General features: G+C 34.5%; 1 protein-coding gene across 1 annotated transcript; it reads right to left on the reverse strand.

Annotated features, from left to right (window-relative positions):
- Positions 1–11,757: 11,757 nt before the first annotated feature.
- On the reverse strand, positions 11,758–15,130 carry LOC139862323 (uncharacterized). Its single transcript, XM_071850916.1, has 8 exons — positions 14,713–15,130; positions 13,912–14,017; positions 13,629–13,721; positions 13,343–13,538; positions 13,075–13,253; positions 12,743–12,987; positions 12,127–12,284; positions 11,758–12,046 (listed from the first exon to the last, which is right to left on the reverse strand). The coding sequence occupies exons 1-8, from the start codon at positions 15,065–15,067 to the stop codon at positions 11,879–11,881; spliced, it is 1,500 nt and encodes a 499-aa protein (XP_071707017.1). The 5' UTR covers positions 15,068–15,130; the 3' UTR covers positions 11,758–11,878.
- Between the last annotated feature and the right edge of the window lie 56,959 nt (positions 15,131–72,089).

Raw genomic sequence — 72,089 nt, forward strand, 5'->3', positions numbered from 1 at the left:
TTCTTGAGGTTGGATGATCACCTTACAAGATTGGAAGTGAGCTTGCAAACTTGAAAGTATTCTTGATTTTATGTAACTAGAACTTGTAGAATATATGAAGAACACTTAGAACTTGAAGATAGAACTTGAGAGAGATCAATTAGATGAAGAAAATTAAAGAATGAAAGTTTTTGTAGGTGTTTTTGGTCGTTGGTGTATGGATTAGATATAAAGGATATGTAATTTTGTTTTCATGTAAATAAGTCATGAATGATTACTCATATTTTTGTAATTTTATGAGATATTTCATGCTAGTTGCCAAATGATGGTTCCCACATGTGTTAGGTGACTCACATGGGCTGCTAAGAGCTGATCATTGGAGTGTATATACCAATAGTACATACATCTAAAAGCTGTGTATTGTACGAGTACGAGTACGGGTGCATACGAGTAGAATTGTTGATGAAACTGAACGAGGATGTAATTGTAAGCATTTTTGTTAAGTAGAAGTATTTTGATAAGTGTATTGAAGTCTTTAAAAAGTGTATAAGTACATATTAAAACACTACATGTATAAACATTTTAACTGAGTCGTTAAGTCATCGTTAGTCGTTACATGTAAGTGTTGTTTTGAAACCTTTAGGTTAACGATCTTGTTAAATGTTGTTAACCCAATGTTTATAATATCAAATGAGATTTTAAATTATTATATTATCATGATATTATCATGTATGAATATCTCTTAATATGATATATATACATTAAATGTCTTTACAACGATAATCGTTACATATATGTCTCGTTTAAAAATCATTAAGTTAGTAGTCTTGTTTTTACATATGTAGTTCATTGTTAATATACTTTATGATATGTTTACTTATCATAGTATCTTGTTAACTATATATATATATATATATATATATATATATATATATATATATATATATATATAGTTTTTACAAGTTTTAACGTTCATGAATCACCGGTCAACTTGGGTGGTCAATTGTCTATATGAAACATATTTCAATTAATCAAGTCTTAACAAGTTTGATTGCTTAACATGTTGAAAACATTTAATCATGTAAATATCAATCTCAATTAATATATATAAACATGGAAAAGTTCGGGTCACTACACCATACATAGAGATAAAAATCATTCATATGGTGAACACCTGGTAACCGACATTAACAAGATGCATATATAAGAATATCCCCATCATTCGGGGACACCCTTCGGATATGATATAAATTTCGAAGAACTAAAGCATCCGGTACTTTGGATGGGGCTTGTTGGGCCCAATAGATCTATCTTTAGGATTCACGTCAATTAGGGTGTCTGTTCCCTAATTCTTAGATTACCAGACTTAATAAAAAGGGGCATATTCGATTTCGATAATTCAACCATAGAATGTAGTTTCACGTACTTGTGTCTATTTTGTAAATCATTTATAAAACCTGCATGTATTCTCATCCCAAAAATATTAGATTTTAAAAGTGGGACTATAACTCACTTTCACAGATTTTTACTTCGTCGGGAAGTAAGACTTGGCCACTGGTTGATTCACGAACCTATAACAATATATACATATATATTAAAGTATGTTCAAAATATATTTACAATACTTTTAATACATTTTGATGTTTTAAGTTTATTAAGTCAGCTGTCCTCGTTAGTAACCTACAACTAGTTGTCCACAGTTAGATGTACAGAAATAAATCGATAAATATTATCTTGAATCAATCCAAGACCCAGTGTATACGTATCTCAGTATTGATCACAACTCAAACTATATATATTTTGGAATCAACCTCAACCTGTATAGCTAACTCCAACATTCACATATAGAGTGTCTATGGTTGTTCCGAAATATATATAGATGTGTCGACATGATAGGTCAAAACATTGTATACGTATCTATGGTATCTCAAGATTACATAATATACAATACAAGTTGATTAAGTTATGGTTGGAATAGATTTGTTACCAATTTTCACGTAGCTAAAATGAGAAAAATTATTCAATCTTGTTTTACCCATAACTTCTTCATTTTAAATCCGTTTTGAGTGAATCAAATTGCTATGGTTTCATATTGAACTCTATTTTATGAATATAAACAGAAAAAGTATAGGTTTATAAAAATAAGTTACAAGTCGTTTTTGTAAAGGTAGTCATTTCAGTCGAAAGAACGACGTCTAGATGACCATTTTAGAAAACATACTTCCACTTTGAGTTTAACCATAATTTTTGGATATAGTTTCATGTTCATAATAAAAATTATTTTCCCAGAATAACAACTTTTAAATCAAAGTTTATCATAGTTTTTAATTAACTAACCCAAAACAGCCCGCGGTGTTACTACGACGGCGTAAATCCGGTTTTACGGTGTTTTTCGTGTTTTCAGGTTTTAAATCATTAAGTTAGCATATCATATAGATATAGAATATGTGTTTAGTTGATTTTAAAATTCAAGTTAGAAGGATTAACTTTTATTTGCGAACAAGTTTAGAATTAACTAAACTATGTTCTAGTGATTACAAGTTTAAACCTTCGAATAAGATAGCTTTATATGTATGAATCGAATGATGTTATGAACATAATTACTACCTAAAGTTCCTTGGATAAACCTACTGGAAATGAGAAAAATAGATCTAGCTTCAAAGGATCCTTGGATGGCTTGAAAGTTCTTGAAGCAGAATCATGACACGAAAACAATTTCAAGTAAGATTTCCACTCGAAATAAGATTGTTATAGTTATAGAAATTGAATTAAAGTTTGAATATGATTATTACCTTGTATTAGAAAGATAACCTACTGTAAGTAACAAAGGTTTCTTGATCTTGGATGATTACTTAGAATGGATTTAGAAAACTTGGAAGTAAACTTGCAATCTTGGAAGTATTCTTGATTTTATGAAACTAGAACTTTTGGAATTTATGAAGAACACTTAGAACTTGAAGATAGAACTTGAGAGAGATCAATTAGATGAAGAAAATTGAAGAATGAAAGTGTTTGTAGGTGTTTTTGGTCGTTGGTGTATGGATTAGATATAAAGGATATGTAATTTTGTTTTCATGTAAATAAGTCATGAATGATTACTCATATTTTTGTAATTTTATGAGATATTTCATGCTAGTTGCCAAATTATGGTTCCCATATGTGTTAGGTGACTCACATGGGCTGCTAAGAGCTGATCATTGGAGTGTATATACCAATAGTACATACATCTAAAAGCTGTGTATTGTACGAGTACGAATACGGGTGCATACGAGTAGAATTGTTGATGAAACTGAACGAGGATGTAATTGTAAGCATTTTTGTTAAGTAGAAGTATTTTGATAAGTGTCTTGAAGTCTTTCAAAAGTTTATGAATACATATTAAAACACTACATGTATATACATTTTAACTGAGTTGTTAAGTCATCGTTAGTCGTTACATATAAACGTTGTTTTGAAACCTTTAGGTTAACGATCTTGTTGAATGTTGTTAACCCATTGTTTATTATAACAAATGAGATGTTAAATTGTTATATTATCATGATATTATGATATATAATATATCTTAGTATGATATATATACAGTTAAATATCGTTACAACGATAATCGTTACATATATGTCTCGTTTCGAAATCATTAAGTTAGTAGTCTTATTTTTACATATGTATTTCATTGTTAATACACTTAATAATATATTTACTTATCATTTAACATAATTAACCAAGTGTATCAATATCTTAATATGATTCATATGTACCTAGTAAGACGTTGTTATAACGATAATCGTTATATATATCGTTTTCGAGTTTCTTAAATTAATAGTCTCATTTTTATGTATATAACTCATTGTTAAAATACCTAATGAGATACATACTTATAATAAAATCATGTTAACTATATATATAACCATATATATGTCATCGTATAGTTTTTACAAGTTTTAACGTTCGTGAATCACCGGTCAACTTGGGTGGTCAATTGTCTATATGAAACCTATTTCAATTAATCAAGTCTTAACAAGTTTGATTTCTTAACATGTTGGAAATACTTAATCATGTAAATAACAATTTTATTTAATATATATATATATATATATATATATATATATATATATATATATATATATATATATATATATATATATATATATATATATATATAAACATGGAAAAGTTCGGGTCACTACAGAGGTTCACTACAACAAATTATGCAAATCTGCACGCTTATTCAATCAATTAGTTACTTTTAAAAGAGTGTGCTTATTTGTTCTACACGCTTCTATAAACCGTGTAGAATATGAGCGTAGCAAAATTTTCTTAATTAGTGGCGTTTATTAGTGTGGAAAATTTGCTCAAATCTTCACGGTTAAACAGGTTAAGATATGCCTTAGAATGCTCACGCATAAGAGTGTGTTCCAATCATTTCACTCCCATACATTCTAAAGCGTGAAGTTTTAGTTTAAAATTCCACATTTAAAAGCGTTTGAAAAATTACTTGTAGTTCATGCTAAAAAACGTGAACAAATTATGGCTTTCCTCATTTTAATACTTTTAGTTTTCATAATATATATATATATATATATATATATATATATATATATATATATATATATATATATATATATATATATATATATATATATATATATATATATATATATATATATATATATATATATATTTGAGTACATTTATATAATAATATCTTTCATTATATACAACTAGCCAATACATACTACTGCTTAGAAACAAGAACATGGATCACATTCATTAAGACTATCTATTACAAAGTAAACTTAAAGTGCATGTTGTTACAAGTCTAATACGGAGTAACATCTAAGATAGACAAATGAGCTATTGAAAACCATTTTGGTATCTGTTCTGATATCCATTTTTAATAGCCCCTTAATCTTCGACTTTTACACCTGCAAATTATGCAAGGATTAGCAAAATGGCAAGATCAAATTCATCAAGATATTAATAAAAATTCATTGGCTTTCCAAAATAAAAATTCATCAAGATACTTTAACAATGGTTAGTTAGGTAGGTGTTGGGATCAAAATGAATATCTGTTGCATAAAAACTAAATCCAGTCCAACAATCTTTCATGTATTTTCTAAAAACTTTATAAAGAAATCATACTACTAATAGAAGTGATATAAGTAAAACTTACACGTGCCAATAGGCATTGTCGTTTCTTCATGCTACATAAAACACATCCATTAGTAGAAACCTAAAACTGGCTACAAGATGAACATGCAAATGATTAAATATACATAATCATCTTCACTAAGACAATAAATGAGCAATAGAAGAGTTTACACACCTGAACCTTCATTTCGCTACCTTTCTACACAAAATCACTATTATATTGGTTGAAAGTTGGAACCAAATATTGAAGTCTTGAAAAGATGCTCCACTGTAAGGGCAGTAGTTGCTAGAAAACCCGTGTCAAACAAGTACATATATGTTGAGTTAATAGAATCATAAGATAAAGTTTACGCATTAACTTGAAGATAATTACCTATTTATCGCTCACATTTATCAACCCACATGTCTAAATCTTATCAGGACACTTTAAAATTAGTGTATATAAAATTTGTTGTTATTTAGTATAAAAATTTGTTGTTATCTCAAATTTATATACCAAGCACTGATATTCAAAGTGATTTTTTGTAAGCTTGATAAAAATTACCTACAGAAGAACCGCTAGTGTATAAAGGTTAGAATTCACCAAATACACCGACAAGTTTTTAGTCGATTTCATGGTCATCTCATTTGCAGTATTGTGTAACGATCAGCTGCTATGGAGAACGACTGGATCGAAACAGGGTAAGACAGGCCCGTATGCAAACATTAATTATTTAAGCTTACTTGAACGTTATTAACCAAAATCTTTGATAAAAAAATGCTAAACAAAATTGTACTGTGCTGCAGATGTGAAATGTGGTTACGTATCCAGCATACTTTGAACCTACACAACAATACAAAAGTATTATGAGAAGTGAAAAAATAAAAATTAATGAAAATAAAAATATATATATATAAAAAAGCAGAAAATGAATGAAAGCTACTTACTTTTCTTTAGTCCTGCAGGCTTTGCAAGCAAAACGGAATTAACAAAAACACCCACATTTTCACATAAAGCCTTTTTTGTAAAACTTACCTGATTCATATATTTAAAAAAAATCAATACTCACCCGCAACATGAACATAATTCGAAGGAGAATTAAGTAGTTATACCTTTCCAAGACCAACATGAACGATAGCAGACTTATCTTTTTTAAACTTGATATTTATCTTTGCATCTTTCACTGTCGTTGTTGAAAGATCAGTGGTCACAGAACCATCCTGTACAACTGTACAAGCAGAAGAAACATAATACAGAGTAATTCGATTACTAAACAACAACATAGTAGCTTTCAAGATGAAATTAAAATAAAAATCAAAACTGTGACTCACTCTTGCATTTGGTGTCAAACGATTTAGTTGATATCAATGATTCTTGCAGCCACTAACATACAAAAACAAGCATACTACATAAATCAGTGATCCTTCTGGTCATATCCTTTCCAATTCTCTCTTGATGCCCTAATACTTGCACTAATCATCTAAATCTAAATATAAGCAAAATAAGATTTTTAACATAGAGAATGATTAGTTCAATTCATACACACTACTTGAAGTTTCTGATTCATTAGTGCATAAATAATAGTGTGTTAGCTTAAACACTTAAAGATACAATTCCACAATAAGTAAACACATAACTTCAAAGCCTATTTGTAGCCTAATATGAGTCATCAAACTATATATGAGTCTAAATGACACATCTGTATGAAGAATTCCACGTACAAATTAAGAAGAATTGACTTTGTAACCCTAAATTTAATCAGAAGAATTGCACAAATTACTCATGCACAAATTACTCAACCAAACAACATCAATTAACATCGAAACCGTAAGTAAATGAATTAACCGAACAAAACGAAACATAATCGAGCATATGAACAGATCTTAAAACGAAATAATGTGTCTACCTGCTCGTATCATCCAATTTTAAAAGGAACACTTGAACTGGCGAACGATTTGACGAGCCCTATCTGCTTCAAACCATCACGAACGAATTTGTTGACGAACAAATTGACAAATGCTATCTATTTGGAATATCTTCTTTAAACCTAATTTAGCCAATTCGGTGATTCCAGATATAGAACGTGATCTGTTTGTTGGACTCAATGAGGGCTATTGAGTTTTATTTACATCTAATTTCGTATTTATATTTATATATAATTAATTTTATATACGTAGTATATGTTAAAATATGTTAATCAGATATAAATCAGAATCAGATCAAAATAATATTAAATAAAATAAATAATAATAATAATAATGCAATATTTAAAAGCTCACGCTTTCTAACGTTTTCTTTAACCTTTAAACAAAACTACACGCTTTTTAGTGTGTTTGACAATTCTTAGAAACCTCACATTTTTAAGCGTGTACCACATTTTAATCTTATTCACATTTTTGATCGTGTAAATATTTGTATTCGCTTACAAGCGTGAAGAATTGTTAGTACACCATGAAAATCGTGTAAATTTTTAATCACATTCAAAAACGTGAAAGAAGTTAGAAATAATTACACGCTTGAGACAAGCGTGAAGAAAAAAGCGTGTAGAAATAGCACTTTTGTTGTAGTGGTTGTTACAATGAAATGAAGTTTGGTAGGTGGTTAAAAGTCAATAATAAACGAAGGGAAAAAAGATGAAGTTACACTTTTACGTGAGACATGATTGAATTTAACGGGATTATTAAACAGACGTCAATGACGGGACCCTCCACTTAACTTTTGCAAGTGACATGACCCCACGTGATCTGGGTTGATCGTTCCCAACTCCGAGAACTAAGGTGAAATCGTATTGATCTAATATCGTATATGATTTTCTCAACAACAATGCAACATGGAAAAGATGGCAGCTACTCAACCCATGTACTCATAATCATGTGAACGTGTGTGACATGGAGAAACTGGCTTCATTTACATTTGATTACATATATATATATATATATATATATATATATATATATATATATATATATATATATATATATATATATATATATATATATATATATATATATATATATATATATATATATCAAGAGGGAAGTAACCAATCGGGAAGAAGCGGGGAGAAGCAAAATTTTTTTTTTCTTCGTTTTTTGAAAAAACTTTGTTCACGAACATTATAGATTGAATGAAAATATGAACATTTAATAAAGACACTTTGTGATAAATGTTTTATTTTGGCGGGAAAATGCTCGAAGAACTAATATATAACAATTATCGCGTTTTTCGAGCGTATGTTGAGGTTTTAGATACTAGAGTTTAGATATTAGGGTTTATAGGGTTTAGATATTAGGGTTTAGAAATTTAGGGTTTAGGGTTTAGATTTAGAATTTAGATTGAGTTTTTAACACGAACGGTTTAGAGTTAAGGGTTTGGTGTTTTGGGTTTATGGAATAAACTCAAAACACCAAACCCTAAACCCTAAACCCTAAAGTCTAAATCGGGCTAAATTTTACTTCACAAAACATGAAGAAGAAAAAAAGCGTTAACATTCTTCACGAACAATATTATCTTGAATGTTATTTTTGTCGATCGTTTTTTCGCCTAAATAATAACATTCATCACGAAGTGTCTTTTCTAAATGTTCATATTTTCGTGTGATCTTGATGACTGAAAAAAAAATTCCAAAAAAAAAAAACGAAAAAGAAAAAAAATTTGCTTCCCCCCGATTGGTTACTTCCCCATTGATCCTGCCCCTATATATATATATATATATATATATATATATATATATATATATATATATATATATATATATATATATATGTATGTGTGTGTAGGGGTGTGCATTAAATGGCTTCCACCACGAAACCGATCAAACCAAATTAATTTGGTTAAAGTGGGTTGGCTTATTTGGTTTTGGTTTGGTTTATTGGTTTCACCCAAAAATATTTACGGTTTTCGGTTTGGGTTTGGTTTGTAAAATTAACATTTAGTTTCAAACCGAAATATACTTTTACTTGTGGTATATATTAATTATTTGTTGTATTTTATTTTGAATTTTAAGTATGAGTTATCTTCTATTTGTTCTTGTTTGAGTTTAATGTTTTTATTGGTTTAATTTCACTTCAACAATTGAATTTGTATATCAATTACTCCGTATTATGAAATTTTTATATCTGGATACTTAGTTGCTGCTAGTTTCGTTATTATTTTTGTGCTACTCAGTTCATTAACATAGTGTAGAAGATTGTATATATGAGTTGTATACTCATGGTTGCTTCTCATATTGCAAGTTTGGCAGGAATATTTTATTAATTGTATACTTATAGTTTAATAAATAAAATAGTTTGAATTTAAAAAAAAAAAATATACACACTTTTTATCTAAAGTTTTAATTTGGTTTAACCAAAACCAATCCATGTAAACCGATTTCTTATTTGGTTGGATTGGTTTGGTTTTGTCAAATTAGGTTCGGTTATTGGTTTACAAATATATTCTTGAAAACCGAATAAACCACGTAAACCATAAACCAACCGAACGAACACCCATATGTGTGTGTGTAAAAGTTAGAAAGATAAATGATCCATTTACTAGTTTTTGTTATATATCGAGTAATTGGAAGAGAGAAAGGGGTTATGCCTCAAATTAATAAGACAATTGTATTGTATGTGTAATTAATGAGAAAATAAAAGAGCCATTTTAACCTCGTATCATTTGGCTTTTACTAGTTTTTGTTAGTTGGTTTTTGTCATGTATTTGTGTTTAGTTGTTTGGCTTTCGTTGTTGGTTATGGCTTTTGTAGGTTATCATGTTTTTTTCGTTTGTTCATCTTGGAACATTTTTGGTTATGTGTGCTTATTTGTTAGGTTTGTCTTTTTAACTTCTTTTTGAGAGGTCGATTGTCTTTATCTTTGAATTGTTTTGTCAGCTTTTCAGCGATTGATAAAAGTGTAATATAAGTTTTTATTTTTTCGACAAAAAAAATATAATTGTTGTTTTACTACTGCACTTTATAAAAATGGTGATCACATTTGGTTCTCTATATTATTATCCTTACGAAGTGTGTCGTGGTTTGCATTCGTAACAGATCATCACGTGATAAAAAATACTAAGATGTGCCATGAAATACAGGTTAAACCACAAGTTTCTCCACGTAATTTTTTCTTGCTACTCCATCCATCCCAAAAAACAGTTCACTTTGACTTTTTGTTAGATTTAAGATGTAATAACGAATTGTCTAATTTGCTATTCATTTAATGTTGTTATAAATAGAAACTAATAAATTAATTGTTATATTTAATCTTATTTTTTTATTAATAAAGGGGACATAGTTAAAATTTTAATGTTTTTTAATTGTTATTTAGAGTAAAGCACAATAATTTTGAGAAACTCCTTTCCCGGAAGAAATTAATTCCAGTACGCGCAACCATTTCGTTGTAAGTTAATTTGAAATTCTGCTGTGGTGGATCGACTAGGTCTGTGTGTGTTAGTTGCAGATTTTGTTCCTCTGACGGAAGATAAGTTAAAGAGTTTATTGATCAGACGCAATATTCTGGTTAACCACTCTTGCAAATTGGGGCCCTTCGGATGTATCTTAGGTTGTGCCGACTTGGAAAGTTTCATAAATGCAACCAAGCCCCCTTCTTGTCTCGATGATTTTGTGTATGCGGCCCCGTTCGTTGATTTGAAGGTGTAGTTCACATGTTTTGCTTGGTTGGAATTGTGCAGTGTTCCGGTGGATTATGTTTCTGATGACAATATCAATAAGCTCGCTTGTCTTTTAGGGAAGTTGTCTACATTGCAAATTTATCGTCGATACTTGGCAACATTGGATCTTTGTTCAGGTTTGTCAAGTCCGATAGTGCAAAGCATATTCACGGGTTAGTCGAGACTGAATTAAAAAATTTAGTATGTGGTGTGTCCCATGTTTGGGTTTGTGAAATTGGCGACCATTCGGTCATTGGAAAACTGATTGAAGATGGTTTTGATATGGATCTAACGCTGCTTACAATTAGGCTATTCAAAACCGTCACGATCCCGTAGTCGGTGATGTCGGAACTTCGACTTTTGCTCAATCAGTGGGTGATGTCTCGGGGTCTCCGCTACATGCTAATCAAGGTGAATCTTATCACGTAGCTTTGAATAAGGTTGGAAATTTTTTAGGTGGTGGTGTTGAATCCGATGGCGTGGTCATTCAAGATAGTGTGGTGAACCCGGCTAAGAGTTCGAAAAAGGTGGTGTTGGTGATTTTGGAGTGGATGGCTCTCCTTGTGTCATGGACGATTCTAGTAGACTTAAGGAGGGTATTATTTTACATAAAGGTGTTGTAGTTGTTGGTGTTTATTCCACCTCAAATGTTAGTGACAAGAATGTGGGTGAAGATCTTAGTTTTGTTCAAAATGAATTTGGTTACTTTCGGGCGATGATCACGTTAGAGATGCCACCTCACACAAGGTAATCCTCCACTACTTCTATGAATTTGGTTGAATAATAATCTGTAAACTTAAATATTCTTCATTCTTAACTTTGGTCGCAGGGTTGTCAAATTAGAATGGGAGAGACTGTATGCTGCAACGTGAGGGATTTGTTTGACGAATTCCCAACCCCACATTTAGTTGTTGAGATTACTCCGTTCCCTGCTGGCCCACTCTCAGAAAGTGATTATGCAAGGGCTGAAAAGTTAGAGAAAGTTCTCAGATCTGAACCTTCAGTGTGATCATCGATTTTGTACATAACAAATGAATATCATGTACATATACATCTTTGTTTAAGATCAAAACTTGAATTCTAAAAGAAGTTAGATATAGTTGTGCTACAACTTGTAATAGTTTAAGTGAAAGGGTAGAAGTTTGAAAATAGCAGACTGCCAATTAGGATATAGGCTGCACAGTATCCCCAGATCAAGTATCCCCAACCCTTATGAGTCCTGGGAGATACCAATACGTACGAAGCAAACCAATAGATAACAGGGCTTGATGACAAGAACCGCGTTGCAACCTGTAGTGAATAATATTATTAAATACATAGAATCATGTTCTTCGAATAAAATACTATTACGGTGTGTGTGTGTGACTGACCTGAACGTGCATGACAAAAAACGCAGTGGCAACCATGAAACTCAAGTGTAAAACAAACGGTATGATGATAATGGGAAATTTCTCCAACTTGTTTGTTGAAAGCATGACAGGAGTCTCTTCTTTGACATTACGCTTTCTCCTTCTACGAGCCTGATCTTCTGTTATTATATAAATAATAAATAAATATAATTAAAAGAAACTTCTTCATACGTAGGGTAACTTTGCAAACTAAATATAAGGGTTCGTTTGGTTGCCTTTTGATGGAATGTTTCAGCACTAGCATTCAGTGCGTTTGTTAGTGACATCTGAATGATAAATGATGTTGAACCATTCAGACTTGAAATACTTTCTTAATCGTTAAACACCTCCATTTTCTTTAATATGTTATATCCAGAACACTTATCAAACAACTGTATTATTTTATTTATTCATTTAAAAGGTTAACACATTAATTTAAATCATTCATAGAGTTCATTCAGAATGATTATCAAATAGCTTATTGTCGTTCATAACTAACTTCAATCAGAATCTTTGAATCATTAAGATTTGAAGCATTCAGTGCTTAATTATTCTATTTTATCAAACCCACCCTAAATTTCATGTTTTGGATTCATACCTCGAGTTACGGTAGATATTTCTTTCTCCAATGAATACGTGTTCCTTGTATTTACTCCCTGATAGAAACGCAAACTAGGATCTCCATAACTATTTGATGTATCTTGAAAACCAAGTGAAAAGAAGGCCTTAGGCTGTAGCTTTACATAATGGATAATTGAGCAAAGTGCAATGGAGAGTATTGGTGATGCGAGAAGAAAATTTGGTAGCTGTTTTAGTTGAAAATAACGTAGAAAACCAACTCCCCTAATATCCAAAATAAATCATCAATATTAATTTCAAACTTAATCACATCATCTATGTTAATCAGTCATAATAAAAATATGAACATACCAGTAATGACTTTGAATATAATTGTACATCAAAGGAATCTTCGCTTTACACCAAGGTGTTAGTTTATCTGGATCATGTCCGTAACATAGATTGTAATATCCATATACTTGAAAAGAAACAAATGGAACGAATACAAATATGCAACGCAAAATTCCGGATACAAGAACCCGAATCGCCAACTGCATGGATAAGGTATAAATACAAATAACATTAAAAAAAAAAGTTAAAAGGGAGCAACATGTGCATTGTAGAATAAGCATAAGCTTACAAATATGCTCTTGTTAAAAAATACAGCATTGTAAGCTTGATGCATGGTTTGGAAACCGATGTACCCTGCATTAAGCACCCCGTTTGATCTTGCACATCCGGATAAAGCAAACGATAGTGCTGTCAAATTATTTGCACCCGACATCAAAAAGTATAATCCTCCAATTGATAATAAGGCATACAAACTTTCAGAGTAACTGCAAAAGCAAAGTATCAGTTATAGATAGCAAGCAGTTCAGACATGATACATTAATATTTTGTTTTTAAGAAAAAGAATAAAATAATACATGGATGAGTAGAATATAGATGCTGGATTGAAGCAGAACAAGATTGACGCCCTTAATGAAGCCTCTGAGTCCTTCAGAATAATAACAGAAAGCCTTTAGTGAGAGAAAACAAGAAAAAATGTCAGGGAAAGAACAAATCTTGTAATGCTAATGAGATCTACAACTTTTAAAGATTATTGGATCCATAGTCAATATGTCAAGAAACTATACAAGTAGGACTAAGAGAAAAAAATGCATAAAGAAAAAAAATAAGGTTGCTTGATTTATGGGTTGAAATAGTTACCTATACAGAAAAACTGCAGCAAAAATAAATGAGAGGTTGCTAACAATATATCCAGACAATGCCAAAACCGCCCTATATCCAACAAGTGGAACTAAAGGCTGAAGAACTGCATATTTAGTCACGACAAATTTTTTAGAAACAATGAATAAGTAATAGGAATAACAAGAGATATGTTGAATAAGCAAAAATCATATTTGCAAGTACAATGTTTCTTATAAGAAAATCATACTATCTTTTAGTGAATTACTTTACTATATGAAATAAATGACATCCATTTTGACTTTGAATGTCAAACATGTCAGAATTCAACTTCAGATATAGGGATTCTAAGCTTCCTCCATCTAAGTAGCTAATGTATCAAACCTTATAACAAGTACTACAGATAACAAATGGTGTGAAAACTCAGAAAAACGGATTCAACTCATGCGTTTTCTATTGGAAGAATGAGAGCTTACAGTGTCAAGTTCAGTAACTATACTTCTTGCAGACAATTGAGCATCTATATTAGTTTTATTCAGTGGCGGAACTTGAACCTAAGTTTTAGGGGCGCGAATTTGATAACTGGTTTACTACTACAAATAAATGAACCTGTTCACTTTAGATTAATGCAGGTGTGGTCCATTAACTAGCAAGTTTATAATACGTATGTATGTATTATAAAACTTATATAAATGTCAAGTTTATAACTTTGTTTCTTTATATGATTCGAATCGAATATAAAGAGTGTTTACCGTATATATAATAATATATAGACACGTATATAAAGATCTTATATTCAGTAACAAAATTAAATAATCTGACCTGATCTGGAAATTAACGAAATACAGAAAGGAAGAAGGGGCAAAAAAGCATAAGTCTGTTCATATTCATAGCCACACTCAGCGATTCGAACGAAATACACACTGTCCCAAACGATGCCGTTTTCAATCGCTGCAGCGATTCGAGGAAATTGAATTAACTGTTCATGGTGGTCAGTGGTGGTGGAAGTGAGACAGCTAGGGTTTATAAATGCTGAGGTATCGTAAGGGTGGAGGATTGATCTAAATATGATTGTTAGGGCTAATGTAATGACTCGTGATGCAATTGCTGATCGGAGAACAATAGTAGTATGGTTAATTTGAGATTGATTGTTAATTGTTGATAAGTTGATCGTCATTTTGATTCAATTTTGTTGCTGACTGAGAGTTAGGGTTGCTGGATTTTGATAAGTTATTCACTAGATTTAGATTTAAGAGCCGACCCGTGCCGTTCCACGGGTCAGCTCTATAAAATAGTACTATTAGAAAAAGTTATTATTGGTATCGATTACTTGTATTATATAGTTATAATGACGAAACCTCATTATTGAAAGTATTTGTATTGAAACCAAATTTATTGTAAATTTAATGATCGTAAACGCTAAAAATGAAAACAAGTTCTAATGCAACAATCAAAAGTTTCATTCTCCACTAGTGCATTCCCAAAAAACTATACAACGTAATTTTCTTAGATAACATAATTTTCTTAGCTTTACATATTAAAGTTTGGTGGCGTTAGACAATGCATATCAGCATATGCCACGAAAACTATACAATAAAGTTAAGCTTGACTGCAGTTGTTACATACTTAATCGCATGCCACAAGGTAGTTAAAAACGGACTCTTTACAAAGCAATGGTGGCTAAGAGGAGTTTCTCCTCTAGATGAAAAAGGCCTTCTATCGATCATGATTATAGTTACGTCATTGATTCATCACACAGTTGTTAAAGACAGGCTCTTTACATACTCGATTCACCTTAATTTTCCCGTATACTCCCCCACTATAAGGTAATAAGTTTCTTTAAAGCATGGCATAGGATAGAACAATTATGAGCTTTCAACTTACCTCCACAAACGGGTTGTGCATCGAATATCACTCTACCATCATAAACAACAATTCCATTATTGTAAGTTTTTTCAAAAAGAATGTATAAAATGGATAAACAAATTCAGGATAAGAAAAAACTATAATTTGGGTTTACCGAGACTAAATGAAGTTCTAAGGACCTAACGAAATGGTATAATAAAGCATTACAGCAAATACGTGGAGGACATGTAAAGATAGAACGATTCATCAAACAAAATACATGTAACATCCTGTTTTTTTTCAACAAGTGGGACGCCGTCCAAAATCGTGGGACGCCGTCCAACATTTAAGGGCTGGACGCCGTCCAGATTTTGGGACGCCGTCCAGAATAACTGGCGGGCCAGCTGAGGGTTTTTAGATATTTTAGAAGGGGTATTTTGGTATTTTCACATTGGAACGTGTTTAAGGCCTCTAGATCAGTTTTGGGGTGTGTCATTACTCCACTTTCAACAACCTCAACCCTACCATTTCAAGTTTAGAGAGAGAGAGAGATTTCTAGTGTGAGAAAACTCAAGGAAAGGAAAGAGAAGCTAGTTTCGGGTCCTACCTCGAGTATTAAAATTGTTCATCTAGTTGCTAGCTACGCGGTGATAGTAGTGGTAAGTCCTAATATTCCTTTTCTTACTTAATTAGTGTTAAAGGGTTAGGGTTTTGGTTAGTGTTGAACCTAAAACCCATAATTGATGATTTTGGGGATTTTGGGTAAGGATGAGTCATGAAAGACTCAAGATCTACTAACCTAGGATTTCAAGTGTTAAATGGTGTAAATTCGTCTAAATGGGTTGGTTAATCACTAGCTCAGTTGTGTTGTTAGTAAAATTGGTTCTAGGATTTATGGTTGACTTGAAATGGGTCAAATGGGTGGGTTTGACCTAGCGGGTTAAATTGAGTATGAAAACACCCTAGTTATGTGTTGATGGAAGTCTTAAAGCCTTAGTCACTAGCTTTTAGTGATTAGTTGTGGGTCTCGACCTTTAATGTGTGATTCTAGTGCAAATGGGTCATAAATGCACTAGTAAGGTTAGTTGGTGGAAAGTCCAACTCATTATGTGAATTAATTGAGAATTAATTGTGTTAGGTGACTCGCTTTGAAGTTACAAGTGTTATTAGAAATCTCGCCAAGTCGACAAGGTGAGTGGAATGATTATACATATGTGTATATAATGTATTTACTTGTACGAGATTCGATGTGGGTTTAAGTTCGGGCGATCGATACCACATCGGGTCAATATATGATATGGGTTTAAGTTCGGGCGTTCGATGCCATGTCATGTATGTGTGTGGGCTTGTATAGTGGGTTTAAAGTTCGGGCGTTCGATACCACATTAAACGTGACGGGTGGGTTTAAAGTTCGGACGATCGATACCACTCCGGGGTTAGTGTTATAATTCGTTGTACACTAACGGTTGTTGGGAACACCGATGGGAAATTCGAAGTACCATTCCTTTGTACTATTGGTTAACCATGGTTATGTGTTTTGTAGTGTGGAACTTTATATTATTCGAATTATATATGCTATTGTTTGTGCTAGCTTGTGGTCTTGGAGATTTTAGCTTTATACCTTGCGTTGGTATGTCATTTAAATTGCTAGCATGTATGAGGTAATTGTGTAAGTGCTTGCAAGTAGGTGTATTATATATGTATATGTATAATTATTGCATTCACTAAGCGTTAGCTTACCCTCTCGTTGTTTACCTTTTTAGGATCTGGCTTGGATAAGGGCAAGGGTATTCGCTTGGATTAGTGGCTCTCGGGGGTTATAGCTTTTTAGAAGTTCGAACAAGATTTGGGTAGTTTAACCCCAAACACCATGCTCTAGTGATGTTTGGCAATTAAACTTTCAGTGGTCGAAACTCGTATTTCGTACTTAATGGTATTTTGGGCATATGTGGGCCCCGTGATGTAAAACTAGTTTTTATTGTGGAAATCCCTTAGTTTTACTTATGTTGATATGTTGTGATAATATACTTCTTTGGAAAGTGTCGGGAGGTGGGTTTTTCGTTCACGTAAAAAAAGAAAACTGGTCAGTCCCTGTTAGTGAAACTGGACGCCGTCCTAATTTGTTGGACGCCGTCCAAGGCTTTAGTACTGGACGCCGTCCAGGAATCTGGACGCCTTCCAGATGTGCTGGTTTTAAATTTTTTTTTTGTCGTGTTTTTGATATACCGAGGGTTGGGTCGTTACAAGTGGTATCAGAGCATGGTCTAAGGGATTTAGGTGACTTGAGATAGGCGCCTAGACTTAGACTTTTGTGTTGTTAAAATTATGTGCGGGACTTGTAGGACTACGGGTCGGTACGGGTTTTGATTAGTTCTTTGGTGCATAGGCGGACTAACTATGCTTATGTTATGACATACTAATCATGTGTTATTGTTTTGAACATCGAGCAAGATGGTTGTGATACGTTTGAGCATGGCACGGCATGTGAACGTAATAGTGAGTCGCGACCACTATTACGGTTGCAAGTCAAGTCAATCAAGGGTGTACGACAAGTATCGAGCTAGATGTGGTGTGTGTGCGGTCATATACATAGGTATATATGTGTATTAAATTGTTGGTGATGTCTAATCCATTTTTAATCTTTAGAATGAAGACGAGAAACGGAACGGATACTAATGGCAATGGTGGTCCATCTCATGTGGAGGAAGATGAGATGACTACCAAGATTGAGACTGCTTTAGAAAACTATGTTTCGGTTTTCTCACGAAGGGTTAAACAAATATTCGAAGAGTCAGTTTCGGAACAAATTGTCGATATGATTCAAGAACGTATGACCAATGCCGTCAAAGAAGAAGTTGAAAGGAGGTTTCCTAGACCTCAAAATGGGGGCGAGTTGGAGTTTAGCTATAAGAACTTTTTTGGCGACTAAGCCTCCTCACTTTCACGGGGATCCCGACCCCATGAAAAGTGCAGCTTGGATCTCCAATGTTGAGGGTTGTTTTCGCACGACCGAGTGCCCACCCGAGAAGAAGACAAGGCTTACTACTAGTTTGTTGAGGGGCCATGCTAAAGATTGGCTCGATGGTTAAATTGATATGGTGGGTGATGCGACTTTTGTGGGGTTGTCTTGGGCGGAGTTCAAGAAGGAGTTTTGTCACGACCCGGAAAATTTCGACTAATTTTAAACCAAACTCTCGATACGATATAATATTCTTGACACGGTAAGAGAAATCTGTTAGGTTAAATCTCAAAAATTTTGAACTGTTTCATATATTCATTTGACCTTCGACTATTCCCGACGATTCACGAATCACTATCTGTAAATTAATATGTATATATAAATATATGTATATATATATTATGATATGAAATACGTAAATAAAATATTATATGATTTAGTTGATAGAAATATTAATGTAAAATAATTCACGATATAACTTATTATTAAAACATATCTATATATCTATAAAGTAAGTTATTAAACAATATATTGTAACACTCATTTGTTATTCCGACTAATATTAAATAAGTCTAATACAAACTTATGAGGAATTAAAACTAAACGTCGGTAGATAAATAAACTTCATAGATCTTAGGATTTATATATATAATGACTTGAATAAATAAATTTAATTGATGTAAAAAGTTGGGTTTTTCTGTGAACTTCTTATCCGCCACAAATTTAACAACGGAGTACGCAAAAATAGTCCGTGGAAAACTGTCGGTAGATATTTACAACCTACTATATTAAGCACGTTTTAATATTTTATGGATATATTATATATACAACTGTCCAATATACTTTTCCACTTTAGGAATCACACAGAGACCACACATTTATTAATCCGTGAATTGATTTGATTATTGTACAGTATTGTTTCACTTCTGCAAATATATCTATCTCTTATTATATATACATGACACATATAGTGTCACCCAAAACTCACCACTCACACTATATTTTCCCTGCTTTCAATCGAGCTAGAACCTTCACCTAATCTCCACCATTTAAACCACCACTATCACTTGTGTCTATCTCTCCTAACCAATATGTGTCTATCTCTCCTAACCAATCAACAACCACCTTTATCCAATACCACCACCTTTACTCTCCTGCTTACAACACTATCAACCACCATGGGTTGTTGCTATTGTTTTTCTGTTTGAAAACCCCCACCGTAACACCACTTGAACCACCGTACCACCACCTTGACAATCCTTCTCTCTCAATCTCTCTCCTCTCACTTCCTCTCTCTCACCTTTACTATCTTTTGTTTCCGGTTTCAGTGATAGAAACAGCCTCAAACCCTCACAACTATAGTACTAGCTACTGCTATACTTATGTTCATTCGAAGGAGAAACGGTTGTGTGCTTACAGTTTCTGTTTCAACTGCTACAATCACCACCGCCACTAAAGCACCATTTTTTATCCCTCTCAAGTCTCAACCGTAAATAACCAACCTCCCCATCATTTCTGTTTCAGACGAACCTAAACCAAACATCACTGCAACTTATGTTTTCCGATTTCGATTGAACACGAACCCACTTATTATTTTTTTTTAACGTACGTACCCTACAAGTTCAATATTTTGAATACTCATAGTCTATCTTGATATATCTGTTGGAAATAAAAAGCATTATCAAAATGGAGACAAAATGAATTGCATGTGGAGTGATTCACAAACTTTATGGTAGGCCAAGTTAGTGGAACAATGAGCTGGACGTCTTTTAGCTTCAATACCCAAACAATTAAGTTGCTGTAGCCATCGAATTATTAGTGGGCAACCATATTCCTTTTTTTTTTTTTAATATTTGGCTGTATTCCATTATTTTAAATGAACCGAGGAGTGGTTCTATATTTTTGGAACCGTACATTTTTTTTTCGGTTGAACTATGTTGGACACGAGAGGGATAGAGACTAGCTGGTGTTCTTTATATATTTTTTTTTCCGCGAACTATGATAGTAGTATTAGGCTGATATCGATTGGGTCGAAACCCAACTTTCCTTTGGGCCAGTTTTATAGCAAACGTCACATATTGTTTTGTTGAGGTTCAATGATGATGGATATGCTATGGTAATGACGATGATAATGGTGGTAAGAACATGATGATGATGGTGAGTTAATGATGTTACAGGTATAATGATAATGATATAGATGATACATGAAATGATAACCTTAAAGATGATGATAAAGATGAGGTATGTAAATCGTGATGTATAATATATGCTTGATGATGATGATGCGTGTATTATATATGAAGACGATGGTGTATGATGAGGAAGATAATAATCATGGTATGATATTGATAATGATGTTGTGATTCTGTAAAAATAAGTACGTTAATGTTAAATGGGTTTTTAAAGAAGGCATAAGGCAACTATAGTATAAAATAATTTAAGATGATAGTTATTTCAGAAAGTATCGAGCGGTTCAATGGTTTAGGATGTGGGTTGAGAACCTAGAGGTGTCTAGTTCGATTCAAAGTCAGGATATCTATTTTTTTATTACGACTAGGCTGCTAAATGACCTGCTGTTGGGCTGCCCTCCTCTGTTGGGCTGAAAGATGGAGTGTTGTTGGGTTGGAACAAGACTAATAACCAGGTTAAATATATTGGGTTTGCAAAAATACTTCAGAGTGGTTAGAGATGTTTGTGTGAGCGTGAGGTCATGGGTACAAGTCCCGTTTGGAGCATTTTCTTTTTAGAAGGGTATACTCTTTTAATTCCATTTACATCATCATTATTATTATTATTATTATTATTATTATTATTATTATATTATTATTATTATTATTATTATTATTATTATTATTATTATTATTATTATTATTATTATTATTATTATTATTATTATTATTACTATTACTATTATTATTATTAGAATTAATATTATTTTTATCATTATTATTATCCCAATCATTATTATTTTTAATATTAATATTAGTATTTTTACATTATTAGTATTATTATCATTTTCAGTGTTACTAGTATCATTATTATTTTTATAACAACCATATTATTATTATTATTATTATTATTAGCATCAATATTACTACTAATATTATTATCATTACTACAATAAAAATTAGTCATATAGAGATATACTTAACTAAACTATATTAACATTTTTATTTAATTAAAGTATATAAAATAAATACATTTAATTAAGTTATTAATGAAACATTAAAATAACAACTATATCATTAATAATACATAAATTTGTTCGATTACAATAATATGTGTTAATATATATACATGTTATAGGTTCGTGAATCCGAGGCCAACCCTATACTTGTTAAATGACGTCATATGTATTTTTACTACAAAATACAATAGGTGAGTTTCATTTGCTCCCTTTTTAATTGCTTTTGCAATATATATTTTTGGGCTGAGAATGCATGCGCTGCTTTTATAAATGTTTACGAAATAGACACAAGTACTTAAAAAAATATATTCTACGTTGAGTTGTACCACTGGCATATTTCCCTGTAGCTTGGTAACTACTATTTACATGGGTATTGTAAACACGAATCCTGTTGATAGATCTATCGGGCCTGAAAACCCCAACCGAACTGGACGACCAGTATTCAACGGTTGCACAGTACTTCGTTTCGGTGACTACACTTGGTACGGTGTAGGGAGATTTCATAATAAAGGGAATATGCGACGTTGATTAAATGTTAAGTATGGTTACCAAGTGCTCAACATCTTAGAATGCTTTTCATACACTTGCGAGTGTATTATGTTTATGATTATGAAATCTTGTGGTCTATTAATATATTAAAAAGATTGTTATGATAAACCTATGAACTCACCAACCTTTTGGTTGACACTTTCAAGCATGTTTATTCTCAGGTACGAATTAAGTCTTCCGCTGTGCATATGCTCATTTTAAGGACATTATTTGGAGTCGATCATCGCAATGGGACCAAATGTTGATGACTTCGTCCAGGAGGATTAGGACGGGTCATTTCAGTTGGTATCAGAGCGGTGGTCCTAGTGAACCAGGTCTTGCATTAGTGTGTCTAACTGATAGTTGTTAGGATGCATTAGCGAGTCTGGACTTCGACCTTAGCTGCATATTATAAGTATTGTTTATCATTCCTAGTGGAATATTACCTGCTTATCATCCCTAAGTCTAGACACGACTTCCTACACTTATTTGATAGATAGTCTACAGATAAATTCATATCTTAGCGTATCTGTTACTGTAGACTTTATCTGACACGTTTCCTTATTTTTCTTCATAATCTACGGGATCTCTGTACTATGTATAGGTATTCTATATAATTAGAATATCATCCGATATCCAAAAATCATTTCATATCGAAAAATCCCTTATTCAATCGCACGCAATGGAACTCACCATTAGATCAAGTCCCTCGGATTCCGAGATGGAGTTCCACTCCAGCTCCGAAAGCAGCGTCACCAGAATGAGTCAATCAATCAGCCATTCCCAATTCATCTGATGAGTTCGTAGTCGGTTTAATCAATGGAGACGCGAAGAAGGCGATCCTTTTCACCAACCGAATTCACCTCTTGGCAAAGAACCTGAAGCACTTACCGGCAAACCTATCCGAAACACCATCTTTTCACCCTCATTTCTAGAATAGATCGCAACGATTACATAATCTCTACAATTCGAAACCTTATTCATCCGCTTGTTCAAACCGTCAACCATCCCGCGGTAATGGAAAAAGTTAACGAACTTTGCGCTCGAGTAGTGGCTTTGGAGAATTTGGTATAAAACTTACCAGCACCAGCACCAGCAGCATCACCGACATCACCAGTACCACCAACAACCCAAGTTTCAACATCACTTGCCTCAACATCTCATTCTGTACCTCGAGCCTAACCATCGTTCTACGTATCGTACTATCTACTTTATCTTCGTTCTACCTATCGTTCTACATCGATTATCTTCGTTCGACATGGCGATTACGTAATCTCTAATGTTTTAGAGATCATGTAATCAAGTACTAATGATAAATCAGATGAGTTTAATATCTTATTGACTCATTAGATCCATGATTACATCTGAAGAAAATATATATGCAAGTATATTTTGATAAAGATTGTAATTAAAAATTCTTTTGTACAAACTGTTAATGATGAAAATATTTTAACGGGTAAGTAATACTCGAGGAATATTTAGATTTCACATTAATAAGTTACACTATACATTCTTCGAATCTGATTCAACGGTCATTTACTGTCCTATTTACATCCACCGATATACGTATTCGTTCACCACAGAATCCATTTTCGTTCAATTTCATATTTGGATTTTTACCTATCAAAATTCAACAAGTGGCATAATGAAGAAAACATCGGACAAAGTAAAATTTGTTAGAAACAAACGAACTAACTAATTAAAATATTGTTAAGAATCCACGCTAACTGTTCCTAGCTAACTGTTCCTAGCTAACTGGATACATTTAATTTATCGCAATTTAATTATTGCAATTTACATTCTCGCAATTTTATTTATCGTCATTTAATTTCTGTTATTTACTTTTACGCACTTTAGATCGGGACACATGTACACAATACGTCGGATTAATTCTGAGACAATACGTTGTACACGGGTCATGATATATATTTATTTATTTTACGCACTTTAAATAACGGGACACGTATACAAGGTTTCGACCTATCATATCGACCCATCTATATATATATTTCGGAACAACCATAAATACTCTATATGTGAATGTTGGAGTTGGCTATACAGGGTTGAGGTTGATTCCAAAATATATATATGGTTTGAGTTGTGATCAATACTGAGACCGATACACGGGTCACGATACGTATTAATTAATTCGAATATTATATATTAAATTATATATGAATATATTGGACTATTGGACAATTGGACTGCTAACTTTGGACAATTAAAATGAATTAAAATATTGATTATAACATATGAAACTAAACAATTCTTCAAGTTTGCCACTTGATTTCATCTTAAACCTCATTTGTACCTCGACGATTCCAATCCGTGTTCAAATCTTTCATGATTCTTGGAAACACCACGATCGAGAGGATGAAACAGCAGCACTTCATCTACGGAAGAAAAGATTATGCATATAGTTATGCACCGGAAAACACTCGAAACCTGAGTAAAACGATTAACACGTATTTGTGCTAGCTTCTTTAGCGTTGTTATTACCGAAAATAACTTTGCAATCCCTTTCCAAAGTAGCCAATTTTGTCACAGCTCCAGCAAATCAACTTCGACTTTTCATTCGAACAAATCATATTATAACTTTGATATATAAGTTGCCCTTCATCATCATTACCGGAGGACCTTTTATATTCCATCATATTGCCAGCAGACGTAGCAGCAACCTCGTTGCTCCTTGACCTAAATCTCTCTGACAAATCACTATATTTATCTATTGAAATCTTATCATATGCTCATCGACATCTTGTAGCGATAGTTGCCATACTAAATGCCGGGAAGCATTAATCATTAATTCTCGAATTTCGCAACATTCTTATGTCAACAGTTATATATCTATATATAACATATATCTTCTAGATCCGATGAAACTTTCAACGAATATCTTGCTCCGAAGTCATGTTAAAATCTTGCGGAAAATTTTTCTTCATCAACCTTCGATCTTAGAAATTCCAAAATATCGTCAAAAATATCTTCGATATTTCTGAAGATATATTCATAAATATTCTTGTCCAAAATTATCTATCTCTTCGTGCTATCTATATTACATCATAAAAGAAACTGTTTTAGTTTCTATATTCTGTAACGATCGAGTTTAAATTATGAATAATTTCCTAGAGAAGTGTTGGGAATTGAAGCATGAGTTAGTATAATATAATGACGCCGGGCCAACGTGGTTATATTACAGTAAGTCATGCTAAATTTCTAATGTAACGTGATGATGATACACAGACCTTATCCTCATCATGTGCCATGTTACACGACTCTTTCATTCTACTTAATCTTTAAGCACATCACGAAAATATTTCCTTGATATTCCTGTTCTTCCGTAAATTCCAACAGTTTGTTAATAAATCGTGTGACTACATTTTCTTTCTGATTAGAAGATTTTCTTAAATTCTTTGAATTTCAGAATTCAATAATGACTACGTTCAAAGTTAAAAACGAACCTCTATTTACTTCATTTCATTCTTTTGTGATAGCTTCACTCGTACGCTTCACATAATCGAATCGTTTCATCTATATTACTCAATAGAGATAAAACTCTATTTATCAACTCATATTCATCATGGAAAACATTTTTATTGATAACCATGACAACAACGATCAAATTTCGGGGACGAAATTTCTTTAATGGGTAAGTACTGTCACGACCCGGAAAATTTCGACTAATTTTAAACCAAACTCTCGATACGATGTAATATTCTTGACACGGTAAGAGAAATCTGTTAGGTTAAATCTCAAAAATTTTGAACTGTTTCATATATTCATTTGACCTTCGACTATTCCCGACGATTCACGAATCACTATCTGTAAATTAATATGTATATATAAATATATGTATATATATATTATGATATGAAATACGTAAATAAAATATTATATGATTTAGTTGATAGAAATATTAATGTAAAATAATTCACGATATAACTTATTATTAAAACATATCTATATATCTATAAAGTAAGTTATTAAATAATATATTGTAACACTCATTTGTTATTCCGACTAATATTAAATAAGTCTAATACAAACTTATGAGGAATTAAAACTAAACGTCGGTAGATAAATAAACTTCATAGATCTTAGGATTTATATATATAATGACTTGAATAAATAAATTTAACTGATGTAAAAAGTTGGGTTTTTCTGTGAACTTCTTATCCGCCACAAATTTAACAACGGAGTACGCAAAAATAGTCGGTGGAAAATTGTCGGTAGATATTTACAACCTACTATATTAAGCACGTTTTAATATTTTATGGATATATTATATATACAACTGTCCAATATACTTTTCCACTTTAGGAATCACACAGAGACCACACATTTATTAATCCGTGAATTGATTTGATTATTGTACAGTATTGTTTCACTTCTGCAAATCTATCTATCTCTTATTATATATACATGACACATATAGTGTCACCCAAAACTCACCACTCACACTATATTTTCCCTGCTTTCAATCGAGCTAGAACCTTCACCTAATCTCCACCATTTAAACCACCACTATCACTTGTGTCTATCTCTCCTAACCAATATGTGTCTATCTCTCCTAACCAATCAACAACCACCTTTATCCAATACCACCACCTTTACTCTCCTGCTTACAACACTATCGACCACCATGGGTTGTTGCTATTGTTTTTCTGTTTGAAAACCCCCACCGTAACACCACTTGAACCACCGTACCACCACCTTGACAATCCTTCTCTCTCAATCTCTCTCCTCTCACTTCCTCTCTCCCACCTTTACTATCTTTTGTTTCCGGTTTCAATGATAGAAACAGCCTCAAACCCTCACAACTATAGTACTAGCTACTGCTATACTTATGTTCATTCGAAGGAGAAACGGTTATGTGCTTACAGTTTCTGTTTCAACTGCTACAATCACCACCGCCACTAAAGCACCATTTTTTTTATCCCTCTCAAGTCTCAACCGTAAATAACCAACCTCCCCATCGTTTCTGTTTCAGACGAACCTAAACCAAACATCACTGCAACTTATGTTTTCCGGTTTCAATTGAACACGAACCCACTTATTTTTTTTTTTAACGTACGTACCCTACAAGTTCAATATTTCGAATACTCATAGTCTATCTTGATATATCTGTTGGAAATAAAAAGCATTATCAAAATGGAGACAAAATGAATTGCATGTGGAGTGATTCACAAACTTTATGGTAGGCCAAGTTAGTGGAACAATGAGCTGGACGTCTTTTAGCTTCAATACCCAAACAATTAAGTTGCTATAGCCATCGAATTATTAGTGGGCAGCCATAATCCTTTTTTTTTAATATTTGGCTGTATTCCATTATTTTAAATGAACCGAGGAGTGGTTCTATATTTTTGGAACCGTACATTTTTTTTCGGTTGAACTATGTTGGACACGAGAGGGATAGAGACTAGCTGGTGTTCTTTATATTTTTTTTCGCGAACTATGATAGTAGTATTAGGCTGATATCGATTGGGTCGAAACCCAAGTTTCCTTTGGGCCAGTTTTATAGCAAACGTCACATATTGTTTTGTTGAGGTTCAATGATGATGGATATGCTATGGTAATGACGATGATAATGGTGGTAAGAACATGATGATGATGGTGAGTTAATGATGTTACGGGTATAATGATAATGATATAGATGATACATGAAATGATAACCTTAAAGATGATGATAAAGATGAGGTATGTAAATCATGATGTATAATATATGCTTGATGATGATGATGCGTGTATTATATATGAAGACGATGGTGTATGATGAGGAAGATAATAATCATGGTATGATATTGATAATGATGTTGTGATTCTGTAAAAATAAGTATGTTAATGTTAAATGGGTTTTTGAAGAAGGCATAAGGCAACTATAGTATAAAATAATTTAAGATGATAGTTATTTCAGAAAGTATCGAGCGGTTCAATGGTTTAGGATGTGGGTTGAGAACCTAGAGGTGTCTAGTTCGATTCTAAGTCAGGACATCTATTTTTTTTATTACGACTAGGCTGCTAAATGACCTGCTGTTGGGCTGTGTAGTGACCCGAACTTTTCCATGTTTATATATATTAAATGAAATTGATATTTACATGATTAAGTGTTTCCAACATGTTAAGCAATCAAACTTATTAAGACTTGATTAATTGGAATAGGTTTCATATAGACAAATGACCACCCAAGTTGACCGGTGATTCACGAACGTTAAAACTTGTAAAAACTATACGATGACATATATATGGTTATATATATAGTTAACATGATTTTATTATAAGTATGTATCTCATTAGGTATTTTAACAATGAGTTATAAACATAAAAATGAGACTATTAATTTAAGAAACTCGAAAACGATATATATAACGATTATCGTTATAACAACGTCTTACTAGGTACATATGAATCATATTAAGATATTGATACACTTGGTTAATTATGTTAAATGATAAGTAAATATATTATTAAGTGTATTAACAATGAAATACATATGTAAAAATAAGACTACTAACTTAATGATTTCGAAACGAGACATATATGTAACGATTATCGTTGTAACGACATTTAACTGTATATATATCATACTAAGATATATTATATATCATAATATCATGATAATATAACAATTTAACATCTCATTTGTTATAATAAATAATGGGTTAACAACATTCAACAAGATCGTTAACCTAAAGGTTTCAAAACAACATTTACATGTAACGACTAACGATGACTTAACGACTCAGTTAAAATGTATATACATGTAGTGTTTTAATATGTATTCATACACTTTTGAAAGACTTCAAGACACTTATCAAAATACTTCTACTTAACAAAAATGCTTAAAATTACATCCTCGTTCAGTTTCATCAACAATTCTACTCGTATGCACCCGTATTCGTACTTGTACAATACACAGCTTTTAGATGTATGTACTATTGGTATATACACTCCAATGATCAGCTCTTAGCAGCCCATGTGAGTCACCTAACACATGTGGGAACCATCATTTGGAAACTAGCATGAAATATCTCATAAAATTACAAAAATATGAGTAATCATTCATGACTTATTTACATGAAAACAAAATTACATATCCTTTATATCTAATCCATACACCAACGACCAAAAACACCTACAAACACTTCCATTCTTCAATTTTCTTCATATAATTGATCTCTCTCAAGTTCTATCTTCAAGTTCTAAGTGTTCTTCATAAATTCCAAAAGTTCTAGTTTCATAAAATCAAGAATACTTCCAAGATTGCAAGTTTACTTCCAAGTTTTCTAAATCCATTCCAAGTAATCATCCAAGATCAAGAAACCTTTGTTACTTACAGTAGGTTATCTTTCTAATACAAGGTAATAATCATATTCAAACTTTAATTCAATTTCTATAACTATAACAATCTTATTTTGAGTGGAAATCTTACTTGAAATTGTTTTCGTGTCATGATTCTGCTTCAAGAACTTTCAAGCCATCCAAGGATCATTTGAAGCTAGATCTATTTTTCTCATTTCCAGTAGGTTTAGCCAAGGAAATTGAGGTAGTAATGATGTTCATAATATCATTCGATTCATACATATAAAGCTATCTTATTCGAAGGTTTAAACTTGTAATCACTAGAACATAGTTTAGTTAATTCTAAACTTGTTCGCAAATAAAAGTTAATCCTTCTAACTTGACTTTTAAAATCAACTAAACACATGTTCTATATCTATATGATATGCTAACTTAATGATTTAAAACCTGGAAACACGAAAAACACCGTAAAATCGGATTTAAGCCGTCGTAGTAACACCGCGGGCTGTTTTGGGTTAGTTAATTAAAAACTATGATAAACTTTGATTTAAAAGTTGTTATTCTGGGAAAATAATTTTTATTATGAACATGAAACTATATCCAAAAATTATGGTTAAACTCAAAGTGGAAGTATGTTTTCGAAAATGGTCATCTAGACGTCGTTCTTTCGACTGAAATGACTACCTTTACAAAAATGCCTTGTAACTTATTTTTCCGACTATAAACCTATACTTTTTCTGTTTAGATTCATAAAATAGAGTTCAATATGAAACCATAGCAATTTGATTCACTCAAAACGGATTTAAAATGAAGAAGTTATGGGTAAAACAAGATTGGATAATTTTTCTCATTTTAGCTACGTGAAAATTGGTAACAAATCTATTCCAACCATAACTTAATCAACTTGTATTGTATATTATGTAATCTTGAGATACCATAGACACGTATACAATGTTTCGACCTATCATGTCGACACATCTATATATATTTCGGAACAACCATAGACACTCTATATGTGAATGTTGGAGTTAGCTATACAGGGTTGAGGTTGATTCCAAAATATATATAGTTTGAGTTGTGATCAATACTGAGATACGTATACACTGGGTCGTGGATTGATTCAAGATAATATTTATCGATTTATTTCTGTACATCTAACTGTGGACAACTAGTTGTAGGTTACTAACGAGGACAGCTGACTTAATAAACTTAAAACATCAAAATATATTAAAAGTGTTGTAAATATATTTTGAACATACTTTGATATATATGTATATATTGTTATAGGTTCGTGAATCAACCAGTGGCCAAGTCTTACTTCCCGACGAAGTAAAAATCTGTGAAAGTGAGTTATAGTCCCACTTTTAAAATCTAATATTTTTGGGATGAGAATACATGCAGGTTTTATAAATGATTTACAAAATAGACACAAGTACGTGAAACTACATTCTATGGTTAAATTATCGAAATCGAATATGCCCCTTTTTATTAAGTCTGGTAATCTAAGAATTAGGGAACAGACACCCTAATTGACGCGAATCCTAAAGATAGATCTATTGGGCCTAACAAACCCCATCCAAAGTACCGGATGCTTTAGTACTTCGAAATTTATATCATATCCGAAGGGTGTCCCGGAATGATGGGGATATTCTTATATATGCATCTTGTTAATGTCGATTACCAGGTGTTCACCATATAAATGATTTTTTATCTCTATGTATGGGATGTGTATTGAAATATGAAATATTGTGGTCTATTGTTACGATTTGATATATATAGGTTAAACCTATAACTCACCAACATTTTTGTTGACGTTTAAAGCATGTTTATTCTCAGGTGAATACTAAGAGCTTCCGCTGTTGCATACTAAAATAAGGACAAGATTTGGAGTCCATGTTTGTATGATATTGTGTAAAAACTACATTCAAGAAACTGATTTCGATGTAACATATTTGTATTGTAAACATTATGTAATGGTCGTGTGTAAACAGGATATTTTAGATTATCATTATTTGATAATCTACGTAAAGCTTTTTAAACCTTTATTTATGAAATAAAGGTTTTGGTTTGTTTTAAAAATGAATGCAGTCTTTGAAAAACGTCTCATATAGAGGTCAAAACCTCGCAACGAAATCAATTAATATGGAACGTTTTTAATCAATAAGAACGGGACATTTCAGTTGGTATCAGAGCGTTGGTCTTAGAGAACCAGAAAATTTGCATTAGTGTGTCTTATCGAGTTTGTTAGGATGCATTAGTGAGTCTGGACTTCGACCGTGTTTTCTTTAAAAATGATTGCTTAACATTTTTGTTGGAAACTATATATTATTAACATGTATATATTATGTGATATATTAATCTCTTAACATGTTTGATATTGTGTGATAGATGTCTACCTCTAGCACAAATCCCATTGACTCACCTAATAATAACAAAGAGTCGAATATATATTGGACTGATTCACAAGTTCCCGAAGAAGAACCGGAAGAAGAATCAGAACCAGAAGAAGAATCAGAACCGGAAGATGAGGAACCGGAGGAGGAAATAGAACCGGTGGGGGAAATAATAAAACGGTTAAGTAAAAGAAAATCCTCAATCAACCGACCAAGGTTAATTATGGTCAATGGTGTTTCCGCCAAGGAAGCAAAATATTGAGAGGATTACCAATTCTCCGATGAATCGGATTCCGATGAGAATTCCGATGATGTTATAGAAATTACCCCAACTGAATTTAAAAAGGCAAAAGAAAATAATAAGGAAAAGGGCATAAAAATAGAGAAATCTAATTCCAATCCCGATGAACTTTATATGTATCATCAACCCCCGAAGCCCTTAAGTTGTAACAATGACCTGGGAACCTCTAAACCACCAGGTTTTTCTAAACCGTTGTGGAAAACGACAGCTCGTATTAGGGGAACATCATATATCCCTAGAAACTTGGCAAAACGAACCAAAACCGAAGAAGAAGAAACGAGAGAGTCGGAATAAGATAGTTGTATTCGTGTGGTGTAATATATGTAATATAGTGTGCTTATGCTTTATGATATATGTAAAAATTGCTTGTATTAATAAGTATTTTTTTTTATGAATCTAACTCTTGTCTATTTTACAGTATAAAAACACAAAATGGATAGACAACCCAATATTTTAAGAGACCTACCCGGAGACATGATTGATGAAATCTTGTCTAGAGTCGGTCAGAATTCTTCGGCACAACTATTTACGGCGAAATCAGTTTGTAAGACATTCGAAGAATGTTCCAAGAATGTCTTGGTTTATAAGAGACTTTCATTTGAAAGATGGGGGATATCACATTGGGAAACCCATAAGTTACGATATGTTTACTTTGACGCATATATTGCGGGGAACCCAAATGCTATTTTACGCAACGGGTTAAGAAATTATTTTGACTCAATGTATCCGAATATAGGACTTCATGATTTAGAAAAAGTGGCTAACATGCAACATAAAGAAGCATGCTATGCTTATGGGTTAGTAATGTTCACTTCTCACCAAAGTGAGAAAAAGAACATCGGGCTACAACTATTAAACAAAACGTTCCCACAAGTGACGGAGTCGGTAATTGGGGTAAGAAATGAGGTTTTTAGGTTATTACGAGACTGTTGGTCATTACGTAACTCTCGTCCCTTTGACAACGTTACAACACGCTGTCTTATCAATGGCCATAACGGTTATGTTCCACAAGACCAAGGATGGGAAGTAGTCCTAGTAAAACCAGAATGCATGACTTATTTCTGGACGTATGAATTACGTGTCTTTATTGCCTTTGCTGAACGACTTGTGTACTAGCTAGAATTATCTTCACAACTATCTTGTATCAAAGTTATTGTGTGCTATATTTCATGCTTTATGTAAAATAAGCGGTATTGTAAGTTTGCAAGTTATTGTATAAAGGTTTGAATATTATTTTTTTTGTGATTAGTTTTTCATATAGAATTGTAGTAGTTGAAATGATATGTTAGCTACTAAGTATGAACTTAACGGGTAGGTACTACTCGAATTAAAGAGTATAAAACGCTAATATGAAGAAAGAGCTTTTATAAATAAGTTCATATTACGCTACGAAATACTATTGACTACTCTTGATATTCTATATGATTAACTCGTTTCATTTGACTATTTTGAAGGAAATGGCACCGACTACTCGACACACCTTGAATATGAGTGAAGAGGAATTTCGTGCCTTTCTTACTTCAAACATAGCTGCAGTACAGGCTGCGCTACATACCAACAATAACCTTGGATCTAGCAGTACAGGAAATCATGTAGGATGCACCTACAAAGAATTCACTGCCTGCAAACCTTTAGAATTTGATGGAACCGAAGGACCGATCGGATTGAAACGGTGGACCGAGAAGGTCGAATCGGTGTTTTCCATAAGTATGTGTACTGAAGAGGACAAAGTGAAGTACGCTACGCATACCTTCACAGGTACTGCGTTAACATGGTGGAATACCTATATAGAGCAAGTGGGACAAGATAATGCTTACGCACTACCGTGGTCAGCATTCAAGCACTTGATGAACCAGAAGTACCGTCCCAAAACCGAGGTCAATAAGCTCAAGACAGAACTTAGAGGGTTACGAAACCAAGGATTTGATATTACCACGTACGAAAGACGATTCACAGAATTGTGCCTATTGTGTCCGGGAGCATTCGAAGATGAGGAAGAGAAGATCGACGCGTTTGTGAAAGGATTACCAGAAAGAATCCAAGAAGATATAAGTTCACACGAGCCCGCCTCCATACAACAGGCATGTAGAATGGCTCACAAACTAGTGAACCAGATTGAAGAAAGAATTAAAGAACAGATGGCTGAAGAGGCCAATGTGAAGCAAGTCAAAAGAAAGTGGGAGGAAAACGGTGATAAGAATCACCAATACAACAACAACAGCAATTACAATAATAATCGCAACAATTATCCCAACAATCGCAACATCAATCGCAACTACAACAAACGGCCCAACAACAACAACAACAACAACAACAACAGCAACTACAACAATCATCCCAACAACAATAACAACCGCAACAACAACAACAATCAGAAGCAGCTATGCCAAAGGTGTGAAAAGTATCACTCGGGGTTCTGCACCAAATTTTGCAACAAGTGTAAAAGAAATGGTCATAGCGCGGTGAAGTGTGAGGTCTATGGACCAGGGGTTAACAGAACGAAAGGAACAAATGGTGTCGGAACGAGTAATGGCGGAGCAAGTAGTGTCGGAGCAAGTTATGCCAATGTAGTTTGTTATAAATATGGAAAATCGGGCCACATTATTAGAAATTGCCCGAACCAGGAGAACACGAATGGACAAGGTCACGGAAGAGTTTTCAATATTAATGCGGCAGAGGCACAGGAAGACCCGGAGCTTGTTACGGGTACGTTTCTTATTGACAATAAATCTTCTTATGTTTTATTTGATTCGGGTGCGGATAGAAGCTATATGAGTAGAGATTTTTTGCTAAATTAAGTTGTCCATTGACGCCTTTGGATAGTAAATTTTTACTCGAATTAGCAAATGGTAAATTAATTTCAGCAGATAATATATGTCGGAATCGAGAAATTAAACTAGTTAGCAAAACATTTAAGATTGACTTGATACCAGCAGAGTTAGGGAGTTTTGATGTGATAATCGGTATGGACTGGTTGAAAGAAGTGAAAGCAGAGATCGTTTGTTACAAAAATGCAATTCGCATTATACGAGAAAAAGGAAAACCCTTAATGGTGTACGGAGAAAAGGGCAACACGAAGCTACATCTTATTAGTAATTTGAAGGCATAAAAACTAATAAGAAAAGGTTGCTATGCTATTCTAGCACACGTCGAGAAAGTACAAACTGAAGAAAAGAGCATCAGTGATGTTTCCGTCGCAAAAGAATTTCCCGATGTATTTCCGAAAGAATTACCGGTACTACCTCCACATCGATCTGTTGAATTTCAAATAGATCTTGTACCAGGAGCTGCACCAATAGCTCGTGCTCCTTACAGACTCGCACCCAGCGAGATGAAAGAACTGCAAAGCCAACTACAAGAACTATTAGAACGTGGTTTCATTCTACCAAGCACATCACCATGGGGAGCACCTGTTTTGTTTGTCAAGAAGAAGGATGGTACATTTAGGTTGTGTATTGACTACAGAGAGTTGAATAAACTTACCATCAAAAACCGTTATCCACTGCCGAGAATTGACGACTTATTTGATCAACTACAAGGCTCGTCGGTTTATTCGAAAATCGATTTACGTTCTGGATATCATCAAATGCGAGTAAAGGAGGATGATATTCCAAAAACTGCTTTTAGGACGCGTTATGGTCATTACGAGTTTATGGTTATGCCGTTTGGATTGACTAACGCACCAGCTGTGTTCATGGACCTTATGAACCGAGTGTGTGGGCCATATCTTGACAAGTTTGTCATTGTTTTCATCGATGGCATACTTATTTACTCAAAGAATGATCAAGAGCACGAAGAACATTTGAGAAAAGTGCTAGAAGTATTGAGGAAAGAAAAACTGTACGCTAAGTTTTCAAAGTGTGCATTTTGGTTGGAAGAAGTTCAATTCCCCGGTCACAAAGTGAACAAAGAAGGTATCCCGGTGGACCCGGAAAAGATCGAAACCGTTGAAAAGTGGGAAACCCCAAAAACTCTGAAGCATATACGTCAATTTTTAAGATTGGCTGGTTACTACAGAAGATTCATCCAAGATTTCTCCAAAATAGCAAAACCCTTGACTGCATTAACTCATAAAGGGAAGAAATTTGAATGGAAGGATGAACAAGAGAAGGCATTTCAGTTATTGAAGAAAAAGCTAACTACAGCACCTATATTGTCATTGCCTGAAGGGAATGATGATTTTGTGATTTATTGTGACGCATCAAAGCAAGGTCTCGATTGTGTATTAATGCAACGAACGAAGGTGATTGCTTATGCCTCTAGACAATTAAAGATTCACGAACAAATTTATACGACGCATGATTTGGAATTAGGCGCGGTTGTTTTTGCATTAAAGACTTGGAGGCACTACTTATATGGGGTCAAAAGTATTATATATACCGACCACAAAAGTCTTCAACACATATTTAATCAGAAACAACTGAATATGAGGCAGCGTAGGTGGATTGAATTGTTGAATGATTATGACTTTGAGATTCGTTACCAACCGGGGAAGGCAAATGTGGTAGCCGATGCCTTGAGCAGAAAGGACAGAGAACCCATTCGAGTAAAATCTATGAATATAATGATTCACACTAACCTTACTACTCAAATAAAGGAGGCGCACCAAGGAGTTTTAAAAGAGGGAAATTTAAAGGATGAAATACCCAAAGGATCGGAGAAGCATCTTAATATACGGGAAGACAGAACCCGGTATAGGGCTGAAAGGATTTGGGTACCAAAATTTGGAGATATGAGAGAAATGGTACTTAGAGAAGCTCATAAAATCAGATACTCAATACATCCTGGAACGGGGAAGATGTACAAGGATCTCAAGAAACATTTTTGGTGGTCGGGTATGAAAGCTGATGTTGCTAAATACGTAGGAGAATGTTGGACGTGTTCTAAGGTCAAAGCTGAGCATCAGAAACCATCGGGTCTACTACATCAACCTGAAATCCCGGAATGGAAATGGAAAAACATTACCATGGATTTCATTACTAAATTGCCAAGGACTGCAAGTGGTTATGATACTATTTGGGTGATAGTTGATCGTCTCACCAAGTCAGCACACTTTCTGCCAATAAGAGAAGATGACAAGATGGAGAAGTTAGCACGACTGTATTTGAAGGAAGTCGTCTCCAGACATGGAATACCAATCTCTATTATCTCTGATAGGGATGCCAGATTTATTTCAAGATTCTGGCAGACATTACAGCAAGCATTAGGAACTCGTCTAGACATGAGTACTGCCTATCATCCACAAACTGATGGACAGAGCGAAAGGACGATACAAACGCTTGAAGACATGCTACGAGCATGTGTTATTGATTTCGGAAACAGTTGGGATCGACATCTACCGTTAGCAGAATTTTCCTACAACAACAGCTACCATTCAAGCATTGAGATGGGGCCGTTTGAAGCACTTTATGGTAGAAAGTGCAGGTCTCCGATTTATTGGAGTGAAGTGGGGGATAGACAGATTACGGGTCCGGAGATAATACAAGAAACTACCGAGAAAATCATCCAAATTCAACAAAGATTGAAAACCGCTCAGAGTCGACAAAAGAGCTACGCGGACAGTAAAAGAAAAGATATAGAGTTTGAAATTGGAGAAATGGTCATGCTTAAGGTTTCACCTTGGAAAGGCGTTGTTCGATTTGGTAAACGGGGGAAACTAAATCCAAGGTACATTGGACCATTCAAGATTATAGATCGTGTCGGACCAGTAGCTTACCAACTGGAGCTACCTCAACAACTCGCGGCTGTACATAACACTTTCCACGTCTCAAATTTGAAGAAATGTTTTGCTAAATAAGATCTCACTATTCCGTTGGACGAAATCCAAATCAATGAAAAACTTCAATTCATTGAAGAACCCATCGAAATAATGGATCGTGAGGTTAAGAGACTTAAACAAAACAAGATACCGATTGTTAAGGTTCGATGGAATGCTCGTAGAGGACCCGAGTTCACCTGGGAGCGTGAATATCAGATGAAGAAGAAATACCCGCATTTATTTCCAGAAGATTCGTCAACACTTTCAACAGCTTAAAATTTTGGGACGAAATTTATTTAACGGGTAGGTACTGTAGTCCCGAACTTTTCCATGTTTATATATATTAAATGAAATTGATATTTACATGATTAAGTGTTTCCAACATGTTAAGTAATCAAACTTATTAAGACTTGATTAATTGGAATAGGTTTCATATAGACAAATGACCACCCAAGTTGACCGGTGATTCACGAACGTTAAAACTTGTAAAAACTATACGATGACATATATATGGTTATATATATAGTTAACATGATTTTATTATAAGTATGTATCTCATTAGGTATTTTAACAATGAGTTATTGTGATGACCCGAAAAATTTCGACTAATTTAAACCAATTCTCTTTATGATTTAATATTATGTAAATATACATATATGTATGTATATATATATATATATATATATATATATATATATATATATATATATATATATATATATATATATATATTATAAGATGTACAAGTAAAAACGACTTTCCTACAGTAAAACATTAATTGCTACAGTAAAAATGACTTTGCTACAGTAAAACACTATTTGCTACAGTGAAACCGTATTTTGCTACAGTGCTACAGTGAATCCTCATTCCAGTTATTAAAGAAGAAGTTAACGTCTGCACCCATTTTGTCATTACCAGAAGGAAATGATGATTTCGTGATCTATTGTGACGCTTCGCGCCAAGGTTTAGGATGTGTATTAATGCAACGCACAAAAGTTATCGCATATGCCTCACGACAACTAAAAATTCATGAAAAGAACTATACGACACACGATTTGGAACTTGGAGCTGTAGTTTTTGCACTCAAAATATGGAGACACTATCTATATGGCACCAAGTGTACAGTGTACACCGACCATAAGAGTCTTCAGCATATTTTTGATCAAAAACAACTCAATATGAGACAACGTCGCTGGGTAGAGTTATTAAACGATTACGATTGTGAAATCCGTTACCACCCCAGAAAGGCTAATGTTGTAGCTGATGCCCTAAGTCGAAAAGAAAGAGTAAAACCTCTTAGGGTCCGAGCTTTGAATATTACAATTCGTACTGATCTCACAAAGCAAATTCAAGCAGCACAGTTAGAGGCTTTAAAAGAAGAAAACGAAAAAGGCGAAATAAGCAAAGGGTTAGAAAAACAACTTGAAGAAAAAGCCGATGGAACCCTGTATTTTGCTGGTAGGATATGGGTACCAAAACATGGTAACCTAAGGCAACTAGTACTGGATGAAGCACACAAAACGAGGTACTCAATTCACCCAGGAAACGGAAAAATGTACCACGATCTCAAGAAGTTTTATTGGTGGCCTAATATGAAAACAGAAATTGCTACTTATGTAAGCAAATGTTTAACGTGTGCAAAGGTCAAAGCTGAGCACCAAAAGCCGTCAGGATTACTGCAACAACCAGAAATTCCGCAGTGGAAATGGGAAAGAATAACCATGGATTTCATTACGAAATTGCCAAGGACTGCAAGTAGTCATGATACTATTTGGGTGATAGTTGATCGTCTAACTAAATCAGCTCACTTTCTACCAATAAAGGAGACAGACATTATGGAGAAATTAGCACGCCTATATTTGAAGGAAGTAGTTTCCAGGCATGGTGTACCCATCTCTATCATATCTGATCGCGACACCCGATTCACATCACGTTTCTGGCAGTCATTACAAAAAGCATTGGGAACTCGATTAGATATGAGCACCGCTTATCACCCACAGACAGATGGTCAAAGTGAAAGAACAATACAAACATTGGAAGACATGTTACGGGCATGCGTGATTGACTTTGGAACCAGTTGGGATCGACACTTACCGTTGGCAGAATTTTCATACAATAACAGCTATCATACGAGCATCAACGCAGCGCCATTTGAAGCACTTTACGGTAGAAAGTGCAGATCTCCTATATGTTGGAGTGAAGCAGGAGAAAGACAACTTACTGGACCAGAAATTATTCACGAAACCACTGAAAAGATCATTCAAATACAACAGCGATTGAAAACGGCCATGAGTCGCCAAAAGAGTTATGCTGATGTAAGAAGAAAACCGCTAGAATTTCAAGTGGGCGACAAAGTCATGTTGAAAGTGTCACCCTGGAAAGGCATTGTACGATTCGGTAAACGAGGAAAGCTAAGTCCTAGGTACGTAGGACCCTTTGAAATCACCGAAAGAATTGGAACAGTTGCTTATCGATTAAAGCTACCGCAAGAACTTAGTAGTGTTCACAACACATTTCACGTGTCAAATTTGAAGAAATGTTTAGCTGAAGAGGATGTCGTAATTCCTCTTGACGAAATACGAATCAATGATAAACTCCATTTTATCGAAGAACCTGTTGAAATCATGGACCGTGAGGTCAAACAATTAAAACAAAGCAAAATACCGATAGTTAGAGTTCGTTGGAACGCAAGACGAGGACCCGAGTTTACTTGGGAACGTGAAGATCAAATGAAGCAAAAGTATCCACATTTGTTCACTGATATCGCTCATGAAACAGGTACTACTCAAAATTTCGGGACGAAATTTTCTTTAACGGGGAGGTACTGTGATGACCCGAAAAATTTCGACTAATTTAAACCAATTCTCTTTATGATTTAATATTATGTAAATATACATATATGTATGTGTATATATATATATATATATATATATATATATATATATATATATATATATATATATATATATATATATATTATAAGATGTACAAGTAAAAACGACTTTCCTACAGTAAAACATTAATTGCTACAGTAAAAATGACTTTGCTACAGTAAAACACTATTTGCTACAGTGAAACCGTATTTTGCTACAGTAAAACACTATTTGCTACAGTAAAACACTATTTGCTACAGTAAAATACTATTTGATGTCGACGAACTAGCAAACAAAAACAGAAAAGGCGGCCATGCGATCGCATGGCAAAAACACTGAAAACTCATGCGATCGCATGAGCTACAGTAAATCGAAAAGTACTATAAAAAGGCCAGTTTGTTCGACGAAATACTTCACAATATATTTTCTTATGTAATATAAATTTTAATTTATAATTATAATTATAATTTTAATTTAAGTTAATAATAATAAAGTATATTCGAGGGTGTTTTAATTCGGGTTTCAAACCGCTTTAAGCTAAGGAAATATTGGGTATTGTTTGGGGTATTGTTCTTGAATCCAAGGCCAACCATACAGTCATCTACCGTCATTACGTCTACGCAATTTGCCTACAATATTGAGTCTCAATATTGAACTGTGAGTTTATAGTCTCCCTTTTTAAATACTTTAAATATTTTTGGGCTGAGAATGCATGCAATTTATTTTAAACGCGATAAGACACAAGTACATACTAAATTCTACACTGAGTTAAACCGGAAATCCCTTAGCTTTGGTAACTAGTAGCTGCCAGTACATAGGATATGGACTGGTGGGCGCGAATAATTGTATATGGATCCATAGGGCTTGACATCCCCGTCCGAGCTAGAGCGCTAGCCTTTTAACGTGTTGGGATTTAACAATTTTCATGATACTTAAAACCATTTAAGAATCAATTAAAAGCGGAAGCATGTAATTACCATTTTGGAACATGTTAATCTTTAACCAATTAAAGTTAAATCCCAATTAGGATCAAGTTGTGATATATACTTACAAACTACAAGCAAGTAAAGAGATTATACCTTCTCCAAGCTAGGTAGTAAGTGATGAAGATGATGATGTTGAATGGAGCTTCAAATGGATGAAACCTCAAAAGATTATACCCCAAACTTGTAACCAACACCTTGTACTTTGGTTAGGATTTAATTTACACTTGAGATAGACTTGCAAAAGGGAAAAATGAACTCTCCCACCCTTAGGAAAGGTCACGGCAGCAGCTCTCCAAAATGAGGGAGTATACAGAATTTTTCTTGCTAGTTTTGATGTGTATTGCATGTGTGTGTAGTCTCCAAGAGTACCTAGATACTTATTCCTCTTGAAAATGCAAGTAGCCATTCAAATGGGTAGTCAAATGGCATGCATACATGGACTCCAATGCCACTCACAAGATGTAATTAAAATAAGTTTTATAAAAGATTAATCTTTTATAAAACTATTTCATAATACTTACATTCTTTAATTTATATAAACATTATATATATAAAACCAATTTATATAAAGTGTAATATAAATTAACTAATTATTTAACCTATAAATAATTAAATCCATATTATATAAATTATTCCATAATTTATATAAATACACATCAAGTAGTATTTAAGAAAACCATTTTTCTTAAAGTTCAAGTGTCGCGTATTTGATCAATGAACCAATCGTTAAAATCAAATACAAATAAGGCGTCGGTAAGTTTGTTATTGGGTATGACCCGACTTGGATCATAACACGTCAGCCACATTAATTTAATATGTCTCTCGGGCATACGAAATACCTTCAATCTCCCACTTGCACGAGAAACATAAGAAATTAATGCAAGTGATGGATACAGCCTAACACACCGTCCATCACCCCTAATATGTTATGACTTTGTGCCATTCAATAACATCATCCCTTTCGAGTTCCCATCTCGAATATGATTAGGTGAATCTTTCATTATTTCCTTTCGTCCTAGATGTCATGTTAAATCCAAGAGATACAGAGTGATCACTCTCTTATAGATTTAACTTTTCAGGCCTTAGACATCTGACTCTCAACGAATAAGAGGGACAAATTCCATCTTGACTACATACGTCCTAGATATACACTTTGTAATATACCTGAGTTCTTCCTTATGTACTACCATGTTTCAGAATAGCGAAGGAAAGAATCAAGGCACAATATTTGGTGAACATCTGAACCCTATATGTATCTCAGGTCAGAGGATACAATGATATTCTCCTTTACTCAAGATTACATGTGATCAACCACAAAGGCTCCATATAGTAAATCTTGAGAGCGGGTCTTCCAATATTTGTGTCCCACAAATATCTATGAACCTTGGTTGCAACCTTGCCCCACATTCACCATTTGAATGTTAACCAATCCAGGTTCATAATAGTCTAGACCTCACACTTGTTCCCACAAATGTGATCGACTACGGAATTTAGAATAATAGTTTATTCATGGATGAAATATGCTAAATAGGAACATAACTCAAATAAATTAACACCATAGTTATATTAATGAGTTTGAATAATTTCGTTCCGGTACAATACATAAAATAGATCATATCCAATCACTAGAATATCGAAGCCCTAATGCACAAACATGTCCCTCATGTTTTGGCCCATGTAAAAGCTTCGTGAGTGGATCCGCAACATTATGATCTGTGTGAACTTTGCGAATACATATCTTTCCTTTTTCAACTTCATCCCTTATGTAGTTGAATCTCCGCTCAATGTGACGAGTCTTTTGATGGGCACGAGGTTCCTTGATTTGAGCAATCGCACCCTCGTTGTCACAAAAGATCTCAAGAGGGTCCTGAATGGAAGGGACCACTCCTAAGTCGTCGATGAATTTCTTCATCCATGCAGCTTCCTGAGCTGCCAGTGAGGCGGCAATGTACTCCGACTCTGTAGTGGATAACGCAACAACCTCCTGTTTCGAACTCTTCCAAGAGACCGCACCACCATTTAACATGAAGACATAACCGGATTGTGATCGAGAGTCATCTCGATCAGTTTGGAAACTCGCGTCCACGTAACCTTTTACGGCGAGTTCCTCCTCACCAGACCCATATATTAGAAACATATCCTTAGTTCTCCTAAGGTATTTCAATATACTTTTAACAGCAATCCAATGACTGTTTCCTGGGTTATTCTGGTATCTACTTGTCAAGCTTAGAGCGCATGACACATCCGGTCTAGTACATATCATCGCATACATGATAGACCCAATTGCAGATGCGTATGGGACTTTCTTCATTCTATCTTGTTCATCTTTCGTGGTAGGACACTGAGATGAACTGAGAACGGTTCCTCTTTGAATAGGTACCAAACCTTTCTTAGAGTTTTCCATCTTGAACCTTTTCAAGATTTTATCAATGTATGTACTTTGACTTAAACCTATCAATCTCTTGGATCTATTCCTATAGATCCCTATCCCCAATATGTATTGTGCATCTCCAAGATCCTTAATGGAGAAGCAACTCTTTAGCCAAGTTTTGACTCCTTGCATTGTGGTAATATCATTCCCAAATAATAATATATCATCCACATATAGTACAAGGAACATGATAGTGCTCCCACTAGCTTTCTTATATACACAAGCTTCATCACCATTTTTAATGAAGCCAAATTTCTCGGCTTCCTCATTAAAACGATGATTCCACATTCTAGATGCTTGTTTCAATCCGTAGATTGACTTCTTTAACTTGCATACCTTTTTAGGATATTTTGGATCAACAAAACCTTCAGGCTGGACCATATAGACATCTTCCATAAGATATCCATTTAGGAAAGCGGTTTTGACATCCATTTGCCATATTTCATAGTCGTAGTGAGCAGCAATGGCAAATAATATCCTAATAGACTTTAGCATTGCCACTGGCGAGAAAGTTTCATCATAATCAACCCCTTGAGTTTGAGTGAAACCTTTTGCTACAAGTCTAGCTTTGTATGTATCCAAGTTTCCATGTATGTCGGTTTTCTTCTTGAAAAGCCATTTGCAATCAACTAGCTTGGAGCTAGGAGGTTGCACAACAAGTTCCCAAACTTGGTTTTCATACATGGATTGCATCTCGGCGTTCATGGCTTCCTGCCATTTATCTTTATCAATTCTTGATAAAGCATCTTTGTAGTTTGTCGGTTCATCCAAATCAACCGTATAGCAACCTTCCACGAGAAACCCATATCTCTCGGGAGGATTACTAATCCTACTAGATCTTCGAACGTCTTGTGTACCTTGATCATCCACTTGATCATTTTCAACATCCTCATGTTGAGTACTAGTGCTAACCAATTGTGTATCATCGGCTTGATCTTGTACCTCTACAAGATCTATCTTCCTTTCACCATCACCTTCCATAAGGAACTTGGTTTCAAGGAATTCCGCTTTCCGAGCAACAAATACGGTTTGCTCGGATGGATCATAGAAGTAATATCCCATGTCATCTTTGGGATATCCTATGAAGATACATTTTGTGGATCGAGCAAGTAGCTTATTTGCTACATAACGCTTAGGATAAGCTTCACATCCCCATACTTTCAAGTATGAAAGAGAAGGAGGTTTTCCAAACCACATCTCATGAGGAGTTCGTTCCACCTTCTTGGTTGGGGCCATATTTAAAATACGAGCCGCGGAGCTTAGACAATAACCCCAAAATGATAGAGGTAACGAGCTTCTTGCCATCATAGATCGAACCATATCCATTAGGGTTCGGTTCCTCCTTTCGGAAACTCCATTAAGTTGGGGTGTTCCGGGTGGAGTAAGTTGTGAGATAATCCCACAACTCCTAAGATGATCTTGGAAGGCATCGCTTAGGTATTCACCTCCTCTATCGGTACGTAGTACCTTAATTGTCTTATTGAGTTGATTTTGTACTTCGTTTTGATATTCTTTGAATGCTTCAAACGTTTCGTCCTTGTGTCTTAATAAGTAGACATATCCGAAACGACTAAAGTCATCAATGAAAGTAACAAAGTATCTTTCACCTTTCCTAGTCATGGGTTTAAAGGGTCCACATACATCCGAATGTATTAATCCCAATAAATCTTTAGCCCTTTCATAGGTCCCTTTGAAAGGTGCTTTAGTCATCTTGCCTTGTAAACAAGATTCACATACTTCAAACGAATCCATTTCATTTGATTTCAAAAGTCCATTCTTTTGAAGTGTATGTATTCGGTTCTTGTTTATGTGACCAAGGCGACAATGCCATAAGTAGGAATCACTCAAATCCCTTTTGAGTTTCTTGGTGCTTGTATGGTACATTGAGCTACTAGATGACGTGTCATCATGAACCAATTCATAAATTCCATTTGAAGGCGAAGCCTTGAAATAGAATACATTATCTTTAGAAACATGAATATCATCATCAATAAAATTAACAACGTAACCACATTGTTTTAAGCGAGAAATAGAAATAATGTTTCTACACAAATCCGGAGCATACAAAACATTTTCTAAAATAAGTTCCAATCCGCTTGGAAGCTTCAATATAAAATCTCCTTGAGCTTTAACATGCACCTTTGCACCATTGCCCATATAGAGACTTGATGTTCCCGCCTTATGATCACTTCTTTTGAACCCCTGCAAAGAATTGCAAATATGAGTTCCACATCCAGTGTCTAATACCCATGTATTAGAAGAAGTAATACTTAGCTCTATATATACCATATATATATTACCTGAGGTTTGCCCTGCATCCCTCTTGTCCTTCAACTCCTTAAGGTAGACCGGACAGTTTCGTTTCCAATGACCCATCTCACCGCAACCGAAACATGGGTCTTCCTTGGGGTTTGCCTTCTCGGTGACCTTTTGCTTCTTGGCTTTGTTGATGGTTGGGGTAACCATCTTCCCCTTCCCTTTGCCTTGATAGGCGGGTCCTTTTCTCTTAGCCACCTTTGGCTTAGAGGTCTTACCTTTGGACCCACCTTGATCGATTGCGAACACGGGTAAAGCCCTTTTACCCATGCTAGTTTCCGCCGTTCTAAGCATACCGTGAAGCTCACCTATGCTCTTATCCATCCCATTCATATTGTAATTAATTACAAATTGATCAAACCTTTTTGATAGGGAATTAAGGATAAGATCGGTGGCTAACTCATTAGATATGTTTAGGTTAAGACGGTTAGCACGATCGATAAGGCTTTTCATCTTAAGTACATAAGATGAAACCGATTGGGTATCGTCCATACGACAAGCATGTAGCGCCCGAACCGTTTCGAATCGCTCGACACGCGCTTGTTGAAGGAACATCTCCTTCAATTGCGTTATCATGTCGTATGCACTATGATGCTCGAAATCCTTTTGGAGTTCGGGTATCATAGTCCCAAGCATTAAGCATGAGACTTGGAGGGAGTCGTGGCAATACTTATCGTAAGAGGCCATTGCATCCACATCATTCTCATCCGGTTGATCGGGAATGGGGTCCTCAAGCACATACATTTTATCCTCTTGTTTGAGGACAATCCGAAGATTACGGAACCAATCCATAAAGTTTGTATGGTTGAGTTTGTCTTTCTCTAAGAGAGACCTTAATGATAGGTGGTTTAGGTTAAGAGGTGCGTTTGGAATGTTGTTGTTGTTATTGGCGGCCATCTACAAAATAAACAAGGTTCGTTTAAGTATCGATTTTAGATTTAATAAACAATACCCTTTTAATTTGTTTTATTTAAATATTAGAATCCAACGGTAAGTCAAATTCCGGTTAGGTGACCTTTATCCCGTCATTTGATTTAGCTAGGTAGTCATAATGACAATTGCAATCCTTTTGCAACTTCTAATTTTATGGGATCATGCAATCCTTTTGCATGGCATATTAATCCCATCAAACGCCTATTTGTTCCTCATGCTTCGGTGACCCTAAGTTCATGATTCCCAAATCAAGTCGTCCTACTTGTGTAGACATGTAGACTTAACATACAAGTGGTTAGGTGACCTTTATCCCACATGTATGCAAAGTGTACCTTATTCATATTAGTTCACTCATGACGGTTAGGTGACCTTTATCCCATCAAGAGATTCCTAATATGTCTAAGTGTTTCCACAAAAGGATGGCGTTTAACTTGTTTACCTTGTATTAGTTAAAGGGATTTTATGTTTTCTACATTCTAGTTTTAGAAAACAAAATGCTATACACCAACATGCATTTGGTGTGTAGTGTTTTATGAAAAACCTATTTTCATGTCCTTTTAGTAAGCCAATTACTAGTTATAAACCATTTCATATGTATGATCCTTATCATGTTCTTAATAACCGATTATTAATGTCCTTTTAGCCGTTTTTAATTTAACCATTTAAATTGACGTTTTGCATGTCGTTAATAATGTCAATTTTAACCAATTTAAATTGCCATTTTAGTTTGTTGTTAACTTGTGTGATTAACTTGTAGCATACAAACATACAATCCACATAATCATACAAAACAACCACGCATGCAAAATCATATGTTCACAATCAAGCCATTTAGGTAGACATTTGTTTAGCCGAAAACAAATGCCACCGGTTAAGGGGTTATAACACAAAGTAGGAGGTTTTAACCTCCCACTTAATCTTGCATCCAAATGCTTCTTCATGTGTTCTTCAAGTCTTCATCATCTTCATCATTTTACAAAATATATCCTAATACATTTTGTCTAGAAAATGAAATACAACCTAATCTATTTTACATACCAAATATAAAATAAATTACATAGCCAAATGAATATAATTACAAACCAATTGAATAATTATTACATGCCTTTTGAATGAATGATAATACATACCAAATGAATCATAAATCAACCAAACACACATGCATGCAACACAAGGTCAAGGCTAGGATTGTGAACATTACATACAACCAAAATTAGACCAAATGGAAGAATCCAAAAAACCATTTTGGGTCTCCTTAAATTCGGCCTAAATACCAAACCCACCCAAACCCTAAAATTTTTGCATTCTACTATCATGCATGTTCATAAAATGCAAAATATAGTGGGTTTAACATATCATCTCGAAGCATATTTCATCAACTTCGGCTCTAGATACCATTGTTGGGATTTAACAATTTTCATGATACTTAAAACCATTTAAGAATCAATTAAAAGCGGAAGCATGTAATTACCATTTTGGAACATGTTAATCTTTAACCAATTAAAGTTAAATCCCAATTAGGATCAAGTTGTGATATATACTTACAAACTACAAGCAAGTAAAGAGATTATACCTTCTCCAAGCTAGGTAGTAAGTGATGAAGATGATGATGTTGAATGGAGCTTCAAATGGATGAAACCTCAAAAGATTATACCCCAAACTTGTAACCAACACCTTGTACTTTGGTTAGGATTTAATTTACACTTGAGATAGACTTGCAAAAGGGAAAAATGAACTCTCCCACCCTTAGGAAAGGTCACGGCAGCAGCTCTCCAAAATGAGGGAGTATACAGAATTTTTCTTGCTAGTTTTGATGTGTATTGCATGTGTGTGTAGTCTCCAAGAGTACCTAGATACTTATTCCTCTTGAAAATGCAAGTAGCCATTCAAATGGGTAGTCAAATGGCATGCATACATGGACTCCAATGCCACTCACAAGATGTAATTAAAATAAGTTTTATAAAAGATTAATCTTTTATAAAACTATTTCATAATACTTACATTCTTTAATTTATATAAACATTATATATATAAAACCAATTTATATAAAGTGTAATATAAATTAACTAATTATTTAACCTATAAATAATTAAATCCATATTATATAAATTATTCCATAATTTATATAAATACACATCAAGTAGTATTTAAGAAAACCATTTTTCTTAAAGTTCAAGTGTCGCGTATTTGATCAATGAACCAATCGTTAAAATCAAATACAAATAAGGCGTCGGTAAGTTTGTTATTGGGTATGACCCGACTTGGATCATAACACGTCAGCCACATTAATTTAATATGTCTCTCGGGCATACGAAATACCTTCATAACGGACGTATGTTATTTGAGTTTAAGACACGTTGGTTTGCGTGTATTAAAACGAATGGGGTAATTATCACTATAGCGTTAAGTTTAGTTACCAGGGTGCTCTGTTACGTAGAATCTATTGATAAACTTTTGATGAAATCTTGTGGTCTATCTTTATACATGTTTATGACTCGAGCAATTAAACCTATAACTCACCAACATTCGTGTTGATTTTTTTAGCATGTTTTATTCTCAGGTCCTTAGAATGCTTCCGCTGTGATGTGCTTGTTGCCTGCATGGAGTCTCTCATGCTTTGTACAAAGTTTATTGCATTCAAAATAAAACTGCGTTGTGTAATAAATAATTGGACTGTGATGTCAACCTGTAAATTAAAGACTTATGTATTTCGGGGTTTTGCTTATACCTAAGTACTCGCCCACATGTTTATAACTTTCTATGTTTAGAAAGTCACTTATTTTAATGAATGCAATATTTTATCAAAACGTATCATATAGAGGTCAAAACCTCACTGTGGAATCAATGATTAACGTGCCGCGTCAATAGCGATTTTGACGGGTCGTTACAGTTATATACATAAAAATGAGACTATTAATGTAAGAAACTCGAAAACGATATATATAACGATTATCGTTATAACAACGTCTTACTAGGTACATATGAATCATATTAAGATATTGATACACTTGGTTAATTATGTTAAATGATAAGTAAATATATTATTAAGTGTATTAACAATGAAATACATATGTAAAAATAAGACTACTAACTTAATGATTTCGAAACGAGACATATATGTAACGATTATCGTTGTAACGACATTTAACTGTATATATATCATACTAAGATATATTATATATCATAATATCATGATAATATAACAATTTAACATCTCATTTGTTATAATAAATAATGGGTTAACAACATTCAACAAGATCGTTAACCTAAAGGTTTCAAAACAACATTTACATGTAACGACTAACGATGACTTAACGACTCAGTTAAAATGTATATACATGTAGTGTTTTAATATGTATTCATACACTTTTGAAAGACTTCAAGACACTTATCAAAATACTTCTACTTAACAAAAATGCTTAAAATTACATCCTCGTTCAGTTTCATCAACAATTCTACTCGTATGCACCCGTATTCGTACTTGTACAATACACAGCTTTTAGATGTATGTACTATTGGTATATACACTCCAATGATCAGCTCTTAGCAGCCCATGTGAGTCACCTAACACATGTGGGAACCATCATTTGGAAACTAGCATGAAATATCTCATAAAATTACAAAAATATGAGTAATCATTCATGACTTATTTACATGAAAACAAAATTACATATCCTTTATATCTAATCCATACACCAACGACCAAAAACACCTACAAACACTTCCATTCTTCAATTTTCTTCATATAATTGATCTCTCTCAAGTTCTATCTTCAAGTTCTAAGTGTTCTTCATAAATTCCAAAAGTTCTAGTTTCATAAAATCAAGAATACTTCCAAGATTGCAAGTTTACTTCCAAGTTTTCTAAATCCATTCCAAGTAATCATCCAAGATCAAGAAACCTTTGTTACTTACAGTAGGTTATCTTTCTAATACAAGGTAATAATCATATTCAAACTTTAAATCAATTTCTATAACTATAACAATCTTATTTCGAGTGGAAATCTTACTTGAAATTGTTTTCGTGTCATGATTCTGCTTCAAGAACTTTCAAGCCATCCAAGGATCCTTTGAAGCTAGATCTATTTTTCTCATTTCCAGTAGGTTTATCCAAGGAACTTGAGGTAGTAATGATATTCATAATATCATTCGATTCATACATATAAAGCTATCTTATTCGAAGGTTTAAACTTGTAATCACTAGAACATAGTTTAGTTAATTCTAAACTCGTTCGCAAATAAAAGTTAATCCTTCTAACTTGACTTTTAAAATCAACTAAAAACATGTTCTATATCTATATGATATGCTAACTTAATGATTTAAAACCTGGAAACACGAAAAACACCGTAAAATCGGATTTACGCCGTCGTAGTAACACCGCGGGCTGTTTTGGGTTAGTTAATTAAAAACTATGATAAATTTTGATTTAAAAGTTGTTATTCTGGGAAAATGATTTTTATTATGAACATGAAACTATATCCAAAAATTATGGTTAAACTCAAAGTGGAAGTATATTTTCTAAAATGGTCATCTAGACGTCGTTCTTTCGACTGAAATGACTACCTTTACAAAAATGACTTGTAACTTATTTTTCCGACTATAAACCTATAATTTTTCTGTTTAGATTCATAAAATAGAGTTCAATATGAAACCATAGCAATTTGATTCACTCAAAACGGATTTAAAATGAAGAAGTTATGGGTAAAACAAGATTGGATAATTTTTCTCATTTTAGCTACGTGAAAATTGGTAACAAATCTATTCCAACCATAACTTAATCAACTTGTATTGTATATTATGTAATCTTGAGATACCATAGACACGTATACAATGTTTCGACCTATCATGTCGACACATCTATATATATTTCGGAACAACCATAGACACTCTATATGTGAATGTTGGAGTTAGCTATACAGGGTTGAGGTTGATTCCAAAATATATATAGTTTGAGTTGTGATCAATACTGAGATACGTATACACTGGGTCGTGGATTGATTCAAGATAATATTTATCAATTTATTTCTGTACATCTAACTGTGGACAACTAGTTGTAGGTTACTAACGAGGACAACTGACTTAATAAACTTAAAACATCAAAATATATTAAAAGTGTTGTAAATATATTTTGAACATACTTTGATATATATGTATATATTGTTATAGGTTCGTGAATCAACCAGTGGCCAAGTCTTACTTCCCGACGAAGTAAAAATCTGTGAAAGTGAGTTATAGTCCCACTTTTAAAATCTAATATTTTTGGGATGAGAATACATGCAGGTTTTATAAATGATTTACAAAATAGACACAAGTACGTGAAACTACATTCTATGGTTGAATTATCGAAATCGAATATGCCCCTTTTATTAAGTCTGGTAATCTAAGAATTAGGGAACAGACACCCTAATTGACGTGAATCCTAAAGATAGATCTATTGGGCCTAACAAACCCCATCCAAAGTACCGGATGCTTTAGTACTTCGAAATTTATATCATATCCGAAGGGTGTCCCGGAATGATGGGGATATTCTTATATATGCATCTTGTTAATGTCGGTTATCAGGTTAAATATATTGGGTTTGCAAAAATACTTCAGAGTGGTTAGAGATGTTTGTGTGAGCGTGAGGTCATGGGTACGAGTCCCGTTTGGAGCATTTTCTTTTTAGAAGGGTATACTCTTTTAATTCCATTTACATCATCATCATCATCATCATCATTATTATTATTATTATTATTATTATTATTATTATTATTATTATTATTATTATTATTATTATTATTATTATTATTATTATTATTATTATTATTATTAATATTATTATTATTAGAATTAATATTATTTTTATCATTATTATTATCCCAATCATTATTATTTTTAATATTAATATTAGTATTTTTACATTATTAGTATTATTATCATTTTCAGTGTTACTAGTATCATTATTATTTTTATAACAACCATATTATTATTATTATTATTAGCATCAATATTACTACTAATATTATTATCATTACTACAATAAAAATTAGTCATATAGAGATATACTTAACTAAACTATATTAACATTTTTATTTAATTAAAGTATATAAAATAAATACATTTAATTAAGTTATTAATGAAACATTAAAATAACAACTATATCATTAATAATACATAAATTTGTTCGATTACAATAATATGTGTTAATATATATACATGTTATAGGTTCGTGAATCCGAGGCCAACCCTATACTTGTTAAATGACGTCATATGTATTTTTACTACAAAATACAATAGGTGAGTTTCATTTGCTCCCTTTTTAATTGCTTTTGCAATATATATTTTTGGGCTGAGAATACATGCACTGCTTTTATAAATGTTTACGAAATAGACACAAGTACTTAAAAAAATATATTCTACGTTGAGTTGTACCACTGGCATATTTCCCTGTAGCTTGGTAACTACTATTTACATGGGTATTGTAAACGCGAATCCTGTTGATAGATCTATCGGGCCTGAAAACCCCAACCGAACTGGACGACCAGTATTCAACGGTTGCACAGTACTTCGTTTCGGTGACTACACTTGGTACGGTGTAGGGAGATTTCATAATAAAGGGAATATGCGACGTTGATTAAATGTTAAGTATGGTTACCAAGTGCTCAACAACTTAGAATGCTTTTCATACACTTGTGAGTGTATTATGTTTATGATTATGAAATCTTATGGTCTATTAATATATTAAAAAGATTGTTATGATAAACCTATGAACTCACCAACCTTTTGGTTGACACTTTCAAGCATGTTTATTCTCAGGTACGAATTAAGTCTTCCGCTGTGCATATGCTCATTTTAAGGACATTATTTGGAGTCGATCATCGCAATGGGACCAAATGTTGATGACTTCGTCCAGGAGGATTAGGACGGGTCATTTCAAGTTTTTCCTCGAATATTGTACGCAAGCGGATCTTTCCAAATTGCGCAACGAGTTAAGGAACATGCGTCAAGGGTCTTTGGACCTAAACACTCTCAAAACCAACTTTCTCGCCAAGGCGCATTTTTGCCCCGAGTATGTGGGGAACGATCAATTGTTAATGGAAGACTTTCATGCGACCCTTAGAGATGATTTGAAGGGTAAAATTAGTATTGGTCATGTTGAGACCTTTGCAAAGTTTTTAGCGGTGGCGAAGGGGTTTGAAGCGCAAGCTCCGAGTCCGGTTAGTTATGCTCCAAGTAAAAGAAAGTTTGAAGCTTCTAGTTTTTCGAACAAGAAGAGTAAGGGAGCAACCGAAAGTGTCGGTAGCGTGAGGAGGGGTGCTTCTAGTGGTCACATGGTCACATGTTTCAATTGTGGGCAAAAGGGTCACTACTCTCGTGATTGTCCAAAACCGTCTACTAATACAATCACATGTTTTATTTGTCAAAAAGAAGGGCACCGAAAGTCGGAGTGCCCCGATCTCCGAAATGATCAAGTTAAGAGGATAGAGAAGGTGGCAGGGTCGGCAAGGGGGCGTAATTACTTGATGACAAATGATGAGGCTAAGCAATCCAATGAAGTCGTCTCAGGTACTTTCATGGTTAACTCTAATCCGGCGAGGATTCTATTTGATAGCGGTGCAAATTTTTCGTTTATGTCTCCAAAATTTGTGCCTAAACTTAATAAACCGTTAGCTAAGTTAAGTCATCCGGTAGAAGTCGAAATAGCGGATGGCAAGACGGTGCTAGTGGTTGATGTGTGTAAAAATTGTAATGTTGTGTTTGGTGCCGAAAACTTTAAAATTGATCTCATCCCGATGACCTTGGGTGATTTTGATATCGTGGTTGGTATGGATTGGCTCGATCATAATAGAGCCGATATTGCGTGCCATGAAAAATCTATTCGTGTAAAGACCCCAAGTGGGGGAGAGTTAATTATTCATGGCAAAAAGCGTAGAAGACTTGTGCCGATATGCACTTTTGCACGGGCACGTCGTTTCCTTGTTAGTGGTGGCATGACTTTTCTTGCACATGTTGTTGATACTCGTGATGAGCCACCATCCATTCTTAAAATTCCGGTGGTAAATGAGTTTGAAGACATTTTTTCGGATGAGTTACCGGGTGTTCCGGCGAAAAGACAAGTTGAATTTCGCATTGAGTTGGTTCCGGGAGCTACTCCCATTGCTAAAACTCCTTATCGTTTAGCGCCGACGGAAATGCAAGAATTGTTAAATCAAACCCAAGAGCTACTTGAGAAGGGTTTTATTCGACCGAGTGCTTCACCATGGGGTGCTCCGGACTTATTCGTGAAGAAGAAAGATGGTAGTATACGTATGTGCATTGACTATAAGGAGTTGAATAAAGTGATGATCAAGAATCGTTATCCATTGCCTAGGATTGACGATTTATTCGACCAACTCCAAGGTGCGACATATTTCTCTAAAATTGACCTACGGTCCGGCTATCATCAAATGCGGGTCCGTGAGGAAGATATTGAGAAAACGGCCTTTCGAACGCGTTACGGGCATTTTGAGTTTGTAGTTATGCCTTTTGGTCTTACGAATGCTCCGGCGGCATTCATGGATCTTATGAACCGAGTGTTCCAACCTATGTTGGACAAGTCGGTAATTGTGTTCATCGACGACATACTTGTCTATTCGAGGAGTATGAAGGAACATGAACATCATTTGCGTAGTGTGTTGAAGAGGTTGCGGAAGGAGAAGTTGTATGCTAAGTTCTTGAAATGTGAATTTTGGCTAAGGGAGGTTCAATTCCTTGGCCATATTGTGAACGAGCATGGTATTCAAGTAGATCCGGGGAAGATAGAGACGGTGAAGAGTTGGGGACAACCGACTACGCCTACGGAAATTCGAAGTTTTCTCGGATTGGCCGGTTATTATCGTCGGTTTATCCAAGACTTTTCAAAGATTGCTTCTCCATTAACTAAGTTGACAAGGAAGAATACGAGGTTCAATTGGGAGAAGGAGCAAGAAATCGCTTTTCAATTGTTGAAAGAGAAATTGTGTCAAGCTCCGGTCTTAGTGTTGCCGGAAGGTGTAGATGATATGACGGTTTATTGTGATGCTTCTTTGAATAGGCTCGGGTGTGTTCTAATGCAACGAGGTAAAGTTATCGCTTACGCCTCTCGCCAATTAAAGGAACATGAAAAGAGATACCCGACTCATGATCTCGAATTAGCGGCGGTGGTCCATGCTTTGAAAATTTGGCGCCATTACTTGTATGGTGTCAGAGTTTGAAATATATTTTTGATCAACGGGATTTGAATTATCGTCAACGTAGATGGATGGATGTGGTGAAGGATTATGATTGTGAGATACTTTATCATCCGGGCAAGGCGAATGTGGTCGCGGATGCGTTAACCCGAAAGAGTCATCACCCGACGTTACGATTGGGATTGTTACGTATGATTATTACTAACGATTTTCTTGAAAAACTTGGTGTGATTCAAATAGAGGCTTACGTTCACAACAAGCATACGGAACGAATTGTGGGGCAAGCGGAATTCATTACTATGGGTTCGCGTGGTTTGTTGTCTTTTCAAGGAAGAGTGTAGGTGCCTAAGATGGGTAATTTCCGGCGGGTTCTACTTGATGAAGCACATAAGTCAAAGTATTCCATTCATCCGGGCGCGACGAAAATGTATCTTGATTTGAAGAAAGATTATTGGTGGCCGGGCATGAAACGCGACATTGTTAAGTATGTTGTGCAATGCGTTACGTGTTTGCAACTTAAAGCCGAACACCAAAAGCCGTATGGTAAGTTGCAACCGCTAGAAATTCCGATGTGGAAATAGGAGCATATTACCATGGATTTTATTACCAAGTTGTCAAAAACGGCAAGAACCCAATTCGATACTATTTGGGATTATTGATAGATTGACGAAAAGTGCATTGTTTCTTCCTATTAAAGAAGCAATTACGTCGGAGGCACTCGCGAAAATGTTCATTAAGGAAGTGATATCGAGACATGGCGTTCCCGCGTCTATCGTTTCGGATCGGGACACGCATTTTACTTCCCGATTTTGGAAAAAGTTTCATGAGGACATGGGAACGAGGGTGAATATGAGTACGGCGTACCATCCTCAAACGGACGGTCAAACCGAACGTACGAATCAAACATTGGAGGATATGTTGCGAGCTTGTATTATTGATTTCGGTGGTAGTTGGGATGAACACTTGCCTTTGGTGGAATTCTCGTACAATAATAGTTTTAACTCTAGTATTGGAATGCCACCATATGAGATGTTATATGGTAGAAGGTGTCGATCCCCGATTTGTTGGGGTGAAGTGGGTCAAAGGGAAGTCGGGAGCACCGACTTGGCTTTAGAAACAAATGATAAAATCGAAATGATTCGGACTCATTTAAAAGCGGCGCAAGGTAGACAAAAGTCCTATGTCGATAAACGTAGGCGACCGATCGAGTTTCAAGAAGGTGACATGGTGATGCTTAAGGTTTCGCCGTGGAAGGGTATTATTCGGTTTCGAAAACGGGGAAAGTTAGCTCCTCGGTTTATTGGGCCATTTAAGATCTTAGCTCGTGTTGGCGAAGTTGCGTATCGTTTGGAATTACCCGAAGAGCTTGCGGGGATCTATAATACATTTCATGTTTCCCATCTCCGTAAGTGTCTTGCGGATGATCCGTCGTGGATGCCACTAGATGAGATCGAGTTAAACAACAAGTTGGAGTATGTCAAAGAGCCGATTGCTATACTTGATGAAAAGGTGCAAATGTTGCGTAACAAAGAGGTGAGGACTTTTAAGGTCCAATGGCATCGTAGTAAAGGTTCCGAGTTTACATGGGAACCCGAAGAATTTGTATTGGTTTACCATCCTGCTTGTCATGCGGCGTGGATTGTGAGGACGCAATCCGGTTCAAGTGGGGGAGAGTTGTAACATCCTGTTTTTCTTCAGCAAGTGGGACGCCGTCCAAAATCGTGGGACGTCGTCCAACATTTAAGGGCTGGATGCCGTCCAGATTTTGGGACGCCGTCCAGAATAACTGGCGGGCCAGCTGAGGGTTTTTAGATATTTTAGAAGGGGTATTTTGGTATTTTCACATGGGAACGTGTTTAAGGCCTCTAGATCAGTTTTGGAACGTGTTTAATAGCTTTTGGAGTTTGACCGAGACTTGGGTAGTTTAACCCCAAACACCATGCTCATAGTGTCGTTTGGAAATTAAACTAGTGTGGTCGAAACTCGAACTTTTGTATGAAACTCGTAAAACGGCTGATGTGGGCCTCGTTTTGTAAAACTCATTTTATGTTTGAATCGTATGAGTTTTCCATATTAGAACATGTTGTGAAAAGCGTTTCGTCTAATTATGTCGGGAAGTGAAAGATCTTTATTTGAAAATTTGCAAATTCGGATAGAACTGAATACGCCCTGTGCGCGCCGCGCACCCTGAGGTGGTGCGCGTGGCGCATTATTCTGTAATAAAAAAAAAAAATTTCTTTCGTGTGTTCGGTTGGTTATTGGTTTGGGTTGTTACACCTAGTTTTGAATTCATGTCAACTTTGAACCCTGGCAATGAAGGTGTACATGGGTTGATTGGGATGGTGGAAATAACAGCTCCCGTGGACATGTTGGCAATATTATTGCTGTTTTGAGGAAGCTACAGAGCTACCACAATAATCGGCTGAAAACAGTAGGTTTATAAGCTTTTTTTAACACCAGAAAGCAGTAAAATAAGCTACATTATAAGACTTGCCATTCTTTAGTCAACTCCAGTTGCAGCAGTAGCTTCATCAAATATACAACACCCAAGTATAATATGATATTACAAATGACCATTAAATAAGTTACTCACAAGAATTTCACATGGAAATAGCATATAATAGAGATCATACGTATTGATGATTTGCAACTAAAATAAGGTTATCAAATGCGATGTGTCTACTCATCTTGAAACATTTTAATCCAAAGTACAAATAAAAAACCCGGGAATGTGTGCATAAAATGCTCGACCATTTTTCATTATCACGAAATGTACATGCAAAAGACATCTATAGAGATAGCAATTATTGCATAGTGTATACCTACAACCTTTGGTATAGTGACCCGAACCTTTTCATGATTATATATTAAATGAAAACTATATTTACATGATTAAATGTTTCCAACATGTTAAGCAATCAAACTTGTTAAGACTTGATTAATTGAAACGAATTTTGTGTTAACATTTGACCACCAGTTTGTCCGATGATTCACGAACATTATAACTTGTATATGACATGATATTATATATATGAACATATATATATGTTTAACATAATGAAATGATAAGTAAGTATCTTATTATGTATATTAACAATGAACCTTATACATAAAACAAGACTACTAACCTAAGAAATTCAAAACGATATCTATACGTAACGATTATCGTTGTAATAACATCTTAATATTTATATATAATATTAAGATATATTAGTATATCATGTTATCATAATAATGTAATAATTTAACATCTCATTAGTGAAATGTCCCGTTCTTATTGATTAAAAACGTTCCATATTAATTGATTTCGTTGCGAGGTTTTGACCTCTATATGAGACGTTTTTCAAAGACTGCATTCATTTTAAAACAAACCATAACCTTTATTTCATCAATAAAGGTTTAAAAAGCTTTAAGTAGATTATCAAATAATGATAATCTAAAATATCCTGTTTACACACGACCATTACATAATGGTTTACAATACAAGTATGTTACAACAAAATAAGTTTCTTGAATGCAGTTTTTACACAATATCATACAAGCATGGACTCCAAATCTCGTCCTTATTTAAGTATGCGACAGCGGAAGCTCTTAATAATCACCTGAGAATAAACATGCTTAAAACGTCAACAAAAATGTTGGTGAGTTATAGGTTTAACCTATATATATCAAATCATAATAATAGACCACAAGATTTCATATTTCAATACACATCCCATACATAGAGATAAAAATCATTCATATGGTGAACACCTGGTAACCGACATTAACAAGATGCATATATAAGAATATCCCCATCATTCCGGGACACCCTTCGGATATGATATAAATTTCGAAGTACTAAAGCATCCGGTACTTTGGATGGGGTTTGTTAGGCCCAATAGATCTATCTTTAGGATTCGCGTCAATTAGGGTGTCTGTTCCCTAATTCTTAGATTACCAGACTTAATAAAAAGGGGCATATTCGATTTCGATAATTCAACCATAGAATGTAGTTTCACGTACTTGTGTCTATTTTGTAAATCATTTATAAAACCTGCATGTATTCTCATCCCAAAAATATTAGATTTTAAAAGTGGGACTATAACTCACTTTCACAGATTTTTACTTCGTCGGGAAGTAAGACTTGGCCACTGGTTGATTCACGAACCTATAACAATATATACATATATATCAAAGTATGTTCAAAATATATTTACAACACTTTTAATATATTTTGATGTTTTAAGTTTATTAAGTCAGCTGTCCTCGTTAGTAACCTACAACTAGTTGTCCACAGTTAGATGTACAGAAATAAATTGATAAATATTATCTTGAATCAATCCACGACCCAGTGTATACATATCTCAGTATTGATCACAACTCAAACTATATATATTTTGGAATCAACCTCAACCCTGTATAGCTAACTCCAACATTCACATATAGAGTGTCTATGGTTGTTCCGAAATATATATAGATGTGTCGACATGATAGGTCGAAACATTGTATACGTGTCTATGGTATCTCAAGATTACATAATATACAATACAAGTTGATTAAGTTATGGTTGGAATAGATTTGTTACCAATTTTCACGTAGCTAAAATGAGAAAAATTATCCAATCTTGTTTTACCCATAACTTCTTCATTTTAAATCCGTTTTGAGTGAATAAAATTGCTATGGTTTCATATTGAACTCTATTTTATGAATCTAAACAGAAAAAGTATAGGTTTATAGTCGGAAAAATAAGTTACAAGTCGTTTTTGTAAAGGTAGTCATTTCAGTCGAAAGAACGACGTCTAGATGACCATTTTAGAAAACATACTTCCACTTTGAGTTTAACCATAATTTTTGGATATAGTTTCATGTTCATAATAAAAATCATTTTCTCAGAATAACAACTTTTAAATCAAATTTTATCATAGTTTTTAATTAACTAACCCAAAACAGCCCGCGGTGTTACTACGACGGCGTAAATCCGGTTTTACGGTGTTTTTCGTGTTTCCAGGTTTTAAATCATTAAGTTAGCATATCATATAGATATAGAACATGTGTTTAGTTGATTTTAAAAGTCAAGTTAGAAGGATTAACTTTTGTTTGCGAACAAGTTTAGAATTAACTAAACTATGTTCTAGTGATTACAAGTTTAAACCTTCGAATAAGATAGCTTTATATGTATGAATCGAATGATGTTATGAACATCATTACTACCTTAAGTTCCTTGGATGAACCTACTGGAAAAGAGAAAAATGGATCTAGCTTCAATGGATCCTTGGATGGCTCAAAGTTCTTGAAGCAAAATCATGACACGAAAACAAGTTCAAGTAAGATCATCACTTGAAATAAGATTGTTATAGTTATAGAAATTGAACCAAAGTTTGAATATGATTATTACCTTGTATTAGAATGATAACCTACTGTAAGAAACAAAGATTTCTTGAGGTTGGATGATCACCTTACAAGATTGGAAGTGAGCTAGCAAACTTGAAAGTATTCTTGATTTTATGAAACTAGAACTTTTGGAATTTATGAAGAACACTTAGAACTTGAAGATAGAACTTGAGAGAGTTCAATTAGATGAAGAAAATTGAAGAATGAAAGTGTTTGTAGGTGTTTTTGGTCGTTGGTGTATGGATTAGATATAAAGGATATGTAATTTTGTTTTCATGTAAATAAGTCATGAATGATTACTCATATTTTTGTAATCTTATGAGATATTTCATGCTAGTTGCCAAATGATGGTTCCCACATGTGTTAGGTGACTCACATGGGCTGCTAAGAGCTGATCATTGGAGTGTATATACCAATAGTACATACATCTAAAAGCTGTGTATTGTACGAGTACGAATACGGGTGCATACGAGTAGAATTGTTGATGAAACTGAACGAGAATGTAATTGTAAGCATTTTTGTTAAGTAGAAGTATTTTGATAAGTGTATTGAAGTCTTTCAAAAGTGTATAAATACATATTAAAACACTACATGTATATACATTTTAACTGAGTCGTTAAGTCATCGTTAGTCGTTACATGTAAGTGTTGTTTTGAAACCTTTAGGTTAACGATCTTGTTAAATGTTGTTAACCCAATGTTTATAATATCAAAAGAGATTTTAAATTATTATATTATCATGATATTATGATGTACGAATATCTCTTAATATGATATATATACATTAAATGTCGTTACAACGATAAACGTTACATATATGTCTCGTTTCAAAATCATTAAGTTAGTAGTCTTGTTTTTACATATGTAGTTCATTGTTAATATAATTAATGATATGTTTACTTATCATAATATCATGTTAACTATACATATAACCATATATATGTCATCATATAGTTTTTTTACAAGTTTTAACGTTCGTGAATCACCGGTCAACTTGGGTGGTCAATTGTCTATATGAAACCTATTTCAATTAATCAAGTCTTAACAAGTTTGATTGCTTAACATGTTGGAAACATTTAATAATGTAAATATCAATCTCAATTAATATATATAAACATGGAAAAGTTCGGGTCACTACAGTACCTACCCGTTAAATAAATTTCGTCCCGAAATTTTAAGCTGTTGAAGGTGTTGACGAATCTTCTGGAAATAGATGCGGGTATTTCTTCTTCATCTGATCTTCACGCTCCCAGGTGAACTCGGGTCCTCTACGAGCATTCCATCGAACCTTAACAATTGGTATCTTGTTTTGCTTAAGTCTTTTAACCTCACGATCCATTATTTCGACGGGTTCTTCGATGAATTGGAGTTTTTCGTTGATTTGGATTTCATCTAACGGAATAGTGAGATCTTCTTTAGCAAAACATTTCTTCAAATTCGAGACGTGGAAAGTGTTATGTACAGCCGCGAGTTGTTGAGGTAACTCAAGTCGGTAAGCTACTGGTCCGACACGATCAATAATCTTGAATGGTCCAATATACCTTGGATTTAATTTCCCTCGTTTACCAAATCGAACAACGCCTTTCCAAGGTGAAACTTTAAGCATGACCATCTCTCCAATTTCAAATTCTATATCTTTTCTTTTAATGTCAGCGTAGCTCTTTTGTCGACTTTGGGCGGTTTTCAACCGTTGTTGAATTTGGATGATCTTCTCGGTAGTTTCTTGTATAATCTCCGGACCCGTAATCTGTCTATCCCCCACTTCACTCCAACAAATCGGAGACCTGCACTTTCTACCATAAAGTGCTTCAAATGGCGCCATCTCAATGCTTGAATGGTAGCTGTTGTTGTAGGAAAATTCTGCTAACGGTAGATGTCGATCCCAACTGTTTCCGAAATCAATAACACATGCTCGTAGCATGTCTTCAAGCGTTTGTATCGTCCTTTCGCTCTGCCCATCAGTTTGTGGATGATAGGCAGTGCTCATATCTAGACGAGTTCCTAGTGCTTGCTGTAATGTCTGCCAGAATCTTGAAATAAATCTGCCATCCCTATCAGAGATAATAGAGATTGGTATTCCATGTCTGGAGACGACTTCCTTCAAATACAGTCGTGCTAACTTCTCCATCTTGTCATCTTCTCTTATTGGAAGGAAGTGTGCTGATTTGGTGAGACGATCAACTATTACCCAAATAGTATCAAAACCACTTGCAGTCCTTGGCAATTTAGTGATGAAATCCATGGTAATGTTTTCCCATTTCCATTCTGGGATTTCGGGTTGTTGAAGTAGACCTGATGGTTTCTGATGCTCAGCTTTGACCTTAGAACACGTCAAACATTCTCCTACGTATTTAGCAACATCGGCTTTCATACCCGGCCACTAAAAATGTTTCTTGAGATCCTTGTACATCTTCCCCGTTCCAGGATGTATTGAGTATCTGGTTTTATGAGCTTCTCTAAGTACCATTTCTCTCATATCTCCAAATTTTGGTACCCAAATCCTTTCAGCCCTATACCGGGTTCCGTCTTCCCGAATATTAAGATGCTTCTCCGATCCTTTGGGTATTTCATCCTTTAAATTTCCCTCTTTTAAAACTCCTTGTTGCGCCTCCTTTATTTGAGTAGTAAGGTTATTATGAATCATTATATTCATAGATTTTACTCGAATGGGTTCTCTGTCCTTCCTGCTCAAGGCATCGGCTACCACATTTGCCTTCCCCGGGTGGTAACGAATCTCAAAGTCGTAATCATTCAATAATTCAATCCACCTACGCTGCCTCATATTCAGTTGTTTCTGATTAAATATGTGTTGAAGACTTTTGTGGTCGGTATATATAATACTTTTGACCCCATATAAGTAGTGCCTCCAAGTCTTTAATGCAAAAACAACCGCGCCTAATTCCAAATCATGCGTCGTATAATTTTGTTCGTGAATCTTCAATTGTCTAGACGCATAAGCAATCACCTTCGTTCGTTGCATTAATACACAACCGAGACCTTGCTTTGATGCGTCACAATAAATCACAAAATCATCATTCCCTTCAGGCAATGACAATATAGGTGCCGTAGTTAGCTTTTTCTTCAATAACTGAAACGCTTTCTCTTGTTCATCATTCCATTCAAATTTCTTCCCTTTATGCGTTAATGCAGTCAAGGGTTTTGCTATTCTGGAAAAGTCTTGGATGAACCTTCTGTAGTAACCAGCTAGTCCTAAAAACTGGCGTATGTGTTTCGGAGTTTTCGGGGTTTCCCACTTTTCAACAGTTTCTATCTTTGCCGGATCCACCTTAATACCTTCTTTGTTCACTATGTGACCGAGGAATTGAACTTCTTCCAACCAAAATGCACACTTTGAAAACTTAGCGTACAATTCTTCCTTCCTCAATACTTCTAACACCTTTCTCAAATGTTCACCGTGTTCTTGGTCATTCTTTGAGTAAATAAGTATGTCATCAATGAAAACAATGACAAACTTGTCAAGGTATGGTCCACACACTCGGTTCATAAGGTCCATGAACACAGCTGGTGCATTAGTTAAACCAAACGGCATGACCATAAACTCGTAATGACCGTAACGTGTTCTGAAAGCAGTCTTTGGAATATCATCTTCTTTCACCCGCATTTGATGATACCCGGAACGTAAGTCAATCTTTGAATAAACAGACGAGCCTTGTAGTTGATCAAATAAGTCATCGATTCTCGGTAGTGGGTAGCGGTTCTTGATGGTAAGTTTGTTCAACTCTCGGTAGTCGATACACAACCTGAATGTACCATCTTTCTTCTTGACAAACAAAACAGGAGCTCCCCACGGTGATGTGCTTGGTCGAATGAAACCACGCTCTAAAAGTTCTTGTAATTGGCTTTGCAGTTCTTTCATCTCGCTGGGTGCGAGTCTGTAAGGAGCACGAGCTATTGGTGCAGCTCCTGGTACAAGATCTATTTGAAATTCAACGGATCGATGTGGGGGTAATCCCGGTAATTCTTTCGGAAATACATCGGGAAATTCTTTTGCAATGGGAACATCATTGATGCTCTTTTCTTCAGTTTGTACTTTCTCGACGTGTGCTAGAACAGCATAGCAACCTTTTCTTATTAGTTTTTGTGCCTTCAAATTACTAATAAGATGTAGCTTCGTGTTGCCCTTTTCTCCGTACACCATTAAGGGTTTTCCTTTTTCTCGTATAATGCGAATTGCATTTTTGTAACAAACGATCTCCGCTTTCACTTCTTTCAACCAGTCCATACCGATTATCACATCAAAACTCCCTAACTCTACTGGTATCAAATCAATCTTAAATGTTTCGCTAACCAGTTTAATTTCTCGATTCCGACATATATTATCTGCTGAAATTAATTTACCATTTGCTAATTCGAGTAAAAATTTACTATCCAAAGGCGTCAATGGACAACTTAATTTAGCACAAAAATCTCTACTCATATAGCTTCTATCCGCACCCGAATCAAATAAAACGTAAGCAGATTTATTGTCAATAAGAAACGTACCCGTAACAAGCTCCGGGTCTTCCTGTGCCTCTGCCGCATTAATATTGAAAACTCTTCCACGGCCTTGTCCATTCGTGTTCTCCTGGTTCGGGCAATTTCTAATAATGTGGCCTGGTTTTCCACATTTATAACAAACTACATTGGCATAACTTGCTCCGACACTACTTGCTCCGCCATTACTCGTTCCGACACCATTTGTTCCTTTCGTTCTATTAACCCCTGGTCCGTAGACCTCACACTTCGCCGCGCTATGACCATTTCTTTTACACTTGTTGCAAAATTTGGTGCAGAACCCCGAGTGATTCTTTTCACACCTTTGGCATAGCTGCTTCTGATTGTTGTTGTTGTTGCGGTTATTATTGTTGTTGGGATGATTGTTGTAGTTGCTGTTGTTGTTGTTGTTGTTGCTGGGCCGTTTGTTGTAGTTGCGATTGATGTTGCGATTGTTGGGATAATTGTTGCGATTATTGTTGTAATTGCTGTTGTTGTTGTATTGGTGATTCTTATCACCGTTTTCCTCCCACTTTCTTTTGACTTGCTTCACATTGGCCTCTTCAGCAGTCTGTTCTTTAATTCTTTCTTCAATCTGGTTCACTAGTTTGTGAGCCATTCTACATGCCTGTTGTATGGAGGCGGGCTCGTGTGAACTTATATCTTCTTGGATTCTTTCCGGTAATCCTTTCACAAACGCGTCGATCTTCTCTTCCTCATCTTCGAATGCTCCCGGACACAATAGGCACAATTCTGTGAATCGTCTTTCGTACGTGGTAATATCAAATCCTTGGGTTCGTAACCCTCTAAGTTCTGTCTTGAGCTTATTGACCTCGGTTCTGGGACGGTACTTCTCGTTCATCAAGTGCTTGAATGCTGACCACGGTAGTGCGTACGCATCGTTTTGTCCCACTTGCTCTAGATAGGTATTCCACCATGTTAACGCAGAACCTGTGAAGGTATGCGTAGCGTAATTTACTTTGTCCTCTTCAGTACACTTACTTATGGTAAACACCGATTCGACCTTCTCGGTCCACCGTTTCAATCCGATCGGTCCTTCGGTTCCATCAAATTCCAAAGGTTTGCAGGCAGTGAATTCTTTGTAGGTGCATCCTACACGATTTCCTGTACTGCTAGATCCAAGGTTATTGTTGGTATGTAACGCAGCCTGTACTGCGGCTATGTTTGAAGCTAGAAAAGTACGGAATTCCTCTTCATTCATATTCACGGTGTGTCGAGTAGTCGGTGCCATTTCCTTCAAAATAGTTAAATGGAACAAGTTAATCATACAGAATATTAAGAGTAGTTAATAGTATTTCGTAGCATAATATGAACTCATTTATAAAAGCTTTTTCTTCATATTAGCATTTTATAATTTTAAATTCGGGTAGTACCTACCCGTTAAGTTCATACTTAGTAGCTAATATACAATTCAACTACTACAATTCTATATGAAAAACTGATTATAATAATATTTCGCGTTCAAACTTTTATACAATATTTTACAAACTTACAATACCGCTTATTTTACATAAAGCATGAAATATAGCACACAATAACTTTGATACAAGATAGTTGTGAAGATAATTCTAGCTAGTACACAAGTCGTTCAGCAAAGGCAATAAAGACACGTAATTCATACGTCCAGAAACAAGTCATGCATTCTGGTTTTACTAGGACTACTTCCCATCCTTGGTCTTGTGCAACATAACCGTTATGGCCGTTGATAAGACAGCGTGTTGTAACGTCATCAAAGGGACGAGGGTTACGTAATGTCCAACAGTCCCGTAATAATCTAAAAACCTCATTTCTTACCCCAATTACCGACTCCGTCACTTGTGGAAACGTTTTGTTTAATAGTTGTAGCCCGATGTTCTTGTTCTCACTTTGGTGAGAAGCGAACATTACTAATCCGTAAGCATAACATGCTTCTTTATGTTGCATGTTAGCCGCTTTTTCTAAATCACGAAGTCCAATATTCGGATATATTGAGTCAAAATAATTTCTTAACCCGTTGCGTAAAATAGCATTTGGGTTCCCCGCAATATATGCGTCAAAGTAAACACATCGTAACTTATGGGTTTCCCAATGTGATATCCCCCATCTTTCAAACGAAAGTCTCTTATAAACCAAGACATTCTTGGAACGTTCTTCGAATGTCTTACAAACTGATCTCGCCTTAAATAGTTGTGCCGAAGAATTCTGGCCGACTCTAGACAAGATTTCATCAATCATGTCTCCGGGTAGGTCTCTTAAAATATTGGGTTGTCTATCCATTTTGTGTTTTTAAACTGTAAAATAGACAAGAGTTAGATTCATAAAAAAAAAAATACTTATTAATACAAGCAATTTTTACATATATCATAAAGCATAAGCACACTATATTACATATATTACACCACACGAATACAACTATCTTATTCCGACTCGCTCGTTTCTTCTTGTTGGGTTTTGGTTCGTTTTGCCAAGTTTCTAGGGATATATGATGTTCCCCTAATACGAGCCGTCGTTGTCCACATTGGTTTAGAAAAACCTGGTGGTTTAGAGGTTCCCGGGTCATTGTTACAACTTAAGGACTTCGGGGGTTGACGATACATATAAAGTTCATCGGGGTTGGAATTAGATTTCTCTATTTTTATGCCCTTTCCCTTATTATTTTCTTTTGCCTTTTTAAATTCAGTTGGGGTTATTTCTATAACATCATCGGAATTCTCGTCGGAATCCGATTCATCGGAGAATTGGTAATCCTCCCAATATTTTGCTTCCTTGGCGGAAACACCATTGACCATAATTAACCTTGGTCGGTTGGTTGAGGATTCTCTTTTACTTAACCGTTTTATTATTTCCCCCACCGGTTCTATTTCTTCTTCCGTTTCCGATTCTTCTTCCGGTTCCGATTCTTCTTCCGGTTCCGACTCTTCTTCCGGTTCCTCTTCGGGAACTTGTGAATCAGTCCACGAATCATTCCAATTTACATTTAACTCTTCATTATTATTAGGTGAGTCAATGGGACTTGTTCTAGAGGTAGACATCTATCACATAATATCAAACACGTTAAGAGATTAATATATCACATAATATTCATATGTTAAAAATATATAGTTTCCAACAAAAATGTTAAGCAATCATTTTTAAAGAAAACACGGTCGAAGTCCAGACTCACTAATGCATCCTAACAAACTCGATAAGACACACTAATGCAATTTTCTGGTTCTCTAATACCAACGCTCGGATACCAACTGAAATGTCCCGTTCTTATTGATTAAAAACGTTCCATATTAATTAATTTCGTTGCGAGGTTTTGACCTCTATATGAGACGTTTTTCAAAGACTGCATTCATTTTAAAACAAACCATAACCTTTATTTCATCAATAAAGGTTTAAAAAGCTTTAAGTAGATTATCAAATAATGATAATCTAAAATATCCTGTTTACACACGACCATTACATAATGGTTTACAATACAAGTATGTTACAACAAAATAAGTTTCTTGAATGCAGTTTTTACACAATATCATACAAGCATGGACTCCAAATCTCGTCCTTATTTAAGTATGCGACAGCGGAAGCTCTTAATAATCACCTGAGAATAAACATGCTTAAAACGTCAACAAAAATGTTGGTGAGTTATAGGTTTAACCTATATATATCAAATCATAATAATAGACCACAAGATTTCATATTTCAATACACATCCCATACATAGAGATAAAAATCATTCATATGGTGAACACCTGGTAACCGACATTAACAAGATGCATATATAAGAATATCCCCATCATTCCGGGACACCCTTCGGATATGATATAAATTTCGAAGTACTAAAGCATCCGGTACTTTGGATGGGGTTTGTTAGGCCCAATAGATCTATCTTTAGGATTCGCGTCAATTAGGGTGTCTGTTCCCTAATTCTTAGATTACCAGACTTAATAAAAAGGGGCATATTCGATTTCGATAATTCAACCATAGAATGTAGTTTCACGTACTTGTGTCTATTTTGTAAATCATTTATAAAACCTGCATGTATTCTCATCCCAAAAATATTAGATTTTAAAAGTGGGACTATAACTCACTTTCACAGATTTTTACTTCGTCGGGAAGTAAGACTTGGCCACTGGTTGATTCACGAACCTATAACAATATATACATATATATCAAAGTATGTTCAAAATATATTTACAACACTTTTAATATATTTTGATGTTTTAAGTTTATTAAGTCAGCTGTCCTCGTTAGTAACCTACAACTAGTTGTCCACAGTTAGATGTACAGAAATAAATTGATAAATATTATCTTGAATCAATCCACGACCCAGTGTATACATATCTCAGTATTGATCACAACTCAAACTATATATATTTTGGAATCAACCTCAACCCTGTATAGCTAACTCCAACATTCACATATAGAGTGTCTATGGTTGTTCCGAAATATATATAGATGTGTCGACATGATAGGTCGAAACATTGTATACGTGTCTATGGTATCTCAAGATTACATAATATACAATACAAGTTGATTAAGTTATGGTTGGAATAGATTTGTTACCAATTTTCACGTAGCTAAAATGAGAAAAATTATCCAATCTTGTTTTACCCATAACTTCTTCATTTTAAATCCGTTTTGAGTGAATCAAATTGCTATGGTTTCATATTGAACTCTATTTTATGAATCTAAACAGAAAAAGTATAGGTTTATAGTCGGAAAAATAAGTTACAAGTCGTTTTTGTAAAGGTAGTCATTTCAGTCGAAAGAACGACGTCTAGATGACCATTTTAGAAAACATACTTCCACTTTGAGTTTAACCATAATTTTTGGATATAGTTTCATGTTCATAATAAAAATCATTTTCTCAGAATAACAACTTTTAAATCAAATTTTATCATAGTTTTTAATTAACTAACCCAAAACAGCCCGCGGTGTTACTACGACGGCGTAAATCCGGTTTTACGGTGTTTTTCGTGTTTCCAGGTTTTAAATCATTAAGTTAGCATATCATATAGATATAGAACATGTGTTTAGTTGATTTTAAAAGTCAAGTTAGAAGGATTAACTTTTGTTTGCGAACAAGTTTAGAATTAACTAAACTATGTTCTAGTGATTACAAGTTTAAACCTTCGAATAAGATAGCTTTATATGTATGAATCGAATGATGTTATGAACATCATTACTACCTTAAGTTCCTTGGATGAACCTACTGGAAAAGAGAAAAATGGATCTAGCTTCAATGGATCCTTGGATGGCTCAAAGTTCTTGAAGCAAAATCATGACACGAAAACAAGTTCAAGTAAGATCATCACTTGAAATAAGATTGTTATAGTTATAGAAATTGAACC

Source organism: Rutidosis leptorrhynchoides, chromosome 8 (assembly GCF_046630445.1).
Source record: "Rutidosis leptorrhynchoides isolate AG116_Rl617_1_P2 chromosome 8, CSIRO_AGI_Rlap_v1, whole genome shotgun sequence".
Classification (NCBI taxonomy): Eukaryota; Viridiplantae; Streptophyta; class Magnoliopsida; order Asterales; family Asteraceae; genus Rutidosis; species Rutidosis leptorrhynchoides.

Bases quoted from the DNA above. Each gene is read 5' to 3' on its own strand.
- LOC139862323 (XM_071850916.1), bottom strand. From the start codon at position 15,067: ATGACGATCAACTTATCAACAATTAACAATCAATCTCAAATTAACCAT. The intron at 13,539-13,628 runs GTATTATTTTAT...TTGCTTTTGCAG, and splicing joins TCTATATTCTACTCATCCAT to TTACTCTGAAAGTTTGTATG. The intron at 12,988-13,074 runs GTATGTTCATAT...TTTGGATATTAG, and splicing joins TATATTCAAAGTCATTACTG to GGGAGTTGGTTTTCTACGTT.